We start from the raw sequence: 52,282 nt of genomic DNA, 5'->3' as shown, positions 1-52,282 counted from the left end.
AAACTGGCATGATGAACATCCAGGGTTCAAGGTTGTTGTTAGGGGGTTGGGTTCTTTTTTTTTTTTTTTGACAGCTGAATGCTTATTCAAATTCTGAGCTTCATGAGAACATCATCCTACCACTAGCTGTGACTCCGCTAGGCAACGACCTGTTCCTTACTGTTTAAAACAAAGCACAGAGATTTTTATTCCTGCATCGCAGCCCCAGTTCTGACACCATCTATGAACAGACAATTTCCCCTGGCTGCAGCAGAGCAGAAGAGACGTCCATCACTAACCGTTCACGCCATGCCTTGCTCAGAGTTACCACTTCCTCAAATCTGCTGACTTGTTTGGTCTGGTTATCCCTTCGTTAGCCATTTCTATCAAAATGCCCTTGGTTCAGTTATACAATCAAAACTGTAAATCTTTACAAGCCCAATCTGAGAGATGGAAGCCTCATGAGGCATTTGCTACAGTTAGTTAGATATTGTGCATCCACAGCCTTTTGGGGACAATCTACTCAACCGCCTCAGTCTTACCTGTAAAATCGCTCTTCCAGAACTACTGCTTAATTTAACATAGCTAAATTATGCATTGTCGTAAGAAAGCACGTAACATTTTCTAGTCCCCTGACAAGAGGGAGGGAGTATGGAATAAAATCCTGGATATGCTTACCTTCCTATCCCTCCCTCTCAAGGGTTTCGGGTCCGAGCAGAATGCCTCTTGGAATGCCCTCTACCCTGCTGCACTAGGGCTTAAGATAGTAATTAGAGCACAACTTCCAACAAGGGCAGATCTGCCTGAGCCTGTTCGGAAAATTAAAGAGGAAAAAAAGCAAGAGATCACTCAATTGATTATCACAGCTGGTTTTTGCTGATAATACTGTAATCCAGTTAATAAAGTTGCAACTGAGTTTAACTTGGCTCCATGTCCTTTAATGTAAATATTCTGCTGCTGGCATTAAACATGTTAACATTTGAACATATGGTCAAAACACCGCACTTTCAGTGAAACAAACATCATCAGCTTGAATAAAAAGCCAAATACACAGGCTCCTACACCAGAATTCCTTATTAATGGAAAACTACTAATGAATATAGTTAATTATTGGGACTGTATGAATAGTTCAACTTAAATGGCTACAGTCCCATCACACAAATACTTTCAGTCACCCTGCCAAAGGAATTGCCTCTAGTTTACACTTTCATCAACAAGACAAGATTGGAAGCAAGCAGAAAGACAAGACCTCAGTAGGTCTGCATTAGATGGAGAAGTTTCTTCATGTAATAAAGGATTTTAACCTCCTATCCCTGACACAAGCTGTGAGGTGACAGTTCTCTGTCAACGCTGTAAAAGTGTTTTACAGTAACATGGTGCAGGTCAGTAATCTCCAAATGCCAGCTCAAAGGGTTTGTGAAAACAACTCAAGCGATGCTAGCTTAACTCCTGGAAGGCAATAACTCTTCACAGTTTGGTTGCACATTAGAGAAATACACATTGGCTGGTGTCATTCGTGGAAGCTCTAGGATTCAGCTGGCAAATGGACACAACAGATCGGTTTTAGTCCAGGGAAAAGACCTTCCTCAAGGTGAGTCGCATTTCGTTTACTTTTTTCTCCTTTGTGAATATAAGGCTTCCTTTTCTGGGCCTCAGCAACATGCGGTGTGTAAACCATCGAGACATTAAGATACAACAGCATGGATCAGAGGTCCCAATATCCTACATTTTTAATATTTAGGGTACACTAAGTTTATCACTTAAACTTTAGTCCTGCTTACTTGACTGTTTTGTGTTACGAACAGCCACTATGACTCCATATAATAAGTAATAAAAGTGTTTGTCAAACAGTAACACCATGATATTACAGTATAGAGGTTGAAGGGTCAGGATAAGTCTCTGTAGCGTTCACCTCCTTTACATAGCAGCCACTGCCCGAGTAACCCTCTAACGTTCACTGCTCCTCAAGTTCTCTCAGTATCAGAGCAGGAATAGCATTTAATTCTTCTCCCATCTCTTATCTGTCTTTTCTACTTAGATTGTTAGCTCTTTGAGGTACTACGTATATTTCGATGTACCTACTACAATGCTCTCTGATCATGATTACAACAAGTTCTAATAGATGAAGAAAATGATTATGGCTGCAAAATGAGGTTTTTTTCATTATTCATATTCTGGAAAATAGCATCTTTAAAATCAGGAAAAATAGCTTCCTAGTTCTTAAACAGAATGAGCAGTTCATTTTTATGGATACTCTGTATCAGTTGATGGGTCAGAAGAGTTCAGTGCAACCTTGTTTCAAAATGAAGAACTTAAAAATAGGCATTTTTAAATAGAAAAATTTACAATTTGAACATTCAGAAACCAAAAACCGATTATTACAGAAGAAAACTGGAAATGAGTCAGCTACCTCTATTCACTATGTTTCTTTATGATGATTAGTTGCAATTTTTGCTACGCTTATTTTAATAAACCTATATTTGGAAAGGGCTCAGGCTTTTAAGTTAAAAGGAAAAAAAATCCTGAACTTTTAGGAGCTGGTGTGCATATGTTCATTAACTGCTACAGTCTGCTTGGCCCCTTCCTGGTAAAGGGCACTTCACCCCCCATTTTTCTCCCTTCTCTGAAAAAATAACTTTTGTTTTTACATGAGATCACCAGATCACGCATTCAGTGAAAAATATCACACGCTGTGCAACTTGCATACGTTACACTTTCAGGCAGACCATAAGCATATTGGTATGATTCAGATTAGCTATGCTACGTATGTAATAAAGAGCTTGCACGTCACAGAAACATCATTATGATATTTTCAAGAATTGTGTCACTTCTTCCAAGAAGTGTGAATTGAAAGGAGACATCTAAGGCTAATTTGCATTTCAGTTGGAGGTCCCACAAACCATTCCAGCTCAAGATAGAGAGCTAAGTGAATCAGAGCGCTCCTTTTACAAAGCAGATTATCATAATCGGGGAGCAACACCTGTACATGATTTGTAGATAACAGACAAAGCTGTTCTCACGACACTGAGGTCTGCAGAAACACGAATCTCAAATCTCTTCTCGTGTTTGGATAGGAGACGCCATTTCCCTTTCCCTCATTTGGGTCCCCTCGTTCTCTTCTTGCTCTGCCCGTTAGTTGCACGACAAGCTACAACTTTCTTTTCATATGCACTTCACAACGACCCTTGCTCGGCTGCCCTGCTCTTACCCCGACTCCTTTTCTCTTGCAGGATTTCCCTTGCACACACACAGAGCTACAGAAAGTTTCTTTGACAGGATTCCAACACTCCTCTTGTCTGAACACTTAGCAGCTTTGTGCTGCCAACCTATAGGGTCAGAGAGACATCTGTTTGTAATAAGGCTTCCTTGATGTTTAAAGTTTTTAAGCAACTAATGCCCACAACATTACTGTAACATAAACAGATACTGTCTCTATTTATAGACACAAAAAGAGAGAGAGAGGTTTATGTGGTTTGCGCAAGTCAGAAAACTGCCCAAGGCCTACAAATTCCTAAATTTTTGATTCCCAAATTATCATATACAAGGAATAAATAATCTAGTTAAAGCAAGGCAATGATGAGGCAAGGAGTGAATTCCAGTGAACAGCTCTATCGGGGGAATTTTGTCCTCACCTGACCGTGCCTTCCCTCTCATCCCAGCTCTCCAGGGAGAGCAGGCTGCCAAACGCCATTCAGCTAGAGGTGATTTTTTTTTTTTTTTTACCACATAGTAGGTCTTCTAAATAGCAGGAACTAGCAGGATATTTTCACTTCGACTCTTAAACCGCTTTGTTCCCAGACCTCCTATGATTTAGAGTTAAAATGCTCAGAACTCCCAGGTGGTCACGAGTTAGGCTTTGAAATTGGCTTTTCTGCACTCCAGAAACACCACGCATAGGCCATTAGGGGACTCAAAGACCTGCTTAAGAATTGAGTCTAGTCTCCTGCAGAACTTACAAGGACAAAGACGCCAATTTACACTTTGAACTTTCACCGCCATTGATGCTCTTTTCCCTCTTAAGGTAATTATGCCATCAGACAACCCTCGGGCAGATCAGCCTGACGAGCAAAGCCTGCATCTTCAGCCAAGTCCTTCAGAAAGCCTGTCGCTCTAGCTAACCTTCTCACTGTAAACAAAGCTGAATGAAAGCTGAACCCTAGGTTTTCCCAGACACTGGAAGGAGCTCCCCTCTCAATGCTGGGGAAGCGTCAGGTCTCTGTTTGGTAAAAATCAGACCACTCACAGAAGAAACTCTTCTACCCATTTTACAGGTAGCATAAAGATTACGTGGTCTGCCCAAGCCTGCAACGTACACTATGGAAAAGCACAATTTAAAGTTAATTCTTTGTATTCCAACCCGGGGCTTTTGACACCAGGTAGATATTTACTCTTCAGCATATTTAAAATGTGAAATACAAAATGCTTAAGAAAAAACCCAAACCTGTAGTTGGTATAACAGCAGCAGACAGCAGTCAGATATACGTACGCACCAATAAATGAGCATAAAGCTAACAACAGCTACAAAGTGCAGCCATTTCAGTGACTACACTTACTGTCTTCATCCCAAAAGAGAAGCTTACAGGACCATTCACTGATTTATTAACACTGAACACAAAACACTTCAGGTCTGAAAAAACCCCCCTTAATTTCCAGGCAAGCATTAATGCATGTACAGAAGAAAACCACAAGGAGTGCAACTGAACACATAAATTTGCATATGTGCTGTAATACCTGGGTAATGCTAGTATTCTTCTTCCAAAGGTAATAAACAAAAAAGTTAGTATTAAACTTGGTGACATCTGTCAAGAATCTAGAAACTTTATGAGGATGTTCTAAGGGAAAAAGCTAACAGGCAGCAGTGTTCTGGCACATATTCTTCATGCACAGAATAGTGCAATTCTTTTCGGTTTCTGCGTTTTCCCTTACAAAGGGAAACCCTTTTTGACCCTTACAGTAGACCAAATCACCAACAAAAATCTTACTGCTGACTCAGCATACTGAATCACTGATAAGACTGATTCAGTTGTAACTTGTCAGATCAAGAATGAGAGAAAACATGCAGCAGTATCTGAATTCTGCCCATAGCTCCAGAACACTCAAAAGCTTCTGCCACAAGAATTAGCATTGAATTAATTAGCCGAAGTCGACAAATAATCACAAAGTGACAAGCTACTGCAGTGAGCTGGGCTTCTTTTGGTCTACCCTCTAGACCCCGTCTGTAGCTTCAGGAAGAGAGCACTGCATACATCCAGCACCCTGCTGCACAGATCAGTAAGCTGTGAGAAATCAAAGGCTGCGTGTGGATCAGTGCTGAGCGCCCAGGTCTGCTCTGCACAACCCAGAAAGTCAACTCAACAATAAATACAACTGCTGCTTTCCTTTGTTTTCCCCCGCTCAGGAGACCAAAGATTAAAGTCCTACTTCCAGGCACTTAGGGGATGCAATTCCAACTTCTGTACGGTAGGTAAATGTTCTTCTTCCTTGCCAAATGCATCCTATTGACCTCTCCAGTCGCATGAAATCAGCGTTGTTACGTATTGCTGTAATATTTAGGAAAAATGGTTTTAAAGCATTTCAGTCACTCCTATTTAATGTTCTATTAATTACTTTTATTTGCCTGAACCTCCTAGATCTGTCTTCCCTTCTTTCTGTTCTCTTCTAGCTAACTTTTCACCTCTTCGTTCTCTAAATCCCAGATCTCTTGTCCTCAAGGGGTGGAACCCAGGTTATCAACCCTGGTAAGAAATCACCTTAAGCTTTACAGCAAGGGCAGAAAAAAAAATTTTTCACCCTACTGACTTAATATTGGTTTTGCCTTTTAACCATACTAAAATTGAACTACAACCCATTAAAAAGATCCAATCCCAGTAAACGCAAAGAGAAGCATGAAATAATACTTTGGTCAGTTTAGGACTGCTTCATGCCATAGCTCTCAAGTGTTAACACAAGTGGCAACCACAGGCAAGTTATGGTAAGGCACCCTCCTTGCATAACATCTATGAACAGTTCTCCCAAGCACAGTTCAGAATTACTTTCTATTCTTTTGGGGGTTTTCAGAGGATGCCCGTTGCTATTAAGAGCATGAAAATAACATCCTAACAGTGAAGACAGCATACTATTTTCACACTCCTTTTATTTTCACACTTTAAAGAATAATGAACATTATTTCCACATAAGTAAAATTCAAACCCCATTGACTGGGGAGACTGAAGTGTGGACTCCATGTCAGTAAAAAGAACCTTCACCATCACAACAGTGAGGTTTCTCTCCAAAACACACAAAAAGAGGAAACTGAGATGCAAAGTTATTCTTGAAAGAAATATATACATATATGTATTAAATATTCAACACAGAAAATAAAGTTAAGATGGATTTATTTCGGGGGGGGGGGGGGGGAAGATATTTATTTCTCTCCAAGACATCTTTCCAGGAGATATTATTATCAGATATGAAAAAGTTCTTTTCATAAAACTACCGAGAAGTGGACACTGCTACTCTAAGCTTCCCACTACAATGAAACCAATTTTAAATACTACAATATAGGCATATAAATACAGACAAACAGAAGACCTAGCCTGCAAAGAAAGCCAAAATAAAATAAAAAAGGTCTTTATTGCATAGACTTGTTTTTCCTGAGGAGATCTGAAAAACATATTCTAGTTTCTCTGTCCCATCCCCCTAGTCCTCTTATTAGAAGACATTCCCTCCACAGCTATTTCATTCTGCTTCATTTCTGAAATCCACGTCAGTACCATTCAGTACATTTTAGCAGCAAGGCTACACGTAATGGTACATCTTTTTATCCCACTTGGGAAAAATCATTAGAAAATGTATATAAACACATGTTGAAAGTAGTCTGAAGACAAGGGTCATCTCTTTATATGCCCTACATGTAAGAAATATTTTAACATTTTCAAATTTATGATAGTACTGGGCATTTCCCATCACCTCAATTTTCAGCTTTCCCAAGTACTATTTGTTATTTTCTTGCACAAACTCTAATCTGATCTAGAAATTTATTTCTCCTCCTGAATTCCTAACCACATGCCATCAATACAGTTATAAATTAAAAAACACTACTAAAATTATTTGAAGTAAAAACGATAGTTCAGCATGGGTATGTTTGTAATCAATACTTGTTTTTCATATGCATGCAACTTCATTCTATGTCTCAAAAAAAAAAAATCAAAAAGAGGACAGCAGTGACGACTGTATAGGGAAGATAATTTGATTTTACACAGCGCCCGTCATTGTCCAGCTGTCCCTAAGCACTTTACAAAACAGTAAGCCTCCTAGGTGTACCACCACACGGGCAAATACAGCAGCTGCCCTGCAGTCTACAAGAGCTCACCTCTAACCAGAGTAATCTCATACTGAGAGGCTGCACAGGAACCCAACACACTAAGGAAACATTTACTCTATTTTAAAAAAAGGCTATTATATCTATAGGTATAATGCTGCATGTACTTATAATTCTAAAGTGTAAAATAAAGTATGGAAAATCAGTACCGTAAATGTATGTTGGATGTAACATATCTCTTGACTAAAAAAAAAAAGTAGACCTTAATATCTGAGGTTTATGTTGCATTTTTCATACCACATCTAAACTCTGTGTATAAAACAATGCAAAACTCTATGCAGACAGAACTCCATCTACTCCTAAGTGCCCAAGCTGAGACTTCCCAAGTGCCTGGTGCTTATACACTGGACAATATTCTCGAGGAAAGTCTCTAAACCAGGAAAATCATCTCCTAAAAATCAAAGAAACATTCCCAAAGGCAAAAGCTTTCTTACTAATAACTTATCCTTTGTAAGGAAAAGTTAGTCCTCCATGGCAAGCCACAGCCTAACTTTTTCAGTTCTTTATCTTCCATTTCCATCATGTGTCATCAATACTAACCTTTTGTTTCAGTCATCACACAAAGCAGACAACGCTCACCTTTGGTCTCAGTAACAAGCTGGATAGAGCTAGCTGTCTGTATTATCATTTCTTCTCTTTCTACTTAATGGCTGGCTTTTTTTTGATTTTGTTTTTAATGAACACTGTGGGTACAGACAGGTCAGATATGACCCTGCAGTAGAAAAAGTGGCAGATATTTTTACCATGAAAGCAGAAAGCTGTTCTACACATTTTATTAATCTCGTCTGACTCAATGAGGAATTATCAAAAGCCTTCAGGCATACACAGTTCTAAAAATGGAAGCTTTCCATAAGGAAAGTCCTTCCTGTGTGATGAAACACACAAGTTATCAAAACAGGATGTAGTACAGAGAGCACACATGCATCCTTACTTCAATTGTTATGGCATTAGCCCTTCCTAGTTGAATTGCTCTTTGGAGTGAAGTTGTATTTGTTTTTTTTAAAGCAAGTATGCTCAGCTCATAACTCTACAAAGTGTGCAAAGACAACTGGGCACAACACTGAATACAACTCAGGAAACAGTGCACAGTTGCATATTAAAGAATATGGTAAACTGCTAAGCCTATTACATAAAGATTATTGTCTACTTGAAAAAGATTACAGTCAGGGTGGCCAGACAAGCCCTAAAATACAAATTAACACAGTTTTCTATGTACCTGATGGCTGGATTATTCAAAAATCTGGAGAACAAGGTTAAAAACACTTTATCACCCATCTCATTTGATACTACACTTCATGAGTGGCTAAAGAGCAATTCTGGAGTTCTGAGATTCAGAACAAACAAGCAAGCAAGTCCTCTTCCATCTGCTCCACCCTGCACACAGACAGACATAGAAAGGAAACATTCACTTTATAATGTCAGTGTTTATTTACATGAGAGAAGGTTTACACAAGTTGAAAAGTTCTTCAACAGGAACCCAACAATTAGTGCTTTTGCCTGTCTTCAAAAAAGGGATGGCTTTAAGATTTCATGATGCAGCTTCGGAACACTTTGACGATCACTTTGGAAAAAAGTGCCAGGTATCAACTAAAAAAAAAAAAATACACATCAAGAATGACATTAGTTCTATACAACTAGCCAGACACAAACAACTGAAAAAGCAACATTGTGCCCTTTCAGCTCTCTCTCCTCCCATAACAATACTTCTGGGTGAGCTCTAGCCCCAGCCTACGTAAAGCACAGCCTCAAAATATCATCTGTTCACTTCAACAGTTTGGCTGAAACAATCCTGCAACAAGTTACAACACTGACGTGACCATCCCTGGAAAACATCAGAGATCAGGCAGATTATGTTCAGTTGTCAGTCAGAGGTCTGAGATGTAATACTTCAGTAAATAAACGCTATTTATTGGCATGCCATATAAGGGTAAATGGAATGCAACTTGCTTTCCCATGACATGGACTACACAGATGTTACTTTGCAAACAATCTGGAACTCAACTCATGACTAAGTTTCTCTCGGTGTTTCTGTAACTCCCTCCATCTCAAAAAGCACGTATGTCTTCTCTACAGTTCCCGCCAGTAGAAAAATCTCTCTCTTTTTAAAGTAGTTAACAAAAATGAAAATGTAGGATGCATTCTTATTTCTTGATGAAAAACACGTTCCGTTAACATGATAAACAGTCATAACGGTGAAAGAGAGAATTTTGTCTTTAGAACTTACACTTGAAAATTAACTATGGTTATGTCACTTTTAGGAAAAGGGGCTGTTTATTTGATTAGTTAGCTACTGTGAGGAATGACAAAAACTAAGGCAAAGCAACCTTTCTCCTTTAAAAAGGATAAAGGTCATGCATTTGCCTTCCATGATCAGTGACAGAAAAATTTAGTCTTCTCATCTTTTTATGTGGACTACACTTTCACTCATACTCGAAAGTAATTTTCTCCCACAAACCATCCATGAATTTCTGCCCATGTTCTATTTAACAGGGGACAGGCATTGCAGTCTGACAGAATGTAACCATTATCATTCTCCTGTGCACAAGAACACCTTTTTTCAACGCAACAGTACTTATTTCAGTTTTTAAAGCAAACAGTTAAAGAAATTGCATGGCATCTGGGGAAAAACATACCTTCTGGGGAAACAGAATCTCCATTCACAGACACTGGTGCCTAAAAAAAACAAAAACAAAAACCAAAAAACAAACCAACATATCAGTGTTTAGTTGAAGTTTCACAGGTAGTACCCAAACTCAAAGCTATTTTACTGCTGAAGTCAAGTGATATTAATAAAAACAGAACTTTCTGTTGCCCCCACAGGACAATGCTCTACCTTACAGACTTTCCCTTCCCCCCTCCCCGTAACTACTGTACAAATTTCTTGGTTGCTCATAAATGACAAAACAAACACACTAATAATGAGTGATAGATTAACATCTTACCTACTGTAAAGGGGATTTTCCTACTGTATTATCTTTGAGGATAACAGGATTTGCTGTTTACTTACTAAAGAGTAAAAATGCCTTTCCAATTACATTACTATACGTGTTTCAGTATAAAGGTACACATGTGAATATATATACACACACACAATTTACATTACATATATGCAAACATTTTTAAATAAATGTGTAATTAAACTCTTTTACAACCACATTTTGACAGAGTAAGATTCAGTTCTGTGGAAAGTGACAAATCATTTTAAAATATAAGTCCAGGTCCATTTCAAAGCTGGATACACCACTACTCAATCACAGTATTACACAGCATATCTTGTCCTATTACTTAAAGGACAAAATTAAAGTCAGTTTTAACACCAGCTGGAAGCAACCTGCCTCATGACGAGGATGCTAGTTACTTGCATAGCAACAATCCTCTACTGCCCTTCCGTCAGCTCCTCACAGACAAGTTTTCCAACTGACATAACTGATGGGAAAGAAGCAGAGAGCATCTCAGCACAAGGAATCCTGCCACACTCACACACACAATCAAGTGCAAAAGACATGTGGATGTTGGCCTTTGCCATGACACAAGCCCACCCCAACTATGTTTACCCAAGCAGATAACCCCAGGAGGAACCACTTAGGTGAACCATGCAAACAAGAAACAACCTCGAAGGCAGGTTTACAGCTGTTTGAAGCTTCAGGAGAACAAAGCTGCAGAGTGACCACCCGTGTCTTCCACGCCAACAGGTGGAAACTTCCTGCCACTACTTCACGGCAGTGGAGCCACTAATGAAACCTTTGCAGTACCCTGCAGGCAGGCAAACTGACCCAGAAGCCGCACAGCTGGGCTTGGCACAGTGCAGCACCCAGACCGAGCTGCATTGGTGTGAAACTCCCTCGCCAGCCTGCCTGCCTCCGAGCAGGCACAGGGCTCGATCCACTGAAGAGCAGGTCAAAGCCTGTGAGGAGGGAAGGGAAAAACAGTATTCTTTTTCCCACTTTACCCAGAATAATTACCTGCACAGGGGGGTTATGTGGCTGGTCTGAAAGGATGTGCCAGTATGACAAATGTAATCCAGGTCTTCGAATCACAGAATGATTTGGGTTGGAAAGAACCTTTAAAGGTCACCTAGTCCGACTCCCCTGCAATGACCGGGGACACCTTCAACTAGATCAGGTAGCTCAGAGCCCCATCCAACCTGACCCTGAATGTTTCCAGGGATGGGACATCCACCACCTCTCTGGGCAACCTGTTCCAGTGTTTCACCACCCCCATTGTAAAAAATTTCTTCCTCTTATCTAGTCTGAATCTACCCTCTTTTAGTTTAAAACCATTACCCCTTGTCCTATCACTGCAGGCCCTAGTAAAGTCCGTCCCCATCTTTCTTATAAGCTCTCTAAGTACTGAAAGGCTGCAATAAGGTCTACCCAAAGCCTTCTCTTCTCCAGGCTGAACAACCCCACCTCTCTCAGCCTTTCCTCATAGCAGAGGTGCTCCATCCCTCTGATCATTTTTGTGGCCCTCCTCTGCACCCGCTCCCACAGGTCCATGTCCTTCCTGTGCTGAGGAGCCCAGAGCTGGACGCAGTACTGCAGGTGGGGTCTCACCAGAGCAGAGCAGAGGGGCAGAATCGCCTCCCTCGACCTGCTGGCCATGCTTCTTTTGATGCAGCCCAGGATATGGCTGGCTTTCTGGGGTGCGAGAGCACATTGCCAGCCCATGTCCAGCTTTTCATCCACCAGTACCCCCAAATCCTTCTCTGCAGGGCTGCTCTCAATCCCTTCATCCTCCAGCCTGTATTGATACTGGAGGTTGCCCTGACCCAGGTGCAGGACGCTGCCCTTGGCCTTGTTGAACCTCATGAGCTTCCCATGGGCCCACTTCTCAAGCTGGTCCAGATCCCTCTGGATGGCATCCCGTCCCTCAGGCACGTCAACTGCACTTCTCAGCTTGGTGTCATCTGCAAACTTGCTGAGGGTGCACTCAATCCCACTGTCTGTGTCATTGATGGAGATATTAAACAGTACTGGTCCCAACATGGACCCCTAAGGGACACCACTCATCGCTGACCTCCATCCAGACATCGAGCCATTGACCACTACCCTCTGGATGCAAGCATCCAACCAACTCCTCATCCACCAAACAGTCCACCCATCAAATCTATATCTCTCCAATTAAGACAGAAGGATTGCCAGTGAAGACTGAGTTAAAAAAGTTGTCGAGTACCTCAGCCTTCTCCTTGGCCATTGCTACCAGTTTGCCAGTCATGTTCATTGGTAGGGGGTACACTTTCTTTGACCTTCCTTTTCTGGCTGACATACCTATAGAAGCCCTTATTATTATTATTCTTTGTGTCCCTTGCAAAGTTCAGCTCCAGCCATGCCTTGGCCTTCCTGACCCTGTCTCTATACAACCAGGCAACGTCCCTATACTCTTCCCAGGACATCTGTCCCTGCTTCCAGTTTCTGTGCATTCCTTTCTTAGCCTTTATTTTGACCAGCAGGTCTTGACTCATCCATGCTGGTCTCTTGCCATCCTTTCCTGATTTCTTATGCATGGGGATTGAGAGCTCTTGTGCTCTATGGAAAGCATCTTCCAGGCCTTAACACCAGACCATCCCCTCTCTTTCCAGTAAAACCAAAGCTTTATCTCATAAAGCAGGGAAAAACAGTGGTCACCATGTATAAGCAGGTGCCTGCCACTTCTGGGATAATGGCTCAGAGATTTTGAGATAAGGACTTAGCACCTTCTTACCAGGAACAGATCAAAAACTCATCCCACCGAACCAGGAATCTCTTCGCTACGCAACTCTTTCATTTGGAACACCATTTAAAAACACCAAATAAATAAATAATTAAAAAAAAAAAAGCCAAACCACAAAAAACAAAAACAAAAACCCAACCAAACAAAAACCCTCAAAAAAACCCAGAGCAAAAACCCCACCAATCTTTCGTTTCACAACTAACTCGTCACTGAACAGAAAAATTCTGCTTCTACTAAGTCCCAAATGGAAATGTCCTCACAGAAAATATGTAGGGAGAAAAGCAGTTAACAGACTTTCCTGCTTAGATCTGAATTATTTGAAACTCATTAGTAAGTATACAGATTCAAATTTCATTGGAGATCTTTTAAATTATCAGGCAAAGCCAAATACTTTCCCCTGTAAGACATTGTTCTGCATTTTATCACAAGAGACCTCATCTAGGAAAGCTTTCCTAGTTCACTTTCCAGTATTATAAGGGAAGAATTATATGGTAAGTCTGAGAAACACTGTTCTACTAGCTATATATAGATTGTCTTGGAGATGTTCCAACTTGCAAAGTCCTCAGCAGCTTCTTCACAGAGCAAGTGAGCGAGCAGTTCTCGGGATTAATGTCAAACAAAGGTTTGGCTGTCCTGGTCAGTTTTACAGATGGCAACACTTAAAAGCCTGAAATAAACAGTACATCTTAGCACTAACACATTCAGCTACAAAGATCTACTCCTCCTGGGTTTAGTTTTCAACATACACTAACACTGGAGCTGAGAGAGAGATGAAACAATTTTCAGAGGCTAGAAAACACTAGAAATTCTCACCACTTAGTGTTAAAACTCAACTGGGTTTGTAGTTGCAAGGGGCTGGTGTAATTTTGGCTGGTTCAAACGTTCAGTATGTGCTCCCATATGCACAGATTATCTTCTGTCTCTTTGGGATTGAGTGGACATGGCAACTTCACCAGCTGTACAACCATTCCTAGTTTGCCACCAATACAGATGACAGTACACGTGCCCATCATCTAGAAACTAACTCAGTGGAGTGGAAATTCCCCAACACAGACAAGCCATTCTAGTCCCACATCTGTAAAATAATGGAAGGTCAAACAACAGCACAATAAATCCTACTGAAATCAACAGGACTACCTTGGGAACTACCCAGTCAAAATCTATATGAAATTCTGATTAGTGCACAATTGAGTAAGCATTTGGTAAGGATTTGTTTGTTTTCCATTTGGTTCTTTATAGTTCTCGTGCTCACCACAAAAATTAGTTCATAACAATACTAAGTGTTGCCCTTTGGTTTTTTTTGGGGGGGAGGGGGTTGAGGGTTTTTTTTGAGAACGCAATATACCTGATTTAAGGCAATTATCACCCACTCAAAAATTCCGTAATTGGAGTTTGACCCAGGAAACAGAATTGTAAGGAATCAGCTCTGACTGCCCAAGTAGCTCAGAAATTTTGCAGTAGCTGAAATATGTTTCTCACTGTATTTGCATACAAAATCTCTACCTCAGCTTTCATTCTTCTGTTTTCATCCCAAAGTTAATAGATGGACATAAATTAGAAGAAAATGTATCTGCTTTTAGTTTAAAAAAAAAAAAAAAAAAAAAAACCACACACACAAAAAAACCCAAACCAAAACACACAAACAAAAAAAATGCCAGCCGGCCAGACATAGGCAGCTTTCATTTAAAATTACCACAGCCATTAAAATTCTGCAGCCAACACTCACGTACTTTCACTTCAGTTTGAAAGAGATGAATGCCTGACAACCGAAGTGGGCAGTGTAGTGTACTAGACAAAAAGATAACTGCTTAAAATGTGCAAATCAACCTCCCTGCTTATATTTAGAATTTGACTGTCCACCATTCATATTTCAAGAGCATTTTACTTTTTTTAGTTATCGTAGATTGGAAATTGCATGCAGTATGAACAGTATTTAAGAGTATTGCATCTTTTCCCTGTCTGAAAAGTACCAAGAGACAGTAGCCTACAAAGACACAATTAAAATACTTAGACTGAACTGAAACAGAATGATGGAAAAGAATATGTGATGACAACTTCACAAAAACAGTATCACTTAAAAAAAAAAAAAAAAAAGAAAGTGAGGCACAAAAAAGCCAGGAAGTGACAATATTTGAGAAGAAGGCAAGCACTCATAATAAAAAAGACATTAAAGTTTGATTCAAGGTACCTATTTTATGAACTGGTTTTACTAACCTCCCCCCAAAATGACAGAAAAAAAATTTGATTTGTTATTAAGAGACAAAATAATAGATACTGCTGATTTAAACAGATAAATATTTACTCCACATGCTTCAAAGTACAAACAGCACAGAAAGCAAAAGGAAATATTCCTTTGCAGGTTTGTCACCATCCAAATACATTTGAACTTGAAATTTTAGTTGCATTTAAACACTCACAAAAAGTTATTCTAAATGTGAAAGTATAGAGGAGGTAAATATTTGCCCGACATGTCTAAAAACACATTTGAATTCCAAAATGAATTTTTCTTTCATTTAAAACTTACAGTCCCATTAATCAACATTCACAAGTGCAACCATAAAGGTACTTTTAAAGAAGTGCTGAAAGCAAGAGACCTGAATAGGAAAAACAGTTAGGTTTGACACTTCTTTATGACTTAAACCAACTTTTCTTTGCAAATGACAGTCTTATTTGCTTGTGACAAAACACCACCCAGGACAACACATTCCTACTAGAAACGCTGTTGGAATGTTAACTGCACAGACAGTGGATGGCATCTCCTTTGACACCTGAACTTGCATAATTACTGTGACTACTGGGGCAAAACACTGGCCGCCCAGGCAGCCAGGCACATGTGCAAAATACCTGCCATGCTCATGTGGTCATGAGCACAGGCTCAATCACGGCATAGGCTAAAAAAAAAAAAGTAGGTAATACTTGGGGGTACTTTTCTCCATGTAATTTCTGGTAACTTTGCTTAATTTCTGGCATCCAAACTAGCACATGTTAAAATGGAAAAAATTCTCCTCCACTAGCATTTGCACATGAAAGCATCAGACCTGCAGGACATTTTTCTCGCCTGAACAGGAAACCTGAATGTTTTAATTTTATGTTAATTTTCAGAATATGACAGGCATTCTTTAAGAAACAGTAAAAAAGCACCCCCCTCTCTTACAGCAATGCATTTAATTATGCAAGTAGACAAACAAAGGATCCCTTTAGTGATTAGGGACTACAGTCAGCTAGTCAATGAGTTCTAACACTGGGTGGTAACTCATGGCAACAGGGGAGTCAGAGAAGACAGCAGGCTAGATACAAATAGCAGTCCATCTTGCTATTCAGGATCAGAAGAAACAGCACTGCAAAGGGAGGGAAAAAAACCAAAACAAAAAACCCCCACCAGAACAGTAATGAACCTGCCAGAAAGCACAATTGGACCACTGCAATGAAAGGTTTATATGATAATGCTTACATTTTCCCCACAATCTTTGTGCTCCTCCTTTTACTTTATGCCTTACATTTTTGTTTAAGGACCATTTCAGTCTAGCTACTTTATTTCAGTTTTGGAGTTCTGAATCTTCTTTTCCTACTAATCACATAAAAAAAAAAAGGGTGGGGAAAAAAGTGAATATTATCCTTACCGACTGCACAATCGATCGGGCATCCTCCTCACTGCAACAAAACGGGCTGTCACTCACCAGAACATTTGTGCTGAAAAATAAAATTAAAACCATGCTTTATCAATCAGTGGAAAAGAGACACACGCAATTAAGTACCTATGGAAAAAAAACACCTTCATATATAGAGCTCAGAAATGTGTATCTGCAAAAAATGAGGAAGTCAAAAACACGAAGTAACCAATAATGGCTGGAAGGCAACAGGGGTGTGGAGGGGTGTTGTTTCTTTGGGTTTGAAGGGGTTTTTAGGCTATACGTTCTGTATTAATGCAAGCAGTGCTCACGCTCAGTGTTTCTGGCAGCTAACTTGGGTACAGTTCAGAGGACCACTGTTAAACTAAATCCCCTCAAAAAGCCAGCAGAGATAAACTGGCACTTCCTGAGGGAGTTGAAGAACACCTAGATGGCTAGCACAGATGGTGTGAAAATCTCCCTGTCTCTTGCGCCTTGAAGGTTGGCCACCCTTGGTTTGCAGTAACCTGCCTGCAGTATCTAACAAGAAGGGGAAGAAAAAAAACAAACAAAAAACAAAAACAAAAAAACCCAAACAAGTCAAAATTCTTTTCCTACATAAAGCAGCAGACACCTGTACTGCTTCCAGACAGCAGACAAACTCTGGGACCAAATACTTCACAGAAACTTTTCCCTATGAATACATATCCTTTCACACCAAAAGTGAGTGTGGTCATGAGTTTTTAAGGTCCTACACAGTAAATGGCAAGAAGTTCAATTCCTCAAAGCAAGACTGCAATTTTAATTATTTTTTAATTTTGTCAACATGAAACTCAAAGTGCCTCTGAAATGATCAAGACCAAAATTTGAATATTATCCTACAGTATTCTTGCCATGCTGAAGTAGAACTATCAACCTGTCTAACTGCTAAGGTGTTCAATCAGCTCCAAGAAAGAGAAAGTCAAATTTTCCCAGTAAAGTAGAAGACAAAGGTGACTATCTGAGCACAGCTTCCTCCAAAGCCTTTGCCCTCTGGTTTAGCTAATGGCAATCTACAGCCCTTGGAAAGCACCAGGCAAAAGATACCTGCCTGCTCTTCAAGGCCTGTGGTGGCAAAACTGCCAATGCAAACCAGTCCAGAGAGCTTAATACAGTCCATTTTAATTTAGATCAGGTCAAAGGCTAGTAAAGAACAATCATTTGGTTCCTTGATTCCAGAGAACGACTAAAAAATATGGAATGCTAAGCTGCAAAAGAATTTTCCATCACAGCAATGCAGCATGGAAGGATGGAATAAACAGTGACAAGAGGATTTGCATGGGATACTGAGATTCTCCCAAAATGATCCCGAACAAACACTCCGGGGCCACTTCTCAAAAGTTGAAGTAATCTATGTCACTTTTATATAATCAATATATTTTTGGAACCACTTACCAGTAAATTAGCATCACACAAGATGCAATTAGTCAATCATAGTCTATCAATTAACGATCAGTCAAAACCACGAGTATTCCTGTCATCTCAAAGTAAAAAAAAAAAAATCTAAGCAGTTCACGCACAGCTGCCACATGCTGAATACTACCAGTACTAGCACAATACAAAGAGGAAAAGACGTGACTGGATACTTACCACTTAATAGTACCTCCATCAGCTTTTTTATGAAGCAAAGCTTTCCAGTATTCATGGGTGGATTTAATAATTTCAACAGCAAAATCCTAGTTTACATCAAGGAAAAGTTTTATGATTTAAAATGTTATTAAACAGAAAAAAGCTACAAAACTAGTTTATTAAAACATACTGTTTCGTGTGTTATTTTAAGGGGCCTCCTTCGAGGCCTCATTAAACTTCTGGAAAATATAACACCCTTTTTTTATGAAAAGAAACAAACTTCACTATCTGTCAAATGCACTGGCAACACAGTCAGGACTTTACCTCAGTCTGCAGCCAGAAAACACGAAGGCTGCACAAAAAAAATGAAATGAGCACTAGATGCTAAGCAGACACCTACAGCTGTAGAAAACTGTACCAGGTCCCAAATGGGACAAAGTGTGTGAGCTATGACTCCTCTGTTACGCGTGCACATCAGGGTCAGAGTTAAAGTTTCCCCTCTAGTGGCAAAATTTGCATTTACTTCATTAATTGCCCAACCATATACTTAAGCATTTGCAAGAACATAACGTATCAGCTGCTTAACAGTTTTTGTTTGTTTAAAAACAAAAGTAATATTGGGGGTGGGTATGAAAAAGCTTCAAAAAAATAAAGCCCTCAGTGTCCAGATGATGATATCTAGACTGGCTTGCAAAAAGCTGCCAACAGAACATTCACATTTCCTAACAAGGAGTGACTTGGCAAAATGCCACTGGAACATTGTGAACTTCACCAGAGCTGCTGGAGCACAGCCACGGCTGCCTTGCCACATCCTGGGTCTCTAGAAATGCTTGAGAATTATTCAAGTGCTCCAAACCAGCTATCTCGGGGTATTTAGTGCCTCAAGCCTGAACTCCAATGGCCTGACAGGGATATACCCCGTTAAACTGTCACTACAGAGCAACGCTGCTTTACAGAGCGGGAAAATCTCTAAGAGCAGTTCCTGGGAGAACAGGGGAAAGATCACGTTATCAAGCCTTCCAACTCTACATTTGATTGATTTAAAAGACAGTTTTAGTGCAGAGGGGAGTCAGGGCATCTCTTTAACCAGACAAAACATGTAAAGTTGTCTGTGCTGGTTAGAAAGCATTTTATAACCTTGATAGCACACTGCAAGGCTGAACTAGCTGACACATGGACATCATTCATTAGGAACCTGTGATTCTTCACCAAAAATAGTCTACAGAGAGTGTGCAATACACTATTTGCAAAGCATTTTTACTCAAATCACACCCAATTTCCTCTGGAAAAATCCAGGTATTTTCTTCAGCAAGGTCTATTCCCAGGTCCACTCTCCTTTCAAATGCTTGCCATTTTTACTGTAGATAGTTTAAAACGCCATTCATTTTTTTCTAAAAAAGGGAAAAATATTTTTTTAGCCTTCAAGCCAAAAACAGCTCACATGTTTTTACACAGAAGTACCAGGAAAAAGCACACCTTGAGCAAATACCAAATACAAAAAAATCTGCAACCTATTGTCTGTCTTAAACTGCATAGCCTTAAAAAAATGTCAGGAAAATTTATCAATCAAGACTGAAAAAATACCTGAAAAGACAATCTGCTCATTCCTCTGACAGGGAGAATGAAAATGCCGTGGAAAAAAACACTACAAACATACAAATGCCTGTGTAAGTCTCGTCAGGATTAGGACTAAACTTTTTTTGCAGACTTCCTTTAATAACCTATGCATTTTCCCTGAATAAAATGGAGGACAGCAAACATTATTTATTCCTAGCCTAATAAATTGCAGTCAAAGATCCCTCATATAAATTTTTTTTTTTTGTTAAACCTCTTCCTTTACAATTCCAAAAATTCTAGGAGATATTAAAGAGGCCACATGACAGAAAGATGCATCTTTAATTTTGGATTATCTTCACCTTGTCTTTAAATTCTCCATTAAAAGCAAACTGATTTTCCGGTTTACCATCAGGGACTTTATATAATCGGAACCAGTCAGCTGTAGCCTCAAGGTAACCCGGTTTGTGCTTCTTGACATCTTCAATATCTGTAGGTTAAAAAGCAAAAAAAAAAAAAAAAAAAAAAAAGGACCAGTGATTTTTACTCACAGTTTTTGTAACATTCGTTTTTTAAAGTCTCGTAAAGAATCTGCAAGCAATTTGATTTCACTGAGCACTTTCAAAGTCATTGGGGAACTTCACTTTATTACATTAGCTGCCCATAGTTGATATCTTATGATTTCACAACCACACTAAACAGGTATGCCAGTTGCCTCCTGCCCTTCATTAATTAAGACCCAAAGGGACAATAAATAAAAGGACCATACTTGTGACAGGAGAGAAAGAAAATTCTGTATTTATAGGCTTTCATCTCAGTAGGTACCTCTTGTAATATTTAGATTATTCAGTGAGGTATTTTTTTCCCCAGCAACTGCAGGGACTACAGGCATTTTTTGATAATGAAAGAATAGCTAGTAAAAACAATTTCAACACATGGATTTTTAAACCAGCACCTCAAAACAAAATACAGGCTTGACTTCTAAAAGTTATATTAAAGGCATCCCTTTGCTCACATTACTTCCAAATTCAACCCGTTAGATACAAGACAGATAGGTGCCAGGAGCACTAAACACTAACTCTACTGATAACTCCGTGATATCTGCATACTCACAGTGATAAGCCAATTCTACCTTTACCTCTATAATCCTACCGTGCAAAGATGGAACAGGACACAAAAGAGGAATGCATGCCATTTGCAGGACACCCTTGGGAGGCAGAGATGAACATTGCCCCAGTGGGTACAGAGAAATTAAACAGTCACACAGTAATTCTGCTCGAGGGCTGTACTGCTATAGCAAAGACGCAGTTCATGATCTTAAACGTTTAACTTCTGCCATGCATATCAAATTTTACTGGGTTGTCCTGTGAGACTACCATCACTCCTGTCACTTGCAATGAGGTGGTCCTATCAGCCCCATGGCAAACTAACTCTCTGACAGTATGTTTACATGGAAGAGTCTTCAATACAATTTTAACTGATTTTGATACAATAAAGGATTTTGTCCTTTCCAGAAGCCAAGTACTTTTTGTAGTTTGTGTAATCCTTCTCTTTCCATCTATTTCCCTCCTATTGTCACCTCTGATGGAAATGGGAGCTGACGTTTTATTGCTGTGCTTTGCATGCAGCCTTCCAGCTATTTCATAACCTCACTCTGCCCAGGCCACCTTCCATGGCGTTATTCTCCTTCTCTAGTGTTTTGCAAGTTACTCGCTCATTTCTCCCTTCCTGATTCCCTCTTGCTCTCTCTCCCTACTGCTTGGCTACGTCATTCTCTTCTCGCATAGACATGCCTCTCTCACTGACATCTCCTGGTTGGCAGTGATTCCTGATGGATACTCTTCTGTCTATCCAGCCCTATAAAACAGATTTTCAGAGTTGTTTAGTCTATGGAATTGACATCTAGTCATGTGCTTTCCATCTTTAAGTGCCTAAATGTCTTTTTAAAATCTAGTCTGTGAACCTGAACAAAGACATTCAAGTATTTCTAAAGAGAATAGTAAGAGAAGGAAAAAGTCTTGTGCTACAGACCATTCAATTCTCTGTAGACCACCAAGAGAGATGACACGTGGACTGAACTGTAAGACCAAACGTATGTGAGAAGATATGCTGAATGTTCAAAGGCATCTGATAGATGCCACTCCCAAATTCCACTGGATCACACACTACCCAAAGAACAAAACATAAAACTTTTAAGAACCCTATGCAAATTTTTGCTTCTGCACACACTTAATAGGGCTACGTGTTTATGGACTCGGAGTAAAACACATTTTGAACTTGGCTGCTGGCCATCTGCCTGCAGAAGATTAGGGAGTTTCATTGGCAGAATCCCAGAAAAAAGCAAGGGCACATAAGGCTGTGCTAGAGGCAGGTCTTCTAGCTGGAATACATGCTTAAGAGTACAAGAAGCCATTCACTAGGGTGGGTGGGTGAGACCAACCAAGAAGGAATGATTTAGAAAAGGGTGGTGTCTTGGTTGGAGGCAGGATGCTTCATTTGGACACTAATAAAACTGCAGCTCCAATTCAAATCGGTTTCAGGGCTCTAGTGTTCTCTCCAAGCAAGGGAACATCCCTCCTCCTATCTTGAGCCCTTGTCATTTCCTCTTCTTGTGAAGTTTGAACTCAATTTCTAGGACTTGTTGAAGATACAGTATCTCCTCAAGCAAACCAGGCTGCTGCAGCAATTTCCTTGGCTTCCAGCAGTGGATGAACTCCAGATCTCCATCTCCAGACACTGCTTAAATTCAAGCATACTTTCTCAGACTGCTGCTCCTTTTTTCTGGTTCCTATTCCCGCAAACTTCTCTCCTAACTCTGCTTTTCCATTCCTCCTACTTGGTTATTTGCCTTCTATTCCAATAAAAACTGTTCATCAAAAGTGCTTTACCATCTACCAACTGACACCTGGGCCCTTCCCCATCTGTTGTTCCTTTTTTATAGTCTTTGTTTATATTTATTTAAAGGACTCAAATATTAGAATAGGCTTTGGGGCAGGCTTTCATTACCTCCTTAAGATAGGGATGACGGTCTTCATTGATAGAATCATCTCTCTGAATTTCACACTCTCTCTACTGGAAAATACCTTGCCTAGGTAAAATGACTACACAGCATCAGGCTACAGCATTATATGGCCCCTAAAGTACCAGCTGCTGTATATTCTGTTTTGAGGACTTAAGAAGGGGGACAGTGGTTGCTTTTATTTCCTTGGTTCCTTGCAAGTTATGCTCCTTCATCCCCATGCTTTGCTTCACTATTCTTTATTATGAAGGACAGCTACTGGGCACCAAATGAAGCCTAAATGGCCGAAGGGAAAAAAAAAAACAAAAACCAACCAAAACATCTGTATTATAATGGGAGTTGGTGGCAAGCAGCAGGAAAAAGTGCAACGGGGGGAAAAAAAAAAAATCAATCCTGTTGCTGTGGAGTCAGCACATAGCACAAAATATAAGGAAAACAGCAGCTCTCGCATCACTCAACAGCTACCTCTTCAGTTCATTAAAAGGTGCTATAGAAAAGCTTGAAAGACAGCTTGTCCTCCACTTTGAAATCCAAACAGCATCTTTGGGATATCAGGGGGAGGAGGAGAAAAACATACTCAGAAAACAGAAGAGTAAGCAAAGAAAGGTAAAAGAAAAGATCACAATAAGCAGCACAGTGATTTACTGCACTAATATCTATAGAAGCTAGCTGCACATTATGAGAAAAAACCCAATACTTACATGTCTTTTCTACAGCAGACACTGTTAGGCACTTTTTTCTGACCCTGACTGCTTAGAGGTGTGTACTCACACTGATGTCGAAAGGGGCTGAGCAAGTATGGGAGTAGCAAGCATGCCCCTGGCCTAACGTGACTTCATCTCTGCAAGCAAGCCCTGCTCAGAGTGACAGAGCAGAAAGGTCAGGCTCTTGCAGGTACATTATCAGCACGTACCCACTGGGCTCTGGGTGGTAATTTCTTTATACTGTCTACATGCAAACATAGGTCCCATTTTTCTGGGCACCAAAGTTAAGCCCCAAGGGTTAAAAAGAGATGGCTAATCACATTAAGGGTTGCAGTTTAGTCTCAATAAGGAAAATCTCTAGAGGTTGGCACAAACAACTGCTGCTAGCTCTCTGTCAAGGGAGTGAGCCAATGCAAACGCAGATCCCAATTCTATCTGGCTTTACAAAAGAGAGCAACAAAAGCATTTGTACAAAACTACCATTTTTAGTACAACAGATGCTGCTTCTTGCAAGCAAAGCTAAAACAACATGCTTGCAGCAAGCTTTCTAAACAAGGTCTGTGGGAAGAGAGGACATATGTTTTTAATAACATCTTATAAACATTTACAGGAAGCAGCAGCTACATTCCATATAAAGGCATTTGGTGTATTTTGTGCAGCATGGTGTGAGGGGGTAGGAGGGGAGCCTCAGTACAGATAATTAATTTCTTTATATTGAATGCTTACACAAATCCACAACAAAGGTTTTCAGGGCCTCTGCTGCTTCTCTGCATATAAATACACTCCCATGCAAGGGTCTATAATAATATATGGTACAAAGTATGCAATATGCTTTGTTTTTGCCGTTTAGGGTTTGATCACTTAACTCAAAAAGCCAATCTTGTGTTGCACGTTGGAAAAGAAGCATGGCAATGACGTAGCACAGTTAACTATACCAGTGCCAGCAAATGGTAGCGCAACCAAGCCGGTAGATACCACCAACTGCTGTTGAATATATCCAGGCATCTTTCCAGTGAGCAATAGCAAAAAAATGGCTGCTAAGATTCCAGGCCAGTAAATCACCTCCAAAATGCCATCCAGCATACATGATTTGTCCAATTTGCTCAGGGAAGGTAAGAAGACCTTTTGAGAGCCAGACTTTTCATAAGCTGCTTCAAACACACTTCCTGCTTCAACTGCCAGTGATTTTCAAAACCTCTTGTCCAACATGAAGATGCTATAGACATTTAGACCAAATTACAGGACAAAAATATCACTCCTCCTTTCTGAGCCAAACCTTGTAAAGCACATCAGATATGTATGTGAATTCCGATATATTCAATTCAATCCAAATTATGAGACAAGCAGACAAGCAGCCTTTCTACTCCAAGAATTTGCTGCTTCTCCTGGCTAGTATTTTATAAAAACCAACCAAAAAGCAACAACAACAAAAAAGCAGCCAGGCCTATTACACCACCAAGATTTAGTGTTTCAGTGTGCAGTGAGCTTTTCGGCCCTTTCCCAGACTTGCTTGATCTGAAGTTGCTTTGATGGTCTGCTAATGGCCATCTGCCTAGCAACTGCCTGAGCAGAAAGACAACGCAGTGGTTTTCAGGTAGCCACAAATACAGACCTTGTTGAAATAGATGAATATGAAGATGCCCAGTCTTAGTCTAAAAGAAACTTTCTCATACAGATACCTGCATCTGACACACAGCTTGTATTTGGAGTGAGATTGTCCTCATGCCCACCAGTATTAAATGCTGTAATTTCAAACAGATTACCTTCCAGAGTCAGTCCAAAAAGACACTAAACCCCTGCTATTCCCACTGATGACACAATTCCCACTTGAATAGGTGCTAAGCATTGCTTATCATTCCTGGGTATTGTCACTATAAACTAGAGTTTCTCATTGCTCTGTGTGAAAGAGAGAGTTCTAGGCAGGGTTTCCAATTTAAACCACTATTTATCAATAAATGCCTGCAGGACACAGCACAGTGGAGTGCTATGAATAAACAATTAGAACTGCTCAGAAGTTGGGACTGCTCAGTTTTAAGTTCTGTGAAGTCTCAAAAAAATCAACTGCACTTACAAGAACAATCTCAGTCCCAGAAGGAGAATATACAGAGTACCTGGGGTGTGCTTAAAGCAGCAAGAGGAGCTAACACATTGCGTGGGCTCAGGATGGGGTTTGCAAATAATCACCACTCTGGTGTCTTGGAATTATCTTTTCCAAATGTTCATTGGGGGCTGTGCACATACTGAGCTGAAAGCAAATGTGATGATTCTCAGTCCAATTCAAAATGTTTAGCAAATGACACAAAAATGACTGGACAGACTTAGAAGGCAACACTTAGCCTCATCTTTCCCTAGGAGGCCACCACTGTAACACAGCAGCACGTCAATTATTGAGGGAGATACCAGTTTTATCTGTAGCTGCTATCCCTTTATGCTGAAATAATTAACATTTTTGGGAAGGGGGAAAAACAAGTATAAAAGGACATATTGTACTGCCTACTCCAACAGATTTGTTTGTTTTCAGACTGAAGGATTGCTGTTAAACACTGCAAGCTAGTCCTGTTTTGTGAAAGCAGATGGGGGCCTTTTTTTTTTTTTTTCCCCGTTTTCTTTCCTTTTGCAAATCCTGGACTGCAACTCCAGTCCCAAAGGGAAATCATATTAAACTGGATAAATATTAAATAGAGCTACTTAACCCAGTGGCATAAATTGTCCCAGTTTTGCCCCTACTTAATGGAGTCCTTTTAAATTCTCTCACCCACTTTTCTGATTAAACTCTCTCAGAAATTAAGGAAAAAAGGTAAGAGTTAAACAGAACAGTGTATAGAAATAAAGTACTAATTACTTGTCTTTTAACTACTGACACATACTGCATTTCACTGCACATAATAGAGAGGTTTAAATTGATACTAACATTAATAGCAAACTATTACTTACTATTTCCTTAAGCTGAACTTCTTAATCTCTAACTGCCAAAGTAGTTAAAGAGTCATAAACACTATGCAGTAATTCATCTGCCCAATGATTTTAATCAGCATCAACCCAAGAGTTTCCTTTTCCTCATTTCCTCTTCTCCCCTTCTTTCCCCACAAGTCAAGTATTCTCCATGTGAAAGCAACCTGCAAGAAAACTGAGAATGAAGGGCCAGTCCAGTGATATACTTACTTTATGTTCAGAAACAAGCCTCAATGGCAGAGAAACAGAATTCCTTAAAAAGGTACTGGATAGCCCTATTCCTACAGAGAGGCCACTCTGTGCCTTGGTACTCCCTACCAACAAAGTGCAGGCTCTGATCATACATACCTAATGGCATATGTGGGTTTTGGTCTCACAACAATCACTTTTAGACAAGACCTCCTCACTTAATTCTCATGATTCCCAGTAACATTGCATTTGAGGAGGGGAACCTCCATTTATCCAGAGAAAACCTGCACTTTACCTGTGCTGTAAAAACCTAACTCCCTGCAGTTTTAACACATCTGTATCATCATCTTATTGAAGAGTCTGCAAGCAGAATTACACCACGTGCTATTCACACAGACACATTTTAGTACTTGAATTCTATTTGGATACCAAAATCACGGTCATAAGGAGGACAAGACTGGACAGGATATTTCCCCCGGCACAGCTAGTCATCATCAAGGTTGACATTAGGGTGAGCTGCATTAGCAGTTTACTTTGCAAATTTTCAAGCTAAAAGGTGAAACCTAATCATTCATACTAGGCAACAAACCCTGGAAGTAACCCAGTTACAAGTGACAAAACACTGGAAATGTACAGCCCTTTTCAGAATGCAACACAATGCCTGCAAATATAAAAGGAACAAAACACTTTCAACAAGGAAAATAGCAGTATGCTACATAATCTGAGTGGGTAAATACGCACTATTACACAGGAGATAAGCCTGTAATTTTAAGAGGTCACTTTCTAAGGCAGTTGTGTTTCAGAAGTCAAAAGACTTTCTGCATGACAGGTCCTCTTGAAAATCCAAGTGAACCTTTTCAAAAGCTTCACGTGAAAGCACATATGCCCTCCTTGAAGGAAGCACCTGATTTAAACAACAACAAAAAGAAGAAAAGTCTTGTCTTTCTGCTGTCTGCCTCTTCTTGTCCTGGGCAGCCTAAACTCAGGTACCGCTCCACTGTGCAAGCTGCTGACATAACTTGCATTAAGAAAGATAAAAATACTTGCCATGAATTTTCTGAGCTTCTGGGTCATCCGCACTGATAGCAATTATCTTCCAATCTGTCTCTCCTTCATCAACAAGAGCTAAAACACCCAAGACCTTCACCTGAACAATCTCACCAGAAGAACGAATCTGAAACAGAACATAATCTCACAAAGATTTGGAAAACACTACATAGAATTTCTCTTTTACCTTACGGACAAAATAGTTTTACTACATTTCTGACCAGCAGCTAACAGAATTGCAAGATAGATCTGTAAACCCAGTACACATCTATTTAACATTACTAGCCTTTCTCCCACCATTGTTATTCTTCAACCCTCAGTTCTCCAATCGGCATTTATTTTAGACAACACGAGCCAGAAAATTTCTCCTTCTCTTCTACCCTACTTCCCCCACACCTTCTTGATCTTCACCCCAAACTGCAAGTCAAAAGTATCTCATACTCTTTTAACTCCTTCCTGCCTTTTGACTCTCTACTTTCTCAACTCTTGGTCTTAATCTATCTCTTGCTGTTCCTTCCTCTAGACTCCAATATACACATATAAACGTGCACCCCTTCCCCAGAAATATCAGCACAACTCTTGGGAACCTTCTCCCTACCAGGTAATATTACTTTTATAACTCTTTCTGGATCCCCTGAAATTCAGCTTTAGGTTCCTTTCCTCAAACAAAGCCACCTTTGCTGAGCTCACCAAGTAAATTTCTCCTTTTGTAAAATATCCCAAGAGATCCCTCTTCCAAACTCATCCGTTTCATAACCCCATCTTTGATATCGAGATTGCTCCATTCTTTGCTGCCTCCAGATATGCAGAATTTTCTTTCAGTGAGCTAAACCTTTCCCCTATACCTACTAATGGTGTTTGCTGTACCTCTTTTTCATCCACCCACTCCAAAGCTCGTAACTCTGCAACACTGCAACAGGTTCCTGTCTCCTCTACAGAAGAGGGATCTACATCTGTTTGCACCCATGAGAAAACTCAAACTCACCTCCTTTGCATGGCTGACCTTGTCATTTTATGTGCATGACGCTGTCATACTTCCTCATCTTTCAGAAACCTATTCCTAGCTCCAGTACTGCTAACAGGGCAAAAAGAAAGAAAACTTTTCCAAAAATCTTAACCCCCTCCTCCTTCACCCAAAACTCACTGTCCAGCCACAGAACTTCAGGGTGGTGTTCTCTTATTTCCCCTTTTATCCAGTACACACACTTTACCAAATCCTGCTTTTCTTCTCCTTTTTAAAAAATCCACCATTTCCTTACCTATTCCCTCCTCAGATCCTCTATTCATACTTCGGTCATCCCCTGAGACTATTACCATCTTTACTTGTTTTCCATCTGCCTTTCTTTTCCAAAACTTGTTACCAAAGTATTAAACTAACCTTGATAAATTAAATTAATCCTGATAAAGACAAACCTTTGAGCCTATTTCACAAACATCAATAGGATCATTATCCCCACAGCATCCTGTAATGTTATCTGTATGGTTTGGATCTTCCCAGGTCTGTCAAAGGAAAAAGAATTATCAGTTACCAGCTGATCTACAATTACAATTCATCTAACCACTAAATTACTGAGATTAATAAAAACACCAATAAAAACATGAGCTTTCTGAGAACAGTCTTGCTCAATGGGAAAAGAAAAAACAAACAAATATACAGCAAATGGACTGACATTGAGTAACTCATCCTCATATTCAGGACAAGTAACATGACAATTACTGAGGACATAGTAACAGAAGTATTAACTGCATCTGTGACTCAACAGACACACTTAATCAAATTGCAGTGATTAAGGCATCAGAGGACCCTGAATATGTATTTTTCAGGTTACTAGTGGTTGTGGGATTAAGCTAGAACATCCTACGATCACATTCTTATTATACTCTTTAAATACCATGGCACTAACAGAAGTTGCTTTCAAAAGCATGTAAGCTTCGAGCTAACCAAGCTCCTAGGTATGGATTTGTCAGCACCCAACTAGCTTTTTAAAGTTTTTAAATTTAGGTATGAAACATTTCCGAGTATTCCGAGATGTGTACATTCCCAAGAACAGCCAGCAGCTTCAAGACCAAACAAGCTTCTCCAGGAGGAAAGTTCAAATCCCTGCTCTGAGCTCTGTACAAGCAAGGAATCATAGCCAAGTTATACTAACTTAATTACCAGACCAGTGCTTGTTTGTCTCTTACTGGCTAGTAATGAGTAACTTATTCTAAAGTTGAGAAGTTTTCCTGTTAAGAATTTTGAGTCCAATGAAGTTTTGTTGAAAAGGTATTAGAAAACTTTTTTTCCAAGGAGCTATACTGTTAGCTCTTGCTGTCCATGGTCAAACCTCCACCTCAAACTTGTTCTTGAGAACTTGCCCGATACTAAAAGGCAAAACTGTGAAAAGCAAATGCTCAGGTGTTTAGGAAGCAGAACCATTACGAAAAAATTGCTAAAGTGGAGTCAAGAGAGAACTTCAACTTAAAACTTATTTTTCCAATACTCTTCCAAAGTGCTTTTTATTTAAGGCTCCATTATACCAGTACTATTCTCCTGCCCAGCTGCACCCCTCCACCTGTAGGTTAGAAAGAAAACTCGCTAAGAATGGTATTGTTCTCTGGACAGTACAGCAACTCCTACAATAATGACAGTCCCACCATCATTTTTTTCTTCTCTGTTCCACAGCATAAAACAGCAGCCACAAATACATATCTTTAAGCCATATACTAGGTCTGAACTTCTGGCAACTGCTGATCCTGATGAAAAGTCCTCTTATGATAACGGAGACACAGAATCGGATTTTGTCTGTTAGAACTGCTAGTAGGAATCTGGAGTATCACCTAGACTGCAGCAAGTGAAGGTGTAATGATACAACTGGTATTTTAAAGTTATTACTTTATCTAAAGAAAATAAAAATGACAATTATCTCCAGCCCTTTCTGACTCTCAAGGTAACACGGGGAGCTGAACATTTCTCCTGGGGAAAGTGTCATCAGTCCAAAACAATGCACTTGTGCAGGAAAATATTCAAATGTTTAATTTTGGCTGTGTACTAAGGCACATGCGAATTTCAAAACATTAAATGGAATTGCTGGTTTCCAACTACACCTTCTTGGAAACTTTGTCTACTGAAACTGCTGACTGGATAAGAACTTCATTGCTATACTCCAGCACCTGCCTAGTATCTCCTCTTCAGGGATCAAATACATAAGCAGATTTTCAGGAGTAAACTTTCATTGCTTATGCAGTTAAGTGTAAAAAGTATAAATTACTCTTTTTCTAGCTCCATCATGTTCTTCAGTACTAATTTAACTCATTTGTTATTCACAGAAATGAAAAAAGTTTAAAACCTTTCACTATGCTCAAAATCCCAGCCATTAGTTGGGCTTTTTCAAGGCTCAAAGTTTTGAATGTGTTATGATCAGTAAAGTCTCACAGTTCAGAGAGAAGTTAACTAAGGCAGTTGAGGTTTAATCTAAAAAAGAACAGCCTTTGTGTTTCTCTTTGTTAAAGATATTAAGAAATCCCAATTAAAATTTATGCTGCAATACATGAAAATCCTAAATTAGTTTTTAAAAAAATGTCTTGTTTAAGCAGGAAAGGGCTACTTGACAAAGTATTCTTGAGTGGCAGACCATGACAGTTTAATTCTGTCACTACAGTACAGAGACGCAGACTAAAGATTTGAGATTTCTTGATCATTTAACTCCTTCCTGAAACACAGCACATATTTACAGGCACACCCAAATTCTGATCAAAATTTACGGACACAATAAAGCTCAACATAAAAAAAAAATCCTAATTTACAAATGTATCAAAGAGAAACATCCCTCTTGCAACTGATTTGCATTCAGGCAGTACCCAAGATTTACAAGGCAATTTACACAGAAGACAGAAAACTTTCACCATTATAACAAAAATGTTACCTGTGGGAGGGCACCATAATTCCATATATAACCCTTGTGAGGAAAGACATTTGCCACATATCGAAGCTTGCCTTTCTTTATATCTTGTTTAATGGGATTCAACGGCTCCTCAGTGGCAATCTAAGCAGATCGTGAAAAAGAGAGAGAGAAAGAGAAAGAGAGAATGGTAAAATGGAAAGCAATTTATTCTGTTCCCAACCAGTTAGAAAGCTCCATCTGGGAGCATGTGCTTGTGGTTTGAGAATTATTAAAAGTATGATGGCCTCACTCTAAATCTCAAGGGTCATGTTCAAAAAGCAGCTTATTAAGGTTTTAAATAACATTGTGAAGTATGCAAGAAAAAAAATGAATGTAGAAGAGAAAGTCATAAATTTATAAGGAGACTGTCATGGTCAAACATGAATACCAGAAAGAACTAAAGTTAGAAGCTCTTACACTTCATAGTACAAGTTCAACGGACATACAAACAGTGACGCAAGTTCTTCAGACAACAGGGGCTTTGACAGCAGCAGGAAAAACGTTTCATCTTCTTCTCACCCCCTGTTCATTGCTCTCCTATTGCATACAACCCTTCTCTCCATCACCTCTCAGCATACAAATGCTTTTTAGTAAGGACCAGTTCTGCATAGTCACCAAATGCCAACTTCATGCAGATTTGGAAGGAGTTAAGCCAGCATTAGAAGGCATTCTTATTCCCAAAGAAGCACTCCCAGAAGGACTGAAGTAATTAAAGCTGAACAGTTTATTATAGTCATGATCCTCCCCAAAACCTCAAATACAAACCCACTGCCATATAAATTACCTACCACACATCAGCTAATTCACTGTAACCATCCTTTTGACACACCACAACCCAACACATGTTAGCTTGGCTCTTGCTTACACAAACTCATCTGAATGGCATCACATTTGTTGCAGGCTATGAGCACACACTGGCTCAGGTGGTACATAGCGTGTGTGCATAAGCACACAGCCCTTAGTCCATATACATTTCACAACATCCTTGTGATTTACCTAAAGCACCACCACCAAAGCCATCCCAAAGGAATTCCACCTTTTTGAACCACACCAAACTGTCAATAGCATGCACTTATTCCACAAGTAAACCCTCCCCAAGAGCTGAGGTCAAGGTTCACACATTTCTGGTTTCACACTCTATTCTACCTGCTTCTGGTCATAACTTAACAGCGAAGACCTCGAATATGCCACCTGGAACTTTGACAGAAGCGGAGCTCAGCAATGCTTTTTCCTGATGTAAACCAGGATAAAGAGGAGTAAGTGACAACAGACAAAAGTCTCATGAAAAGCACCTTCAGTACAGTCAAGGGAAGAACAACAGAAATACAACAAACTGATGAGCAGGAGATCTGGCACTGGGGATGTAACAGTGGGAAACATTCATCGTAAGGCAAGGTTTGATTTCCTACAGTCTCCATTCCACGTGAGGGAACCTCAGCATGGAGATGCAGACAAGACCTGGTATTAGCACCTCACCACAGTCTGAACTGAAGGACCGCCAGGACACAATGGCAAGGCAAGACAACTGCCTTAATGATTAATGCAGGAAATTTCAAGTATATTAAAAGTTATAGATTAAAGAACTACATCTGGTCTCCTCTATCAAGCCAGAAAAGTCTAAACCCACTGATTTCTGAACCTAACAGGACAGCAAACTTTTCTAACCTTGACATAATGTGCCAAGAGAAGGGGAGGGAGAGCAACCCGAGCTTTTCGCAAAGAGTTCAAATAGCATTGTCAAAGGGAAACTCTGCAAAAGAGAACTCAACTTCCACAATAAATCACCATCTTAAAATACAAGGTAAATACGCAAGGTAACCCTGCTTGCAGAATAACAACTGTGGTGGGAAACACAGTTCAAATGATTTTCCAGCATCAGGGAAAGGAGAAAACCAAATCCTGAAATAACAGGCTGGGGAGGTACTTTGGTGTTATTTTTAATAATCAAAATAGTTAACAGCTCAATCACAAACTTCCTTAAAAGCATTCGGGAAGCATTCCTAAAATTAATACAAATGTTCAGGAAGATAGGACATATCCTGATCTGTTGTTTCACGAACACTACAGATGAAGCATTACTCAGCTTCTATATTGTAACTGCAGAGGAACAACCCACTAGGATTTACTTTCAAAGTATGTCCCTGCAGGAGTAGATACTTTCAATCAGTGAGGTCCCCAAATATATTTTTGTCACAAGGAAATGCTTTTTCATTTGCAGCTCCATTTGTCAGGATTTGGGCTAGCATGCTATACAGCAGAAATGAAAGGAATTAAATCCTCTGAGTGGAATGTTCTATGAACAAGCAAGAGCGAGACTAAACATTGGACAATGTCCTGCAAGCCAGTACTCTAGGACTCTGTTGCAGGTATGCTGCACTCCGCAGTCAGAGGGCTGTCAAGAAGCAGTGCTCACCTGCAGAAAGGAAACAAAATTAGAACCTCAACACTTTTTATAATCGCAAAGAAAGTGTCTGTATGCACAACTTCAAAATAATTTTTTAACAGAGAAAATTTTGTGTGTAAAACATAATCCACACTCTGATTAAACTTTGACTATTGGAAGCCACTGCATTGTCATAACTTTCATAAATACCTATATAATCAAGGTATTTTTCTTAATTACCTCCATTTTTGCATTTGTCCAACGTGGCACTTCTACAATCATATTAAACAGGACCTAAAACAAAAACCAATGTCAGAACTGAAAATAAAATCCACTTGGCAATTAGTATTTTACAATAAGACAAATTCCCTTCTCTGTATTCAGCAGCAACATACATCACATCTCGCTGTTCCAGTTGCTTTTATGTTAAGTACAATTCCTTTCGTTCCACACAATGATACTCATCCTCCTTTGTTCATCCTTTCCTCACCTCACCCCTTTGAGAATATGAACAACCACAAGTACTGGAAATCCACATGACATTTTTTATTCTCGTATCAATATTACTCTTCACAAAATGTTCAGAAAGTCCACGGAATGGTTTGCCACAAGGCAGTGGCTCAGTCTACTAGTCAAAGAGGACTGGATGTTTCTATAGGACAGAGTTAGCTTTCCTCAAGCACTGGAAAGGACAATGTTTTGGTTTTTTCCCCTGAGGATTTATTTCTTCAGACCCTCCTCTTCAGCCTCATTCATTTTTTAAAAACAAACATGCAAATGCAACAACCACTGACATTTCTGATTCTCAGTCAAATCTGGCTGAAGTGAGGCAGAATGAATTCAAAAGCGATGGCAGAGGAAGGACATGGACACAGACACCTCATGTTTGTGTTAGCCTTCTTCCTAATAGAAACAAAGTGAAAGTTGTTTTAAGAAGGGGGGTGAGGGGGGAACAAACCTAAAACATGGAAACTTTCATGCTTTTAGAAGAAAAATAGTAATCTATGCCATTCTTACTGAGGAAGTTATAAAGTGACATTTTCCAAAGAGAAAAGCTCTGTGTAACTGCTGTAAGGTTTCTTCTTCTGAAGCTGTCATAGTTAAGCACTACCAAGGGGTAGAGTATTAATTGAAATGGGTAACTAGACCAAACCACCCAGCAACGTCTACAACCTATTTTCTCCTAGATTACTAAAATAACCCCAAAATATCACATTGCCTGGGACACCTCTGCATAACCAAACTTGCATTGGTATTAAAAATTGCAACAGTTCAAGAAGGACAAAACATGTTTTTGCAGAAATTTGTAGGGAAAAAGAATATTAAGTTAAACCAACTGAAGAGCACTGACTCTTTAACTACGCTGCAATTAAGGCTCCAATGGACTCTTAAGTATTTGTATTTTTGCTCCTTGTATCCTTCAGCTGCAACAAACAAATACCATTACCAGGGTCAATGGCACAGTCTGATTAAAGTAATTCCAATGGTTCTATGATCTTCTCCTCCCAAACAAACCTGGAATGCGGAAAGCAAGAAAGCAAAGGAAAATCCCAACTGTCACTCAGCATTTCTCCCATGAGATCACAAGCTATGCATAATCCTGACAGCAAATTCCCAGTAAATTTAAATTAAATTCACCATCCGTAAGTACTGTGCCCATACTGCAATCAGTGGCATGTCAGATGAAATCACTTTTCCCGATCAGGTCATAACCAAATAAAACAGGGAAAAAAGAAAAACAGGGAAAAAAGAAAAACAGGGAAAAGGTGCTTCAGATCAGTTCCTAAAGTACACCTTATGTATATAAGAACAGCTGAAACAGAGAAGTAATCAGAAAGAGAGCTTGAAGATCTCAACATTAAGGAAGCAGAACAAAGCAACACACATGCAGCAGCAGGTAAGGGAAAGACTGGAAGAGAGCCAAAGTCTGCACATCCATCTGGGAAACACTTGGAAAAAAGAAATGCACAGCATGAAAGCCAGTGCTGACAAGAAACTCTTAGGTAACTGCCAAGCAGGTCAATGAATTGTTCTGACTGGTAGCTACAGGCAGAAAACTTACAGACTGCTCCTGGAATTATACACAATGTCTTCTCCTCCACTACAATCCCGTATTTTTGTTGTTTAGATGCCACTGTATGTTTTCCTGACTATGTCTAATACAATGGCTTCAGCAGCCTGTAAATCTTGGTTTTAAGCTTTAATTGGTCAAGAGTTACTCCAGGTCTTCACCAAAACAACTCTCAGGGCTGGACAGCAACTGGACTGAAATGAATACAATGCTGCTCTCAAAAACAAAAAATCACTTGGATTTAACTCAGCTCTAAGACCAGGCCTTCATAATTTGTGGTATCAGTCAAATGTGAATTGTCAAGAGCCTTAAAGGTGTCAGCCTGATAGATTAATTTGTATGCAAAAAAAATCCCCGAAAGTACTCTCTCTAATGCTAAGCTGCCACAAGCATTTACAACAGATTAATAACTTCATGCAGTGCCTACATTTAAAAATAAAAAGTTTTATTTATAGGGCAATCATATTTTTCACAGTGATGAGACAGGATTCACTGGTGTGGAAAGGAGAGCACATACTAGATAGTCTGACAGATAGAAAGAGAGAAGAAGTACACTCCTCTGTTTTTTTAGGTTTTTTTTCCCCTCCTCTTTCTTATCTTGTTTCCCTCCTTGCCTAAATATTACCCAGGAATTTTTCCATCACTTATTTTCCCAGACCAAGCACCTACTCCTTCTGACCACTTGAATGTTCTCCCCCATCCTTTGCTGCAAAACTGCCCCTGCCTCAGCTGCAAACAGAAATGCAAGTGTCAGACACCACCTGTCTTCACAAATTACCATCTGCATATGTCATTCAGTGGTTAGTTTTGGATGGTGAATGCACCTGGTAATTGATATTTTTATCTTTATTTTAAATCAGTAAAACAAAAAATTCCACCTCACCAAACCCCCAAGCGAGCACTTATACCCCCTCAAGCAATGGTGAGACTGTTTCAACAGCCCATTTGACACACCTTCCAGTGACAGAAAAAGAAAAAAGCCATCTCATGAAACGCAAACTATTGCTTTGGAAAGTTTACTATTTAACTGCCTTAGTATGACAGCAATCAACTGGTCTGCCTATGAGACCGCTGCTTGCTGAAGTCCAGATTTAATCTAACTCTGCAAGCGCCTCATGTAGAAGGGACTCCACTTCATGACAGCAGACTGTACAAGAAGCCAGATGGAGTAATTCCTACAGGCTAACCTCATGCCAACTCTGCTGGCTGACGGCTTCTTCAGAAGGTCAGTCTCCTGGAGCATGCAAGAAAAGAGGAGGAAACAGTTTCCTAGATTCAGAAAAAGGGACAGAACCAGTCTGCTAGGGGAAGTGACCTGACAGAGCCCAGAGGGACTTTCAACCCAGGGTACTACATAGCTTGTTTGACTTTGGGTTAATGTGAATACAAGACAGACATTTGTACTTATGCTCTATTATACCTTGAAGATGTGATGGGAAAAAAAACAAAAAAAATCCATTTGCTCAACACATAGAAGTCAAAAGTCAATTTCCTAATTCCTAAAACTGAATATGAAAATCAGCAGAAAATGACATCAGAAAGAACAAGCAGCATGTCTAAATAATATTCTTTATTTCCTAAGAACTACACACTAAATGCATGACATGGGAACTCACGTAGGACGTAAATAAGTGTTTGCTTTATCGGGGTGTTTCCTTTAACACTGCTTGGCAACTTACTGCATTCCATTTCAGTTGAACACAATTTTTAATGTATCATGATATTGGTTTTGCTGAGACAAGCAAAAATCTCTCTTTCACACAGAGAACATGAACAGTTTTTGGCTTTTGAAATAAGAAAACCACAGAAAGATAAAAAGATACACAAATATACTTCAAGACATTCATACAGCAAGTGTTGAGAAAAGCAAGGAAAATACAGACTGTTGTTCCCGGGTAAACTGTGAGTCAGCGTTCTCTCCACTAAGATTGATGGCCAAAAATAACTGCTAGCTCTGGCTGTAAGATTCTTATAGAAGATAACTCATTTTGATCAAACCTGAATATCACACAGGAAGGGGGTGGGGGTGGGGAGTTAAGCACATTTCTGACACTATTTTTACAACCTACCCTTTTGGACTCCCATACAATCTTCTCAGAAACAATTCTTCCTTACCTACCTTTCCCCTTCTTGTTCAACTATTTCCTTCCCCAGCCTTCCCAAGTTCCTTAGCTGATGCATTTGAGGGGAGGGTTTTGAATAGGTATGATTTTGCCCAAAGGTCGCAAAGCTTAATGGTCAACTCTGAAGCTTCAGCTAATTTGAAGCAGAAGCGGAGCAACCCACACAGAGGGAGGAAAGTGACAAAACAAGAGAGAGAGAGAGAGAGAGGAACAGAAACTCAGTATAACTTCATAAAATGACAAACATCACCACTTTTTAAGACCTGACTGCCATTCACCATCACCCTTGTGTGACAGGGACAAGAGATATGCTAAGGCTTACAATTACTTTAGTCATTTTTATAGTAGAGTGCTCAAAAAAAAAAATTTTAAAGCATCAGAGGCAGCACTTGGGGGCTACTGACCCTTCCTCACTGAGAAGCTCTGAGCTCACAAGACAAAGAGAAGAAAAAGCAGCTATCATTTCCATTTCTTTTCTGTCTGCTCATTTGCAGTCTTGCAGGGATTCTCATCACCCATCAACTGAACATGGCAGCATGCACCTGAGGACTAATGAGAACGAAAAAGATGAGCTGCAGTCCAGCAGCAGTGTGAACAAAGGATGATGTTTAAAAGGAAAAAAGGAAAAAAAGGAGAAGGAAAATAAGTACTGTCATGAAATACAACCAGAAATAAATGGAGAGTGTTATAAGCATTCCCAATGTAACACTTGCTACAAGGTATTTGCCAATGAAAACAACAAACCAGATGCCAGCAACACCTGGAAACCAAATATATTGTATCTAAATGCGAAGTCAATGGAACTTCCCCAATATAAATTAACATGCCACATAGCAAAAAAGGAATGCAGCGCCCAGCATAAATGCAAAGTGCCTGCAACCTCTTCATAGTGTACTTCCCTCATGTTATAATGAAAAGGGAATCACGAACACTATGTAAGTTTTTACCCACAGGTATCCCAGATGTGGTGTCAGACTCTGATAGTTACTGGACACATTCACCTGCAAAACTACTCAGCGTACAACCATGACACAAATGAAAATGAAACACTGACTTTCTCAAGTTTAAGGAACCATTTATTTGAAGTTAAGCTTGATCAAGTCACTGATGCAACTTTCTCAGTAAACCAACTATACTCCAGTAGACTTTAACTGGACTGCTGAGTAAAGATTACTTCTATTCTCAGTATTCTCAAGAACACAAAGCAAGGCTTACAGCTATTGGACACATACACAGAAAAAGGCTGGGCAAGTTTAAGCATCAGGATGAGAGCTTCACTGATAATCTAAAATTTGGAACACACAAATCCCTGGACACGCTACAACCCAGGTTACATATACTGAAAAAATGTCTAACGTGACCAAAGAAGGTGACAGAGGCTGTAGTTAAGACAGAATACAAAGTCAGTAGAAAGTTTGCACCTGTACTGCACAGGAAATGATGACAGCTTTTCCTTTCTTATGAAACTTACCAACTTTATCATAAGACAACTCTGACACCAATTTTGAACACTGTTCCGAGCATGAGGCCCTCTGATGATCACCTGTTCAGACTGCATGACCACTCTGATGACCCCTTATATCTCACCTGACTAGTTAATTTATCAGAAGTTTTTGCCTGACAGGAGGAATTCAACTGAAGTCCACAATGGCATTCCAGCACTGTGCAACCCACGGGATGCAAAAAACCAAAAGCTGTCTTGTTTCCTTCTTTGTATTTTTTTTTTCAAATGCTCTTGTGGGTGTCTGCAAGTCAGAGGGCTATAATCTCTACATGCTTGGACAGATTCCTTACCAAGGCCAACATTTTAAATAAAACTTTTTATTCAAGAACACCTGGGTCCTCTGAATGAGATGACATGTGAATACTTTACCAAAAACGTACAATAACAAGTCGATCAGAAACCCTTTCACTACAGCAGGGAAGTAACATGTCACATTTGTCTTGAAAAGAAAACAATGACCTCTTCAAACCTTCTTCCTGCTAGACATGGAAGACCATATTCAACAATCAGCCTCTGAAAGTTTTGACTGTATCCACAGCAGGAACATCCACTCCTCCAGAAAGAGATGTGAAACTTTTGATACCTTTCACAGAGATTTACTTGGGCAGGAGAGGATTCCAAGTGCTTGCAATGCACAAAGCAAAGGTTCAGATTGCAAGCTGGTAATAATTTTGAGACTGAAGCTGAATATGATTTCTTCCAGCATAGTTTCTCCCTCAAAATATTTTTTCTCTAGTCTTCAAACAGCCAAAAAACATCTGTGAAAGCAAAAAGATCAGTTGTCAACAGCGACTGCAAGCTAAATTTATTTGAGATTTGGGAAGGTCTAAAATGTTGCAAGAAATGGCTGCACTACTGAGAACAGTTCATACAGAACCACCACAGCGTTTCCCTTAGAACTGCAAGGCGAGACTGCAAACAGCTAACAGAGACTTGTGTGATGTGCATGCCCCTATCCCATGAATGCTGAAAGCTGAAACTCCTCGATTTTGAGACCTTCTTTTCTGGCGTCAGGAATGCCAAGAACAATGTAAAGTAGATTAGACAGACTGAGAAGACTCATGCAGAATTACCATCGTTTTCCATAGCTAAACTGCCATCTAATGAACACCAGTTCAGCATAATTTAACCCACACTCTTAAGAGGGCTTGCCCTTGTGGAGAGTAACAAATAACTGCCACCCTAAAAGCACAAGTTTTAAAGATGCCACTGTGTTTCCAGGGCAAGAGAAACTATCACCTTTGAATTCTGGCCAAATTCAGTGCAAGGATCAACTGAACACCAGGTATCAATAGTAGCCTTTGTGTCCCTAGACAAGAGGAAGGAGTACAGTGCTCCAAAGGTCTTTAGAAATCAGTACACGGCATTAAATTCCTCATTTTCCCTTCATCCTCTGATTAAACTATGTTTTCCCTAAATACAAGCACACAGGGATGCATTTCTCACCAGGCCAAGGGGAGGAGAGGTGCTGAAGGGCCCAGTGTAAGAAGAACCTGCTTTCCTGAACACAAAGATCCCTCTGTTTTCTCTCTTCTCCCCAACTCCCAGTGATGATGATAAAAAAGGGTTTTCTAAATGATTTGCATTGTCACATTTCACTATCCAAGTAAAGACCAAACATGTTTGGGAAGCCTATAGCCTGCACGTTTGTTTGCTTGCTCGCATCAGACGCCCGCAATGACTGCAAAGTACATTTGCCTTTGTTCATTTTCCGTAGTTCTATTAAACCACAGTCCAGAGCTCTCTCGTAGTAGGAGTTATGCGAAGCAGCTCTGGAGTCTACGCTGGCCCAGGAAGCAAGTGCTGCTCAGCCTCACTGGCATTTTTTCCCCTCGCTCCATAGGCTGATCCAGCGATCAGAAAAAGGGTACTAGACGTGGTTTTCAACAAACTATCATGCTTGCCACTACACAGACAAATGCAGTTTTGAACAGTTTTAGACACTGCATAAAGCAGGCTTTGCACCTTCGCAACTGGCAGGTATTGTCACGGCATTCATAAGCAGGTAAGAAACAGAATACTTGACTGCCAGCAAGAGCAGTAATTAAGAATTCATGTTACAAGACAACGATTTTTGAGAAAGGCTACTGGCACATACTCTTTCTCCTCAACTTTCAAGCATGATTCTACATCTACTAAATAGTACTTAAATGAGCATCAAGCAACAGGAAATCTAAAAAGCATTACCCAGGCATTGTAGCTTGAATGAATTACAGGGCAAAGGGAGGGGAAATGCATAGTACAGGATTGTGTGAGTGCTGGTGTACAGTAGAAGAACCAGTGTACCACAAAACTATCAGAACCCAGTTAGGACAGTTCTTTCACATCAGACGGGTAGTTACAGTTTTGCAATATGACTGGCCAAACAGACATTGAGAAGATAAAGACTGGGACACACATCATGGCCTTAAAGCATAGTTTGTTTCATTTTTTTCCTTTCACTTTCTTCCACTAATTTTTAGGTACTCTTATGCCAGGGAAAGCACTGCAAAAAATATTACATTTTTGAAAAGACACTTGTATAAACAAATCTTGTTTCACAGTAGAAGCCTCAGCAGACCTTCCATGGCTTTTTGGCTTCTGTTAGGCTTAACTTCAGTGCTGGTTAATGCTGAACCATTAGCAGATGTGATTTTTCTCTCTTTGGGTTTCCCAGATGAGTACAGAAAACAACATATCCTCACTTCTAAAAAGCAGACACTAAGGCTAATTTCTGCCCTAACGTACTCATGATTTCTGAAGTTTTGTATATATACCAAAGATTACTCACAGTCAGAGCATAATGAATATTTCATTAACAGAGGTATTTTTGCAAATGTTTCTAAATGCAATAGCAAAAAAGATAACGTATCTACGCTGCAATAGCCATAATGAACCTTTCAAAAAGTGATAAAAAAGTGTTTGCCTTTGAGAACATCTTGATGAATAAAAGAACGCTGACATTTCTAGCCCATTCAAAGAGGAGAATATTAAATCCCTTTAAGTTTTCTCCTGCTAAAAAACTTGCATTTGAAGATATGTCAACTATATCATTGCAGAATAGCAAAGTGATGTTGGAAAGGAAATAGAGGGAATAGTAAAAGAAAAAAAACACCTTAGCAGTACCTCACTTCCAGTAGTCTTTGACCTCTTTGCAGGAATCTCTTTATCCTATAGGGAAAGAGTGAAGTAAAAAAATGTATAAAGAACATTAGAGAGCAATACTGTATTCACATAAACAGACAACAGTACTTTTCAATGCAACTGAAACATCCCCTTGTGAGCATAAAGGCCTAAACTATAACTTTTAAAAGTAAGTACACAGTCCTGTTTCATTGTGAAATTATAACCTTCCAGATGTTAACAAAGGAAGGTAAAAATGTACAAGGACACATTCACTTTCTCCCAGCTACTAAAAAATTTAAGCAGCAATTTAGGTAGGCCTGCCCTCAACCGACTAAACACAGAGTCATCCTTCTGTTCAGTTGAAAAGGATAAAAAACAAACCAACCAAACAAAACCAGTATGGTAAATAAGGCTGGAGTTATCCATCATAAAATAAAGTCCACAAAGCTTAGACCAGGGGAGGGAAAGAATATAACATACAACTCCTTATGTTATCCTCTTGCAAAGAAGGCAAAATTAACAGAGACCTTCACAATGACTCCCTTTCTCGCTACCCCCTCAGGCCCCTATGTCCTGTAGAATGCTCTTTCCTTGCTCACACACCAAAATGAAAGCCTCTCCACATTGATCAGACATCGCCGCACTATAATTTAATCTACAGAAGCATCACAGACTAAAATCCACCCCTCCAAACCTTAAACTCTAGGTGCAGGGACAGCAAGGCTCCCAGGGAACGTTGTGATGAAAAGGCCCATTGCTTTTCCAGCAATAGCATCCACTGAAAAGAGCATCTTAGTAATGACTCTCCGAAAGAGACTTACCTCTTCCATTGACTAGCACACTTAGGGTCTGCTGATCATGCATATTTCTAATCTCTTGTTTTAAGTAATTGAAGAGATTGGTTCATTAGTTCAGAAGTCTCAATCTGAAGATGTTACAACTGCTGACCTTTTTCACCATTCGTATCATCCATACAGACCCAGCAACAAATCAAGAAAACAGCTGAAACCCTCCCAACGTGTTTGTGTAACAAGCATACCATAATAAGCAAACCTAAGTCTAAACCAAAGACTGGCAGTTCCCACCAGTGACACATAAAACAGGCGTTTCATTATTGCTATAATGAAACTCCAGGGAGTGTGGCTAACAAGACGTGAAAGTGCTCAGCTGCACCTCACGCCTTGTAATTCTCCAAAGGTGCGATTACCGCTTCTCTCTTGGGCATTACTGTTGGCTTCCAATTATAACGATCCTTTTGGGAATTAAAGAAATACACCCTAAGTTACATAAGTGTGTGCTGTACATCTCCTACTGCAAGGAAACGTACACTTTTAATTGCAGATGTAGAAAAATGCCACTTAAAGAGAGTAATAGTAGAAAATGAATTCAAGAGCACATAAACACAAACCTTAAACATAGAGGAGAACAAGATACGGTGACGGTTCCCCCTGCCCTCAATCACTTGGAGACTTAAAGAGACACCTAGGCTTGTCTACACAGTAATCATTATGTTTCACTCCACGTTACTGAACTCAGCAGAGAAAATTCGGCAGAGTTATCGTGCCTGTATTACATAAGGAATCAGCCTGGGTTAATATGGTTCTTTCTGGTGCTATACATTTGTCTGCTAATTGCTTAAAAAAAACCCACAACACAATGCTTTTAGAAACTGCATTTTTACCTAAAGAATGCCAACAAAATTGTTATAATTTTGAAATTAATTGTGTTTCAAGGCATAAATACATACCTCTCTAGATCCAGCAAACAGTGGAATGTCATGAAATGGGGAAATATATTTACCATCTGCGTTCTCTGAAAAACAAAACAAAAAAGTAACATTACAAATCCAAAGATATGCCGTAAGATGTTGGTACTGCTAACTATTATGCATTACAGAAATGCATGATATGCCACAATTACGCACCAGTTAAACTTTTTCTGAAGTTTAATTCCAAGGACTAAAAAGTAACCTACGCACAGGACAACGAATTGGATTGTTTCACAAGGATTCATTAGAATCAAAATTATTGCTTTAGTATTCAATACCACACTTCTCTTCTGACTACCTGGCAATACAAGCTAAGTAAAGATGAGAAGATCCTTTCAATCTCTTTTCTTCTCCTCCCTGGCAACACACAACCATTAATGGAGAAAAAAAATACCAAGGGAACCTCATTTCCATGAGCGATCAGTGAATTCATCTGGGTTTCTAGCAATGCTGCCCTTGTGACTTCACTGTATTTCTAATAAACTGAGTTTCACAACCACAAAAAGAAAATCCCCCAACATAGTAGGCAAAAGTCTGACCAAGAGAATAAGTGAGGGATTGGATAATTGCTCAGGCCCTAGAAATGAAACAGCACACTTTGAAACCAGCAGAAATTGACATTAACTTAATGGGGGCCCAATCTGCACCTCAGCCTTGCTCCCTTGCTTAATTTTTTTCAAACTACTTGGAAACTTTTCAACATACTAAAAGCCCAAGTACTGCATCAAAACAGAAATATCAACAACAATATAAGGCCATAATACAAATCTTAAGGAGTTTCTCCTCCGCTAGCACCCCTATTCACAGTTAAGGGAAAAGCAGACAAGGGACCTCATTTAGCTTTGGACTGTACTTTTACCACCTCAGCAAAGAGGAGTACATGGCGGCTGCTTTAGCAACTCCTGGAAGCCTCCCAGATGCTCCTCCCAAATAAAATAAAGTTTAGTGGTAGGCTGCTTATTCCCGCTAACGAAAGTGACTTTCTCTAGGTGAGCTCCGGCGCTGGCAGCCCCCTGGGGACTGAGCAGAAGGGAGGCCTGGCAGGGTACTGCCGACAGGGTACACGACGCCTCTGCTTCTCTCACACCAGCGGACGTCAGAATTAACTGCCTGTAAGTCAGCGGACCAAGAATGTACAAAACCACTGCTAGACAGGGGACACGCAAACAGACAACGTTGTTGCTAACATGCGTAATAGCCAGACTGCGCACCCCCAGCTCTCACCGGGTTTTGCGAAGCCTCCTGGAGCGCTGCCCGTGCCCTCCCGGGGCCACGGGCTGCCGCCGGCCCCGCAGGCCCCGGGGCTGCGGCCTGCCCTGGCCGCGACGCCCCCGGAGGGAGGGCTGGCCTGGTCACAGGGGCCGGGCCAGGCTCCCGCCGGGCCACCGCACCGCAGTCAGGCGAGGCTCCCACGGGAGGCTCCCCGAGCACCCCGTGGCCTTTGCGCCCAGGCTGCCACGGCGCTGCACCGCGGCACGGCTTCACCCCCGCGCCCCCAGCACCTCTTCACCCTCCAGGGGCCTGGGCACGGCTGGGGATGGGCACGGCTGTGCCGCACACGCCGGCCCCCAGGACTGAGCAGGCCCAGCATGCCCTCCAAAAGCGGCTCTGCCAGGAAATCCCCTCGCTCTCCACACAAAACCGAGCCCCTGGACTGCGGGGGGGGGCGGGGAGGAGGCTCAGGGGCGACACCTCAGCGGGAGCGGGGAGCCGCCGCCGCCGCCACCTCTCCCCACCGTGCACCCCCCCGAGGCGGGGTAGTAGAGGTTTACCGAGCCCGGGGGCTGCTACTTACTAAAGTAGAGGCGGTAATCGGGAGAGTTGGGCCGCCCCCGCGGCTCCGTGCCGTAGCGGGCCATGCCGCCGAGGCAGCGGCGCGGCGGCCGTCCCCACCCCCGCGCCGCCAGCAGCCGCAACAGCCCCGGCGGCGCGCGCATGATGGCGGCGGCCGCCTTCCCTCCCCTTCCTGCGGCCGCCGGGCCTGCGCCGCGCCGCGCCGGCCCCCTGCCCCGCCTGCCCCCGCCGGGGAACCTCGCACGGCGGCGAAGGGCGCGGCCGGCCGCCGGGCGCTGCTCCTTGTCCCCTCCGGCCTCACCGGCGAAGAGGGAGAGCCGCCGCCTGGCGCCCGGCCGCGGCTGCCACCTGAGGGAGGGTACGACCCCCAGAGGCCCAAAATGGCGGCGTCGCCCCACATGGGCCGCGTTGAAAAGGCGGGTGCGTGGAGGAGGTTTTTCCTGAGGGGGCGGCTGCTGCCGGGCCTAGGCGCTGCCCCCTTTTCCCTGCGGGCCCCGGGAGGTGGCTGCTGCCCCTGCTGAGGCCAGGGTCAGCACCTCGGAGAAAGAAGGAGGCTGTAGGGTGCCCGCACAGGCCTAGCCTCAAGGGAGGGCTCTGCCGAGGTGAAATCAAAAAAACCCCACCTGAGGTGGCAGGTATCCCCCAGTGGGAGGCAGGCGTGCCTGGGCAGGTGGTACTCCAGCTGTACTTACGCCGGGATGCTTTCAGGCCACCAGCACTGCCAAAGGTGTGGATGCAAAATTAGGGGTGATGGTGGCAGGGTTGTTATCCTTACCTGAGGCCCACATCAGCGTGAAGAACCTGCCCTGCTGCTCCCTAGGGAGGGGAGCATTCATTTCTTTTCGGCACACTCAGTTTTATGTCGCCCAAGCCACTGTGTCTGCACTGCTTATAGGCGGGCTATTTGCCTGGGTTCCCCATGGTAGATGTGTTTTTATATTGAACCCCACTGATACTTAAATTAGATTCTCATCTGTATTCAGGTTGTGCTGTTTTTAAAGCTTATTACCCCTACATATGATCTGATTCCTTTGAATTCTCTTTTCATTGATCCTTGAGGAGGATATCAAATGAATTTCATCTGTCAATCACAGAACTATTTTTAGGTTGGAAAAGACCTTTAAGATCATCAAGTCCACCACTAAACCATGTCCCTAAGCACCACATCTACCTGTCTTTTAAATACCTCCAGGGATGGGGACTCAACCACTTCCCTGGGCAGCCTGTTCCAGTGCCTGACTACCATTTCGGTGAAGAAGTTTTTCCTAATATCCAACCTAAACCTCCCCTAGCGCAGCTTGAGGCTGTTTCCTCTCGTCCTATCGCTTGTTACTTGGGAGACGAGACCGACCCCCACCTCTCTACAACCTCCTTTCAGGTAGTTGTAGGGAGCGATAAGGTCTCCCCTCAGCCTCCTCTTCTCCAGACTAAACAACCCCAGCTCCCTCAGCTGCTCCTTGTAAGACTTATTCTCTAGACCCTTCGCCAGATGCCTTGCCCTTCTCTGGACACGCGCCAGCATCAAAATGTCCTTGTAGTGAGAGGCCCAAAACTGAACACGGGATCTGAGGTGCGGCCTCACCGGTGCCGAGTACAGGGGCACTGTCACCTCCCTGGTCCTGCTGGCCACACTATTTCTGATACAAGCCAGGATGCCTTTGGCCCTCTTGGCCACCTGGGCACAGTGCTGGCTCATGTTCAGCCTGCTGTCAGCCAACACCCCCAGGTCTTTTCCGCCAGGCAGCTCTCCAGCCACTCCTCCCCAAGCCTGTGGCGTTGAATGGGGTTGTTGTGACCCAAGTGCAGGACCTGGCACTGAGCCTTGTTGAACCTTGACCCAGCACTTAATCTTGTTGTACCACTCAATACGGGTGGTAGTTCTTGGAATAGTGCTTCTTAGTCATGGATCTTTCAAAAATTCCTGAAAAGGGGCAGATACCACTATTTGCATTTTATTGATGGAGAAAATGAGGCAGAATAAGTTTTGTTGCTGTTGTCACTCTTAAATCCCAAGCCAATCATCTTGTGTATTCACCTCTAAAAGTGGTCAATATTAGCTTTGAATTTTAGCTCTGATTTGAATTACCCTGAAAGATTTCTGCAGGATAACTCCATGTTACCCTGATTATTTCATACAGCATTTTAGATGTTATTGGGAATGATTTATTTGCAGCAGAAAGGCTAAGTCAATCTCTTCCATCAGATTTTTAAACAGTATATAACTTCTTCCCTTTATTTGTCCCCTCTACTGTTTGGTAGATAGTAAAACAAGCGTCAGGATTGTCTGTTGGGTGTGTGCAGTAAGGACCTGGCATGATTTTACACCAGAGTGGGAGTTTTTTCCTGATGGCCTCAGGCACTGCTCCCCCATGTACTCCTCTGAGATGTGTTAGTTGCTACTTTGGATCTTTGAGGGAGCTGCATTCTAGTGTGTGGATTTTCCATCACAATAAAGGCTCTGGAGGAAAAAAATGCTATGGTCTCCTCTGATTTGTGCCACTGCTTGCTGTATTTGTCACAACAGACTTATCTCCAGGAGAAGAGAGAGGCTATTTTGGAAGCCAATTACCCACCTCCGCAGAAGCTGCAAAATAGTAGTTGGTGTTTCACCAGAGCAGTTGGCGTCTGTCTTCACCGAGTTCACCAAACGCAAGGTTTTCAGGGGTAACCTCCTCAGCTGCACATGTGGGGGTGAAATTCTTCATGTACGGTCTCTGTTTGAAGTTCCTCATTTTTTAAGTTTGTCAAGGGGGAAAATAATCTGGTTTTCATGTGGAATAATAACAAAAAAAAAAAAGGTAGAAGAATGTTTTCTATTATAAGAAAATCTATTCTGTGCTTTCTTTGAGTTGGCCTGCTGCTGAAACAGGCAAGGTTACAAACAAACGTGTGCCATAGGCCTAGCCTTCCACCTCTGCTTAGTTCTGAGGAATCTGGATTTCATTTATGGCAGGTCAGAGCCTTTGAAAATCACTTACTGAGCATGCACACAGTACTTTTACGCTTGCAAAGTTGGCAGTTGGGTGTAAGGTTATTCTAGAAAGAGTCCAATACATATTTATTTCCCTATACAAGCTGGGAAGTGAAATACGCTGCTGTGGCCAGGAGTCCCTGTAAGATGCACAAAGTCTGAGTGCAGGGTTCTCCATTGCCCTGTGTTGTGAACGTGGTCTTATCTAAAGCTTTCTCATCTGTAATGGGAAGTCAGCTGTGAAACACTTGGAATTTATGAAATATAAACAAGGTTCTGCACAGGACTTTTCAGATGCATAAATAGATGCCATCGTGTTACCTGGCAAGAGCAGATGATGCAGCAGAAAACCACGCAGAAACCCTGTTAATACTGCCAGAGCAGAGAACATGATGTTTTAGTACCCTGAGGTATCCAAAATTCCCCTAGTACTGCAGAAATAATAATAAAGCTCTAAATAAATTTGACTGTATTTCTCAGTATTATGCATTATATTACACAGAATGTGGCAGAAGTATGCACAGTACTCCTCAAGCCAGATTTGGGTAAGACCAGCTTTCTGGTTCGAATAAATTTACCTAACGTTCTTGAATCTTTGAAGCAAATGAATATTTTGTTTCCAATATCTACCTTAAGCAAATTCTCCAGAATTACCAAGGCTTTTCCTTCCAAGGTATTATTTCACCTCTTTTTATTCCCAAGCATTTTACATCCAGCTCCTTCAAATATCATTCCAATTGGCCCAGCAAGAGGCGTATATAGGACTGATCCCATTTATTGACCTTGAAACAGCTCCTACCGAAAGACCATGAAAATATTGCTATTTATTTCAATGGAATTAGAACCAGGTCCTTAAGACTTAAGTAGGACTTACATGGTACTTAGGTTTTATGCTTGCCCTCTGCACAGGGGTGAATCTCATTCCAGCAGAATGCCACTGGAGTATAGCAAAAACTCAGCAGCAGTATAATCACCTAAGCTTGAAGGACATCCTTACTTTAAAAGTTTGTACTCTGCAGTGTACATTTACATCTATTTTATATATATGTAAACACACACACACTTACATATATAAAATGAATGTTTTGCCCATGAAAATGCCGTGCAAAATAAATGCAGAAAACATTATCTATAATTTAAAGCAACAAAAAAAAGTTTCCCTTCCTCCTGAATGAAAATCATTTTCATCTTTTCAGCTAATAAGGCTTTGAAGAATTTCATTAGTACCACTGTGCTATTTCAGCGCGTTTGCTCTTGACTGGTGATCACATCATTATCGTTAACTTTTGCTGTAATAGAACTTCTATCCGCGTGGCTTATAAGACCATTACTCTGAAGGAATCAATTCCTGCCAGCCTTCTGTTTTGCTGCTACGCGCGTGCGGAAGGCCAGCAGTCGCAGGCAGCCGTCCCCGCGTCCGGCTGCCTCGGTGGAACAGGTCGCTGCCTGCGCTGCCTTGCCAGCGTGCACTCGTTCAGCCGTCACCACCTCGCCGACGTGCTGGTGGATCAGCTCCTGTCAGTGCTCCCTAGCTCAGATCAAGGCTAGCTGAGGCAGTTCGGGGATCTGGGCTAAGTTAGTAGGCTGCTCTTCAGCTGAAGCAAGTTAAGGAGCATGAACGGCTCCTGCAGACCTTTGCAGTGACAGCCTGCAGCAGGAGGAGGATGAGGAGTCGTCGGATTCAGTAACCTCTTTCATTGGCACAGCTGGATTTGGGAGAGGATGTCTACGCACAGCCTACTCACGCACGTATTTGCATTTTACGCGCTGACAAATGCCCGATGGCAGCAAAAGACTACATCATCTAACTAAAAGGAACAAATTGTGTATTTCAGTAACTAGAATTAGGTTTATCGGGTTATGTTACTTTCATCTCAATGTGAATAAAGACAGAGCCTCTTATCCCAAAGAAACTAAGGACCTTGGGTCAGATTGTGAACCCTTTTTTGTAGCGGTGAACTGACTTCAGTAACTCTATTGCCTTAAAAAGACTGATCCTCTGTGTTTATGCAAAATTCATTTTTAGTCATAATATTCACTACCGTGTATAGGAAGATGTCAAGTTTACACCCTGTTTTTTTCTGAATAAATGGTTTCTCTGAGCTGTTAGTTTCGTTTTCAACCATGCTTTTCGTTAGGCTCCCCGTAAGGTATGTTAGGGTTCACTTGCCAGATTAACTCCTCTGGACCTCTGCCTAGAAAGTGATTTGCCTATCAAGAGGCCAGGACACTGTGGCTGAGCCAAGCTTTGCAGGCTATGCCCAGTTCTTCCCTCCTGGGCATCTGTACTGAGTTCATTTTAAGCCCCGTGAACCAAGGATTTTCAGCCTACCGTAACTCCCACAATAACTTGTTTGTGAGTATGAACTGAAACTTAATTTTTTTTTTTAAGACGCTTCACCTTTGTTACTCCAAAGCAACTTCCCTGTGACAAAACAGAAATCACCAGTTAGTCTTCTCTCCTGTTCATTCTTTCATTCGCTCTTTCACCTATGTGCACATACACAAAGAGAGAGAGAGAAAAAAGGTTCCAGTTCAGCTATAAGAACGCTGTCTGGAAACATGAAGTTTTAGTGCAAAGCTGCAAATATATAATCATTCGAAATAGGGACCAAGAAGGAAAATCTTGCCTATTGCTCATGATAGTCTTTTTTAGGCTGCATTCCCCTCTTGGTTTGTGAATTGCCAGAGATAAGGTTCTCAAAGAATCCCACAGAAAATATTTCATCTTTGGCAATTTCTACACCCCCCTATTTTACATTGAAACATAACAATAATGAAGAGCCATCTTCCTGTCCTTTTATCTGTGCCACGCTCGCTTGCTTGTCTTTCCTCATTAGCTTTGATATCACAGTGCCATCTACCTGATCAACAGAGTCAGGTTATTTTCGTCAGAAAATAACTGCACGGC

General features: G+C 41.0%; 1 protein-coding gene across 2 annotated transcripts; it reads right to left on the bottom strand.

Moving 5' to 3' along the window:
• Positions 1-8,061: 8,061 nt before the first annotated feature.
• PPA2 (inorganic pyrophosphatase 2) lies at positions 8,062-46,546 on the bottom strand. 2 transcript variants are annotated; one of them, XM_082316152.1, is made up of 12 exons: positions 46,402-46,546; positions 44,586-44,650; positions 42,839-42,883; positions 34,276-34,329; positions 31,635-31,754; positions 29,143-29,229; positions 27,730-27,856; positions 20,181-20,308; positions 18,286-18,371; positions 16,669-16,738; positions 9,973-10,012; positions 8,062-8,926 (listed from the first exon to the last, which is right to left on the bottom strand). In XM_082316152.1, the coding sequence occupies exons 1-12, from the start codon at positions 46,541-46,543 to the stop codon at positions 8,898-8,900; spliced, it is 993 nt and encodes a 330-aa protein (XP_082172278.1). In that variant the 5' UTR covers positions 46,544-46,546; the 3' UTR covers positions 8,062-8,897. The 2 variants fall into 2 exon arrangements, 1 of the variants encoding a protein (XP_082172278.1); XR_014228643.1 differs by lacking the exons at positions 8,062-8,926; positions 9,973-10,012 and having other exon boundaries at positions 16,675-16,738; positions 18,286-19,655.
• Between the last annotated feature and the right edge of the window lie 5,736 nt (positions 46,547-52,282).

This window comes from Platalea leucorodia (assembly GCF_965183815.1).
Source record: "Platalea leucorodia genome assembly, chromosome: 6".
Lineage (NCBI taxonomy): Eukaryota > Metazoa > Chordata > Aves > Pelecaniformes > Threskiornithidae > Platalea > Platalea leucorodia.
Note: the sequence above shows the minus strand (reverse complement) of the source record. Positions and strands in the feature narration are given on the sequence as shown.

Coding starts and splice junctions, on each gene's coding strand:
- PPA2 (XM_082316152.1), bottom strand. CDS start 46,543: ATGCGCGCGCCGCCGGGGCTGTTGCGGCTGCTGGCGGCGCGGGGGTGG. Junction 34,330..42,838: donor CAAAGACTACTGGAAGTGAG/GTACTGCTAAGG, acceptor TTTTTGTTTTAG/GTCCTGTTTAATATGATTGT. Junction 31,755..34,275: donor GGACAAATGCAAAAATGGAG/GTAATTAAGAAA, acceptor CGATCTGCTTAG/ATTGCCACTGAGGAGCCGTT.